General features: G+C 50.2%; 1 protein-coding gene and 1 long non-coding RNA gene across 3 annotated transcripts; one reads left to right on the plus strand and one right to left on the minus strand.

The window, feature by feature from the left end:
- Positions 1-12,380: 12,380 nt before the first annotated feature.
- RPN1 (ribophorin I) lies at positions 12,381-30,365 on the minus strand. 2 transcript variants are annotated; one of them, XM_081245207.1, is made up of 10 exons: positions 30,021-30,365; positions 27,095-27,159; positions 25,344-25,650; positions 21,426-21,635; positions 20,233-20,425; positions 19,047-19,146; positions 18,120-18,258; positions 17,760-17,879; positions 14,105-14,350; positions 12,381-12,956 (listed from the first exon to the last, which is right to left on the minus strand). In XM_081245207.1, the coding sequence occupies exons 1-10, from the start codon at positions 30,282-30,284 to the stop codon at positions 12,774-12,776; spliced, it is 1,827 nt and encodes a 608-aa protein (XP_081101333.1). In that variant the 5' UTR covers positions 30,285-30,365; the 3' UTR covers positions 12,381-12,773. The 2 variants fall into 2 exon arrangements, with proteins under 2 accessions (XP_081101333.1, XP_081101332.1); XM_081245206.1 differs by having other exon boundaries at positions 30,138-30,358.
- A 1,355-nt stretch (positions 30,366-31,720) lies between these two features.
- Positions 31,721-49,333, plus strand: LOC308623180. The gene is made up of 2 exons (XR_014016778.1): positions 31,721-33,952; positions 48,193-49,333. It is a non-coding gene; the product is annotated as an uncharacterized lncRNA (long non-coding RNA).
- The last annotated feature ends 2,775 nt before the right edge of the window (positions 49,334-52,108 follow it).

The following is a 52,108-nucleotide window of genomic DNA, read 5'->3' on the forward strand; positions in this document are numbered from 1 at the left end:
TGTCAGCGGTGACAACAATGGGTTGTGTCATCATTCCCGACCCACCGGCTCTGCCCAAACCCCATCACCCCCCAGCACCAGCCTGGGCATCCTCCAGCCCCAGGGTGGCCCAAACACAACTCTCCCATGAAACGCCCGAAGCACTGGCCTCCAGCTCCAGGTGACTGCCCAGGAGGGAAGACCCGGTGCCGCAGGGCCGCCCTGCACCCCCTGCCGCCCCCTGCAGGGCCCTTTGCCCCCTCCCCACTCCCTGCACCACCTCCTCACCTCCCCACACCCTGCCTTCGACCAGCCCCCCCGACCCCGTTCAGAGCGTCCTCTTCCTCAGCCTGTCCCCAACCTCATGACTTATGTTCACAGCAGCACTATTCACAATAACCAAGACATGGAAGCAACCTAAATGTCCACGGACCCAGAGATGATCATAGTAAGTGAAGTCAGTCACACAGAGAAAGACAAATAGCATATGACACCACTTATATGTGGAATCTAGAATATGATACGAATGAACTTACTTGCAAAACAGAAACAGACTCACAGACATAGAAAACAAACTTATGTTACCAAAGGGGAAAGCAGGGAAGGGATAAGTTAGGGGTTCGGGAGGAACAGATACACACCACTATATACAAACTAGATAAGCAACAAGGACCTGCTGTACAGCACAGGGAGCTATATTCAGTACCTTATAATAACCTGTAATGGAAAAGAATCTGAAGAAGAATAGATATGTATAACTGAATCACTTTGCTGTAGACCTGAAACGAATACAACATTGTAAATCAACTATACTTCAATAAAAAGCTGTTTGTTTTGGAAAAAATACATCTATATAACCGACATTCACATTTTCTCCAAAACAGAGGAAAGGAGTCAGATGCTGCAGGCTGTGTGGTTCGCACACTCTGTTATTTGTGGAAAGATCCACAGCCATGGATCTGAGCCCAAGATGTGCAGACCAGCTAGGCAAGCACTCAGAGGGCAGCAGTGGGCGTGGGGCGGTCGTCCCCAACAAGAAGATAGAAAAGGGGGTGGGCCTTAGCCTAGTTAGCCCTTGGGACTTGCCACAAGGATGGGACCTGGGTCTGCTGGGACCATCCTGACTTCAAATGCTGCCTCTGTCACTCTTGTCAGTGACCCAGACGTGGCCGGCTAGGACCCCAAGCTGGGCCTTGCCAACTGCATTGCCATAGTTTGGGCATGCGGCCACGTGGCCCCCATAGGCCCTGTCCTCCCCTCGGGCCCACGGAGAAGGGCAGGGCTGGCCCTGGGCCTGGCTCTGGACCTTTGCATCCACCCCCGGTGCTCCAGCCTAGCCTGGGCAGTGCTGCCTGGGACAGTCTTGCTGAGCAAATGGCCCAGAATCCTGGACGCTGTGGGGAGCGTGTCCTGTGCCAGCCAAGCCTGGGCCTCTGTGTCGCATCCCACCCAGACCAGGCCTCTTCACTCGTGGTTGGCGGGAAGCCTGCAGAGGAGATGGGATTGGCCCTCCAATCCCTGTCGTGCTCAGGCCCCCCTACTGGCAGAGGGGCCAAGACCTATCAGAGGATTCGGGGGAGCAGGAAGCAGAATGGGGACCCCTTGCCCTGCCACTCTTCACTCCCATCCGTTGGGGCCAGAATGACAAAGAAGCTTCTTCTCAAGGGCGCAGTCTGGTGGGTGGACGGCGCTGGCGGAGCACTGAGCTGAGGAGGGTCCTGAGGCACTGTCCGGGCTCGAAGGAAGGAGCGCAGTGCTGATCTGTGGGCCACGTCTGCACGACATGGAGTGGGAAACCGGGAATGTACAGGCCACGCGTTTCCATCCCCAAAGCGGGGTCTCTCCATGTCCCCAAGCTGTAAGCATGATCTCAAGTCGGGGGGTGGGGGACTTTAGCAGAATTATTGCTCCGGTGACTCCTGTTACTATTGTACTGTTACTAGTACTGTCCTCACTCTCACCATAGCTCGTTGAGCAGGACTCCGAGGCAGGCACTTTACAGGCGCGTCCCCGTAACGGTCCTAAAAGTGTGAAGAGAATTAACGAGGGCTGGGGTCTTACTGTCTCTGAGTATCTATCCAACTGAGGGGTGAGCATCAGAACCCCATTTCCAGCTGCAGCAGTGGAGACTCACAGAGCACTGGCCGGGGTCCCACTGCAGCAGGGGGTGGATCGCAGAGTGGACCCCAAACCTGGCTGCTTCCCCTACCGCCTCTCCCCCGTCCACCCTTCCCATCCCAGGGCCTGGCCCCCGGCTGCCTCTCCTGAGCCCCTACCCTGGGCCTGAGCCCCCTGCAGACACGGGGGACATCTGCCTGCAGGACCTCGGGTGCCACTGGGTGGTGGGGGGGAGCAGCAAGACGGGCGGGGACCCGCCGCCCCTGCAGGCAGTGGACCAGGCCTCCCTGCATCCGTTACGGCCCCCGGCCCAGGCTCTGCCCACCACACAGCAGTGATAGATAGTTTGTGAAATACCCCGAGTTTGCGGTTGACCAGAATTCTGAAATAATTCCATTGAGACCGGAATTCATGCAATGTTCTGTATCCTGATGTGGTAAAGAAGGCAGCCCGCGGCGGGGGTGAGGGGATGTGAAGGCCAAGGATGGTGAGGCAGCCTCCAGGCCCTGCAGTAGGGGCTCCCGCCGCCCCCCTTCGCCCACGGGCTCCGGAAGGCCCATCTGACAGGAGCAGAACCCTGATAAGCACCACCTGACCAGGAGGCCCCAGGCAGAGAGATTAATGCACAAATTGCCAACAGCCTCCCGCTGCCCCCACAGGGGAGCAGGGGCAGGTGGGGGGCACGCCGGGAGAGGAAAGCCAGACGGGGCCTCGGCCCAGCCTGCCCCACGTCTCAGCCTCGGCCTGGCTACCCGGCCTGCAGCACCAGCCCTGGCACCCCGAGTGGGACGAGGCCAAGGTGCGAGGCCGGGTGAGCATCACGGCAGCCCCGGTTCGCTGCCCAGCTGGCCCTCACTGCGCGTGGGGAGGGGTGGGAGCCGGCAGACACCCCCTCGGCCTGGAAGCTTCCCGCGGCTGGGTTGACGCCTGAGCCTCTGTGCCCAGCTCTGGGGCCTCAGGCCGACCGGGGCTCCACCAGGCCCTGCCAGCTCCTTGGCCAATGTGCTGGACGGGGATGGGGGCGTCTGCTTGGCTGGGTCCCCCTGCCAGTGCTGCAAAGCACCCCTCTACCTCAGCAGCTGGGCAGCGACCCCGGGCCCGGACTTGACAGGAGAAGGGCAGGCCCGGAGTGGCTCCGGGGTCGCCACGGTCGGGGCCCCCCTCACAGCGGTCGATGGTTTCAGGCCGATGACACCTACTCTCCTCGCCGGGAAACCAGAAGCCTGAGGGCAACCCAGTGGGTTTTCCGTAAAGCAAAACGCATTCATGCAACGGGCCTCCCTGTCCTCTGAGATCAGGAGTATCCCTCTCTTTAGGGAAAAAAAAGAATAAAACCTTTTCTCAGAAGAAAAGATGGTGCTAGCCATCAGACATGGCACACCGAAGGCCCACTGGTATATTTAGTTTGCTACGTGGGTAACTGGGTTTCCGTCTTTAAATCTTTGAGTCCACTCTTAAGTTATATTTCCAGCTTTGTTTTGGAAGCTCTGAGCCCCAGGCCCCACCTCAAACTTTTAGGGAATATCTCCTGACTTTTTGTGTGTGTGTGTGTGTGGTACGCGGGCCCCTCACCGCTGCAGCCTCTCCCACTGGGGAGCACAGGCTCCAGACACGCAGGCTCAGCGGCCATGGCTCACGGGCCCAGCCGCTCCGCGGCATGTGGGATCTTCCCGGACCGGGGCACGAACCCGTGTCCCTTGCATCGGCAGGCGGACTCCCAACCACTGCGCCACCAGGGAAGCCCATCTCCTGACTTTTAAATGTGGATGTTGAACTCAGCTTTCCTTAGTGATAATAACATTCCACAAGAAAAGAAAGCACATCTGCGTCCAGCAACAAGGTGATTCACCAGATCCCAGGCTACACACAGCCAATCGGTGTTGTGAGGACGCAAAACCAGCCCTAGCAACGTCTTCTGAGCATCTTCTGAGCAGCCCTGGGCACCCACGTAAGGCAGCCCCCATCCCAGGCCTCGGGAGGTAGGCATGGAATGGTGGACAGAGACAGATCATTTAAGAGCCGTGAAACAGCGTGAACATTCTTGTGTGGACGTGGAGAGTTTCCTGGGGAATTTACAAGGAATCACTAACAAAGTTTTCCCCTGGAAGGGAGGTTGGCCCCTGGGGGCTGGTAAGAAGGTGGGAGCTTTCACTTTTCCTTTCGACACTTCTGATCTGCTTAAATGTCTACCACGAGCGGGTATTACTTTTACAATTTTTAAGATACAGTATACGTCTTTTAATGAAGCTGAATGCAAACCAATGCAGCGATACTGTTGTGACACTGTAACTCGGATGTACAGAAAGCCCGGCGAGGCAGAAACTGTCTCCATATAGGAGAGAGGAGGAGAGTGGCATTAAGCCTTCCCAGGGGCAATGCTGGTGGCTGGGTTTTAGAGAATGAATAGGAGTTTTTCCAGGCAGACAAGGAGGGAAGCTTCCTTGCAGGCCAAGGAAATCAGTGGCTATCAGCCACCAGATAAGGTTTCATGGAGTTTATGGAGGGGCGGGCTTCGGCGGGACCTTGGCAGATACAGAGGACTTGAATGAGAGCGGTCAGCGTGGTGGGCACAGACCAAGCATGGACACAGAGGGAGGAATGAGCCCGGCACATGTCAGGGGCTGTGGGCTCTAGCTGGGCTCCAGGAAGGCCATCTCCCAGACCACCTATTCCAGCACCGAGCCTCCAAGCTACCACAGGGCAGTTCCAGAGCAGGAACCACAGCCTGAGGACGTCCCTAGGTCCCCACAGGACCTGGCCCAGAGCTGCCACACGGAGTCCAGGAGGCCGCCTCGGGCACTCTGCCCACAGGTGTGTCCCGGGCTCTCAGGGGAGCCTGGGTCGGCAGCATTGGTTGTTGCAAAGGCCTGAGCAGTGTGGCATGACCAGCCCCCAACTGGGAGCCGGTCACTGGGCCCAAATCCCAATGGGACCCATACTCACTGAGCTGACTTTCCCTCACCTCCAGATTCCAGGTAGGACCCTCCGCCCGTGGGGCAGCTGTGAGGACCCAGGGGTATGAGGATCCGAGTTCCCACTGCAGGACCTCGCCTGGAACAGGCGCCCAGTAATAACTGCTGACACGTACCCGGCGCCCACCCCCTAAGGGCTCCACCACCATCGGCTCGTTCCATCTGCACAGAGGCTTGTGAGGCAGCTCCAGTGACAATCCTAGGTGACAGGTGCAGAACCAAGGCAGAGAGGGCTGCACACAGCTGGTGAATGTGCGAGAGGACCCGGCGGTCGCCACCTCACCCGTCGGGCAGGCACCACGCTGCTTCACCCTCCAAAGTAGAATCCGGCACCCCCCACAGAGCTCCTCGGGGGCGGGGGGCACAGCCCCCACCGGCGGCACAAAACGTGCGGCCCCTGCGCCCTGGGCTGCTCGGCCCTCCTGTGGGCACAAGCGTGGATTTCCTGGGCGGGGGCGCCCTCTGGAGGCCATGAGGTCACAGTCCCCGCCGGGTCTTTGGAGCAAAGAGAGGCGAGTCCAGCCCCTTACCTGAACCTCGCTCACCACTCAGGGGTCGGGGTCCAGCCGCCCCACCTTGCAAAGGGGAAACCCAGGCCCTGAACACCGAGCAGTAACTCTGTCCAGAGCCACAGAACACGCCCCTGGAAGGACGACAGGAAGCCAGATGGGTGTCCAGCGGCCGGCCTGGGGGGTGAAGTGAGACTCCAGCGTTTATTGAGAGCCCACTGTATGCTCTACAACTATGGCCTCCATGACCCCTACCAAGGAAAAAATTATTCAAGGCCCTCGTTAAAGACAGTAAGGAAGACTGTTATCAACAGGCCCCTACCATGGGGTCTTGCAGTGGGAGAGTGATGGGGCCTGACCCTGAACACAACAAGGAAAAGGGAATTTACCGCCAAGGAGCAGGTGGGGGCAGTGGATAGAAAATGACCAAGAGGAAACACTGGGGGGCCGGGTTTCTGGCTAAACCAACCTCACAGGATTCTCGCTGAAGGCGGGCCAGGTGATCAGACACCAGGTGAGGGGTGAGGAACCGATCAGATATCCAGGGTGGGGGAATTCCAGCTAAACTGACCTAGCAGGATTCTTGCTGAAATGGGACAGTGCAGAGAGGGACACAGAAGCCCGAAAGTCAGGGCCTAGGTGGGAAGAGGGTTCAGAGGACCCCGACTGGAATCTGGTCAAGGAGCGGGTCCCTGTCGCACCCACAGCGATCCTGGGAGTATGCCATCCTATGATTGAGACCCAAGGCTCCGAGGCCAGGCTCCCAGAGAACCGCCTCTCAGCTGCCCCTGTGTCCCCAGGGTGCAGGGGAGCGTGGCACACGACAAAAGGGACCAGTTGCCCTCCGCAATGGCAGCTAAGTTAGAGGGTATTTGGTCAGCAGTCGACTCCCCCTTCACAGCGGTGCCAGGTGCTCCCACCCCCCAGTCTAAACGTTCCCATAAACAACAGACCCCACCCAGCACTTACTATTGGCCACTGCCCAGCCTGTCAACTCCTGTGAGCCTCAGAGCAACAATGAGTCTCAGAGTTAGGAATGAATGTTACCCCATTTTACAGATGGGGAAATCAAGGCACAGGGCAGTTGAATACCTTGCCCTTGGTCACACAGCTAAGTGGTGGCAAAGCCAGCAATTCACCCCAGCAGCCTGCCTGGCGCCCTCTGCCATATCTCAGCCTCCTTACTCCGGTGGGTCTCTAGCCTAATTTAGTTTCAAATGAAAGCTTGTATCCGTACCCTAGTGGAAAGCCAGTTTCACTTGCCTAAATAAAAAGTAGCTGTAAAGAGATACTGTGTTGCCAGGTGTGAGACTCACACTGCCCCAGGGTTTCTTCATGTCACTCGGGTGCTGCACCCCCAGACTCTCTTTCCCAACAGCGGGCATGGCTGCTCTCTGGGGACCCCGATACTTCAGAGCAGCCAGGAACTTTGCAGCGGCGCCCCTGTCGTGGGTCAGGCAAGGCGCAGCTCCCAGCGCTGGGCGGGCAGCGGCACGTACCGGTCATTTTGCAAGTCCCTGCTGCCAGCCTGGCGCCTGACCTGCCTGATGGTCGTGTGGCCCCAGAAGAACCACCTCTCCTCCCTGGGGTCCTGTTCTCACTGGAAATGGAAATGAGTGACACCCCCCCCCCCAGGTCTGCTGTAGGGACTCAACAGGTACAAACTGCACAAAGCAAGGGGGACACGGCTGAGGAGGGGGCACACCGTGGCCATGCTGGGAGAGCCTGTGAGCTCCCCGTCCCCCTGCAGCCTCCTGTGGGCAGAGGGAAGATGGACCCAGCCTGAGAGCGGGAGCACATCACTGCAGGCCGAGTGGTCAAGAGGCAGAGGAAACACAGCAAGATACTCCGGGACAGGACATCCCAGATGTACACACGGCAACGTGAATCGACCCAAAAACCTGACACAAGTGAGACCAGCAAGAAACAGAGTGAGCTCTAGAGCCAAGTGGACACACACGCGCAGAGACACGCCACATACCTCACCAGGGTGCATGCACGCCTGCACCGTGGGCCCTGGGTACGGCCATGTCTCCGGGCGCCTGTGTCCATGCCTGTCAGATCAGAGCCCTGAGACAGGGCCGCTGTCTGTGCCAGGTCCACAGGCAGTGACTCTGGGACCTGAGTAACAGGTGGGCTGCGCACCTAGAACCAAAGGACGGCCACGCTGGGACGGGCCTTCGAGACCAGCTCTGCCAGGACCTGCAATTCGCAAGCCTGGAAAGGGCCCCAACACCCTCCCCCGACACACACACAAATAAGTCACAAATGCCCTGTCAAGACGCCTGCTTGCACACTTTTCACCCTCGTAACACAGGTATTATGTGGTCTGTAGCCTGAGTCAGGAAATGTGTGCAAAGGACCCAAGTGACTTGCAGAACCAAGACTCAACCCCAGGCAGGTCTGAGGCTCCCCCTTCCAACTGGCCCAGCTGCTGCCCACAATTTGGCAAAACAAACAAAGCCCCGTGTCTCCTCCCTCCTCAACAGAGGCTGGGCCAGCATCCATCCCAGAGTCAGGGCAGGAGGACCCCCAGACGTGGGCTTGTGCAGGAAGACTTCAGGCCGGGGAGGGGAAGGCACTTGCCCAAGGAGAGGCAGCGGGCGGCACCCCGAGGGAAGACTTAGAGGCAGGAGGTTCTGCCGCCACCAGGGCCTGGCTGGGTGGAGCACAGCAGACGCCCGCAGGACGCAGCAGGACTTGGGGGGTTCGCTGAGCCCTAGCGCCAACCCTGCCGCCGCCTTCTCCATGCCTGCTTCCTCCTCCCAGCGAGCCTCCCCAAGCCTGCAGGCTCACCCCACTGATCACATCACCCTATTTTATTTCCTCAGTAGCACTGCCCGCAGTGATTTATTTTCTAGTTTCTGGTCCTCCTGAAAGTCACACAGGACTTTGCCTACTCGCTGTACCCCAGTGTCTGGAACTGTGCCCGAGACAGAGTACAGACATGTGTGAAACGCATCAATCTCAGCCCCGCAGAGAGAGAGCTCCCGGGCTAGGGCAGCAAGCAGTCGCTGCACCTCAGAGAGCAGGGCCGACTGGTGTCAGGTAGGGGCCTCCCAGCCACCTGGGGAATCGGGAAGGTCACCTGGGAGGCAAAGCTGGACGGGGTCTCCCCCCGCTTTCCTCCACGGAGCTGGGGGGAGGCGCGGCCAACTGCTCAGAGATCTCCCTTGAAACCCCCGTTCAGCCCTCAATCCCGTCCAGTCCTGCTGTTCGGGACTCCTTCTCTCGACCGGCGCCTTCTCTCCTGGATCTGCGACCCTTCCCTCCCCGTGACCTCCTCCCTTCCCTCCAGCATCGAAAGGGGCTCCTGTCTTTCTCATCTTAAAACATACCTTTCTGGATTCCACCTCCTGAAGGAAAGGCAAAAAGGGGGCTGGAGTCTGGGCTCCTCCCTCCCCACCATCCCCACCTGCAACTCCTCCAGGCCCTTTGACCACTCCTCTTAACTGGGTCCCATTCGGCCTGCTCTTCCCCACGGCCAATACCGTGGCCTTCTGTTCACTTCTGTTTCCCTGCAGTTGGTTCTGGGCCTGTCACAGTGACCATGGAACCAGCGACGGCAGGGACGCTGGGAACGTCAACAGCTGGGTCGGGGGCACCACGAGGGCTCGGCCATGGGAGGGAGAGGCCGCCCTTCCTCCGGCTCAGGTCAGGCCCAGGCCGCAGGCTCCATCTTCCCTCCGTGTCACCTCCAGGCAGGTGACGGGTGGGTCCCCAGGTCCGGGTCCCGGTCCCTGGCCACTGGGCTCCAGTCTGGCCCCGCCGTCGGGGCAGCAGCCGGCGTAGAGAGGCCGCGGGCCGGGCGCGGGGGCCTTTCCTGTCTGGGCCGCGGCCCCAACCGCTGGCAGCGCTTCCGGCGGGGCTGCGGCCGGGCTGCACTATCAGCTTGGCGCCAGATGCCCGGCCAGGATACTTGTGGTGAAACTGTGAGGGCGCACTTGGCCCCCTGGGGTTTCTCCATGTCAGCCTCCAAGACAAATGGAGGGGGAGACTGACACCCGGCCCTCTTCTTCAGCCACCTTTTCCTCCCTCTGACCACCCGCGGCCGTGGGCAGCTCGAGGGCCGTCCGTGGAGGAGGCGGGCTGGACAGCGGGGCTGGAAAATGGGCTGGACGGTGGGGTCGGGTGATGGGCTGGACGGCAGGCTGGCCTGGGTGCCTAGACCGCACGTGGCCCAGGAGCGCCCACTCCCCACTGTGGGCCCAGGGAGGAGGCTGGTCCTCGACCAGTGAACGTGTCCGTGTCTGGGGCACCTCACCGTGCACCACGGGCCAGGCCAGGCCAGTCCACCCTCGCCCTGGGCTTAGGAGAGGGAACCAGGCCCCGCTGGCCACTGGGGAATCCAGGACCAGGTAGGAACAGGGGGGCCCGCACCCCAGAGCTGGGGATGTGCAGAGCTGGGGCAGCGGGCGCGCAGGCCTAGCCCGGGCCCCGCTGGGGTGATGGACGAGGCCCGGGCTCCTGCCGGCCCAGCGCAAGTCTGGTCCAGGCCGGGCGGCGACTCCCGGCCCCCGCCCCTAGGTGGCACCACCGCTAGAGCCCTCGGCTTCACCGTGGGTGCGGCCTTGCGCATGCGCGGCTCCCCTAGCCGCGTCTCCCCGGCGGGCCCTCTGCGCCTGCGCACCCGGCGCAGCCCGTGTAGTGTCGGCGGGTTTCCGGGAGTCGCGAGGGCGCCGCGCAGCTTGCTCCCCGGCCTGCGCGCGGCCCGCCGGCCCAGCAGAGGGCGCCCGCCGGCACGACCCTCGGTTTCTGCCCCCGGTTCTTCCCTTCCCTGCTCCGAAGTGTGGGATTTATCCGAACTAAGCGGGCGGGGAGGCTGGAGGAGAAGCTTGCTTAACAGCCGGCGAGGCGGCCCGCGCCTGAGGGGAGCCCGCCCTGCAGCCCGGGACCCCGGCCGAGTGCAGCCCCGCCTGCGGCCTCGAGAGCGGTACCCGAGGACCCGGCGCGGCCAGAAGCTCTTCGGAGGAGCCAGCATTAAGGCCGAGGGAGCGGCCGCGAGGTACCGTCACCTGTTCCCTCCCGAGGGCTAACCGAACACCGCCCGTCGGTCTCCCAGGCTCCCCGAGACCACAGTGCCGGTGGGACCGGGAGTCGTGCAGCCCCGCTCTGGAGCGAGCGTCTTCCGTACCCTCCCCGCCGCCTGCCTCAAGCCCTCACACCGTCCTCCATCATTTCCTCTTCAGCCTCCCCCTCCCGCCGGACCCTCGGCGACGGCAGTTAACACACCTGAACCCGCCCATCCTCAACCTGTCAGTTGCACCGGGAAGCCTCCCCGCGGTCCCGCGCCCGTCCCCACCGCCCAGCCACGCAGCTCTGCAGTCACCCCCTCAACGACCCGCTCCGAAACCCCACAGCCTCCTCTTGGTCGACCCGAGACACACACTGCCCGAGTCCACGCAGTCCTGCGCTCCCTTGCCGCACCCGCCGCAGCGTCGTGCCCCAGGCGGCCCCGGCACCCTGGGGCCCTAATACTCAGTCCTGGGTCTCCACCACCCCTACCCTTCCCCGGCAGCGGACCCGCAGCCTCCAGCCCGCCGTTTCCGCAGCCGTCTCCACGCCGAATATCCAGCTCCCACGGACGGTCCCACGGGGCGGCTCAGGCACACCCCCCCTCACCAGGTCTGAAACAGAATTCATCACCGTCTTCCTCGAAACTGGCCTCGTGCAGACTTCCCCACATTAGGTGAATGGCACAGCCATCCTGCCACCCTCCCCACCAAGATGTAAGGCACCCACTGGGTGTCACACGCTGATCTGAACATCTAGCTGATACCACAACGGTGAGCGTATCAGACGAGACCTCTGCCTTAGCAGGGCTGGTCCAGTGATCACACGCGTCGCGACCGCGCTGGACGATGTGGAGGACGGGTACAGGGTAGCAAACAGGATGGGTCCCAGAGGTCGTGGAAGGCTTCCCGGGGGCAGTACCTAAGCTGTTCCCGGAAGGACCAGCAGGACTTCACTAGGGGAGGATAAGGCGCCCACCGTAGGCGGAGAGGAGAGTGGACTGGAGGGGGCTGATCACTCCGCAGCCGATTCCCCCACAGAAGTCTCTCCACTCCATCCGTGTCCCTACATCACCGCCCTGGCCCACGCCTTCATCTTCTGCCTGGGTCACGACAGGCTCGCAGGCCTTCGCCCACATCTGCTTATAGCCTTCAGTTCATTCTCAGCCCAAATCAAAGCTAAGCATGTCTCTCACACACGGGTCAATCTTCCCTTGACTTTAGGGTCAAGCCAAAAGCCTGGGCAGACTTATAAAGCCCTGTCTTGTCTGGGCTTTTCCAGCTCTGCAGCCCTGTGTCATACACTTTATACCCCACTCTCTGGATTCCCTTCAGGTCCTCAAGCCCCAGGGCCTTGGCACACGCTATGCCACTTTCTCGGGGAAGCTTTCCCCAACTCCCATCCCCATCCAGTGCTCCCCTGTATTTACCCTCAGAGGACCCTGTCCCTCTTCCTTACAGGGTTCTATCAGTTGGTGACTATGAGTCTGTGCTGATCACGTGACTGTTCTCCACAAGAGCCATCTCTGCTCTGCTCATTGTTTCCTTAGTGCCCAGAAGAGCCCAGGACACAAGCACTCTGACACCCCCCCACTCTGTTGTGGGATCTTACCTAGGCCACTTTACCTTTGTGGCATCAGTGTTCTAATATGTAAAATGTAACCAACACTTGCCATGCAGACTTGCTCTCAGGAGCGAATCCATTATTTAATGGATAAAAAGCACTGGATAAAAGTACTATCCTCAAAGTTAAGAAATAAGTTACGAGAGACTTTCAACAGAACAGAAGAGATGTTCACCGTTCCAGCTTTATTTTCATTTGGTCACACATGCTTTAAAAAACATACACACACGCCTGTAAAATACCCAAACATCAGGAGTCAGAAGGGCATAAAACGGGGGGCTTACAGGTGGAAAGGATATCCTAGGCTTCAGAACAAACACAACCAACTCACAAATTTCTTTGTTCAAAACACAAAAATATTCTGTTTTTAATGACATTTAAGTTTTTTTGGTTTTGTTTTTTTTTAAAGGAACATTTTAGGGACAAAAACTAAGCTTCTTGTATTGCCTGAAGCAGAGCCTGGCTTCTTTCTTCCTTGAAGGCCTTTTGCAAAACACAGAACCAGCATTTGCTGGCCTTGATGTTCTCCACTCCCGCCCTGCCCTCTGGAAGTGCAGGGCTACAGGGCATCCAGGATGTGGTCGATCTTGGTGACCAGCTCCTGTCGCTTTCCCGAGATGAGCTTCTCGTTCTCGATGTACGTGTCTTTCTTGAGCTTGCCAGCCACCAGCCGCTCGGCCTCCACTGCCGACTTCAGTACCAGCTCCTTGACCTGCGCGTCCAGCTTCTGCATTTCGCTCACCTGGCCGAGGCAAGAGCAGGGCAGGGCTCGAGTGCCCTCCGCGGCCCCGCCCCACAGACCCACCACCTCCCGGGGCAGAGGGGCTGCTGTGCAGGGAGAGACCAGCTTCACCCCCTGTAAGGCCTGTTCCTGCAAGCTCTGGGCCCTGTGAGCCAGGCCCTTCACCACCCCCGGCCCCAGATGTAGAGAGACTGTAAGGATCGAGTGTGGAGACACCGACACCGCCCGGCACAGTGCCGGACACATGCAGGCACTCAGTGAACGTTTGTTCTCTTCCCTCCCACGGCCAAACTTGGCCAGGGACTTGGTTGGGCAGAGGGCCAACGGCAGCGGGCGGGCGACTCCTGTTATCACCACCTGGGTGTCAGGCTGAGGCCTTTTATAGCCACATTGATTCAACACTCAACAAATACTTGTAAGCCATGAAGCCAGGCACGACTCTACGCTCTGGAAAACAGCAGTAACGACAGATGTGGCATCTCACCCTCGGGAAGCTGACGCACAATAAATACTTAAGCACACGAATACATGGTTTCACAAAGGGGCGGGTGTGCGGAAGAAAACAGCACAGGGTGCGGAGAGGGAGCAGGAGTGGGTGGGGGCGCGTGGAGAGGGTGGTCGGGGGCTCAGAAGGGCACCCCAGGGGCTTTTAGCCTCATTTACAAGCGCCAAGAACTCATGCAGCACGTCCTAGGCAGGGTTCCTGGCGCTTCACATGCACTAACTCATTTCACATGACTGCTGTGAGCTCAGTAAGGGTTAACAGTTCCCCCATTTTAGAGATGAGGAAACTGAGGCACGCAAGTTAGGTAACCTGCTCCGGTTCAGAAACTCTGAATCAGAGCCTGGATTCAAACCCACAATTCTAAGTCTGCGTGCTTCTCCCTGCAGCCCGAGCAACCTGGAGCCTCGTCCAGTCTGGCCTCCAGGAGAGGAAGCAGCTGCTCTCAACACCAGTGCTGTGGAGGCCAGCAGCGCTTCCTCCAAATCCAGCTCACAACCAAAAGCCGAGATCTCGTTCCACCCCAAGGGTCGGCACCACGCGACGCGGCCATAACTGGGCAGCCCACCCCACAGGCCAGCGGCAAGCAAGCCATGGTGGGCAAGGCAGGAACGAGCCGGGTGACTGGGCGGCGGCAGGCACTTACTCTGTCGCACAGGTCGGAGCCCTCCGTCTTCAGCCTGGACTGCAGCAGCGCCACCTCGCTGGCCAAGGCCTTGTGCTCCGTTTCCAGGCTCTTCTTGCCACTGTTGAGGGTGGACACGTCCCGGGACTGTTTGTACCTATTGACTGTCTCGTCAAAGTGACGGTAGAGACCTAGTCTCTTGTTGACCAGGGTCAAGACCTGCTCTGTGATGCAGGCCACCTTCATCCTGGCTTCTGCAGCCGGATCCTGGGGGAGAGACACCGCGTGTGATGACATCAGCCCTGAGCCCACTTCGACCTTCTCCTCCCAAGGAGCACCCACCACTAGCACACGAACGAGAAAAGCCGCCATCTTGGAAAGTCAGAGAATCACACTCTTGCCGACACTGACCCTGGAACGGTTCAGCAACGGGCAGGACGGGACAGGAAGATGAAGCAGACGTTCACATCCAAGTCCAGCAGGACACACAGACTGGTATAAAAGGGATACTAAAGCCAGGGTGCACCGTGAGAGGGGGTATGAGGTGCTGAGGGAGGAGAAATTCCATCTCGGGCCGGGGAAGACTTCCAGGGCCTAAAGGATGAAGCCCAATCTCCTTAGCCAGCCACGGCCCTTCAGACACGACCCCATGTACTCCCCAGAACCCCTCACCAGTGGGCTACTGCAGAAGCCCTAACCGGGCATGCTCAAAGGCTGACTCTGGCCTGCAGAAGGTCGATTTGGCCCACAATTAGTTTTTTTTCCTCAATAAATTTTCAAAGCTTTAAAACAGAGATGTATACACAGGAAATCGGTTGAATAAACGATGACCCATCCATACAAGAGAGTCCTCTGCAGCTATAAAAAAATAAGTAACAAGGAAGAAAGCTCTCTACGAACTGACATGAGTGATTTTCAGGATACGTTAGTTAAGTGAAAAAAACAGTGAAAAATAGATATGCTGTTGCTACCTTTTGTGTACAAAAGAAGAAAATAAGAATTAAATATCGGCCTATTTTTGCAAAATAAACAAATCAGAAAGGCTACCTAGGGAACTGATGAAATTGTTCCCTACAAGGCAGGGTGGGACAGGATGGAGGAAACCACACCATTTTCAAATTCTCAATTTAGAACTTTGTTAATGTTTTACAGTATCACAACCAACATTAAATATTACCAATGATGGAGGAAGAAACCAGAATAAAATTCAAGCATAAATGAACCTAACTACCTTTCAAATGAGTAACATGGGAAAGAAGAACAGAGCAACTACCTTGGGATCACAGTACTCTGACACTATAGTCTCAATCTAAAGACAAAAAGAGGGCTTCCCGGGCTTCCCTGGTGGCGCAGTGGTTGAGAGTCCGCCTGCCGATGCAGGGGACATGGGTTCGTGCCCCAGTCCGGGAGGATCCCACGTGCCGCGGAGCGGCTGGGCCCATGAACCATGGCCGCTGAGCCTGCGCGTCTGGAGCCTGCGCATCCGGAGCCTGTGCTCCTCAACGGGAGAGGCCACAACAGTGAGAGGCCTGCGTACCGCAAAAAAAAAAAAAAAAAAAAAGGCTTCCCTAGTGGCACAGTGGTTGAGAATCCGCCTACCAATGCAGGGGACATGGGTTTGATCCCCAATATTGGAAGTTCCCACATGCCACGGAGCAACTAAGCCCACGCACCACAACTACTGAGCCCACACTCTAGAGCCTGTGAGCCACAACTACTGAAGCCTAGGAGCCTAGAGCCTGTGCTCCACAACAAGAGAAGCCACCACAATGAGAAGCCCACGCACCGCAATGAAGAGTAGCCCCCGCTCGCCGCAACCAGAGAAAGCCTGGACACAGCAACGAAGACCCAATGCAGCCAAAAATAAATAAATAAATTAAAAAAAATAAAGACAAAAACAACTGCCAAGAAACCTGGCGCTCTACTGGTAGGTTTGGTGTTTGTAGTGGTACGAGTGCAGCAACTGTGGAACTGTTTTGTTTTGTTTACAGACTTCAGCAAATAAACAAACACACTGATGTTGGGATCCAGGCAAAGAACTCTTCGGTGTTAGACTGGAATAACTCATATTTCAAATACCACATGTATTTATCTCCCGGCTCTGTCTGCTGAAAGGGCTGAGGAGCAGAGATGCTCCAAAAGCAGTGATCACAACCAGCTCCCAGATCATGGTCTCCAGGTACCATTCTGCACTGAAAGGAATCGGAGCTCCTTGGAGAAAGTACAAGATATGCTGGAAACGTATTGCTGCACACCACAATAAGGAAGTGCTCAAAAATATGATGTAGACAATCAAGCCTGGGACACTTGAGCATCAAAAGGAACAGCACAGTGGGCAGTAATCCAATAAAAAAACACATGAATCCAAACGAATAATGAATCAACCAACCAGCAAGAAAAGCTTTTCCTTATAGTAGAAAACAACCTGGTAAGGTAAAAGGCACCATAGTTTTTCAGCCACCACAACTATCAGATTCAGATAAGAATTAGTAATAAATACTGTAACTAACGGGTGAATATATATGATATTTATATAGCCTCAAACAGATTATATATTAATTGCGAAGAGAAAAATAGTAACTTTACAGTGAATAAACCAAGAAAGGCACCAACTCAACCAAGGAAAGTCAGTATCACCAACCCCGGACCAAATGACATCAGGTACCTCCCAACGCGATGCACTGCAGACACAGCACCACTTTATAATGCTCTTGCCAAAAATGCATAATCTGAATTTTCAAGGAGAAACATAAGAAAGCTAAATTACCTACAAAGGCTGAGGAGTGTCCCAGATTAAAGCAGACTAAGGAAATAATAACAACTAAATGCAATGCATCATCCTCAACTGAATTCTGAAGTATGAAAAATAACGGCTATAGAAGTTACCCTTGGGGTGATCAGCAAAATTTGAGCCTGGACTGGGTTCTGGTTGTTATTAGAGCAACGTCGCATTCCCAACTTCGATCACTGTGCTCTGGCTGTGTGAAACGGGGCCCTTGTGGTCAGGCTGTGCACACGCGTTAAGTATTCAAGGGAGGTGGGCAACTTAAACGGCTCAGGAAGGGTACGTACGACAGCGAGGCCAAATGTTAACCACTCCGTCCAGGTGAAGAGTGCACAAGAGTTCGTTTTACTATTCTTGCAAAATGTCTAAATGCAGAATTATTTTAAAACTCGGGATTTTTTAAATTAATAAAACCAAAGTAATTTTTATAGCTTAGAAAATGGGGATATGTCACAGTAAAACCTAGACTCAGCCCTTCTGCGTGACAAGGCCAGCAGCTACCCCGGGGCAGCCTCACTGGTCTACGGAACCAGCCAGACCAACGTCCTTGCTCATTAGTACCAACTGCCACCCACAGGCCCCAGCGAAAGTCTGCCATGCTGTCCCACAAGCTGCTCCCTCCAGCCAAAGGCCCCGCCCCACCTCTTCTGCCAGTCACTTCCCCGGGAGCCTTTCTGGGCACACGCTCTGCCCACCGCCTCTCCCCACGGAACTAGCTGCCAGCAGCAACCTGTCTCCTTCAATAGCGCATGTCTGTGACCATAGCAACAAAAGGAGGGGTCTCTAGGGTAACTGTCAGCTGAGGCTACAGGCAGGGTAGAGGCGTATGTCACGCAGCCGGGCGCTGGGAAAGCGAGTCAAGCGCACTCTGCAGGCAGCTGAGTTGGGTACCTTTGTGATGGAGAAGTCCAGCCTGACGTAGACGATGACGGTGAAGAACAGGACGTAGAAGGCAGCCACCACCAGCAGGGGCTCCTGCAGCATGAGCACCTTGTTGAAGGTGTAGTGCACCTGGGGGGAGCCAGGAACACAGGCTGACACACAGGTCCCCCCGGACTCGGAAACCTGGGGGCGAAGGGGCCTCGCCAGGCCTACAACTGTCCGGGCTGCCCCCGCCGTCTGCCCCACCCCCGCCCCCAGAGGCGGCTGTGCCCAAACCACTCCAGGCAAGGAGGAGAGGGTGGCAAGCCCCTGACCCTGCAGCCACGCTCCAGGGAGGAGGCCTGGGAGGCAGGGCTGTGGAGCGCGTACCACCATGTCCTGAATGTGCTGTTCCACCAGGTTTTGCTTGTGGGCCACGATCACGGGGCGGCCAAACGTGTCCAGGTAGGTGTAGTGCAGCTCATCAGGGGCTCGGCTGATCTCGTAGGGACTGTCCACTTGGATGTTCCTAGATGCCGACGGGAGGAAACTGAGCCTCAGACAAACAGCACTGACCCGCCAGGTTCACAGTGAGGATCCAAGCCCCAAGGGGTCTTCCAGGGTCACGAGTTCTACTCCACTCTGCTCCCCTCCCACCACAGGGAACACCCAACCCCCCGAGACCGCGGACCCACTGTCAGAAAGCCCTGAGTATGAGAATGTTCTGTCGCCCATGCCAAGGGCAGGTGGCCCTGTGAGCGTCCACTGGCTTCTGCCAACTGGACTCCTAGAGACGCCGTGGCTCTGTCCTTCCCCAAGCCTGGTTCTTCAACTTAGACCAACATTTGATGAGATCCCTTACCCTTCCACATTCCTTCCTTTCTGCTTAAACTGGCCAAAGCCAGCTCCCTCTGTTTATAACCATGGAACCTGATGTACCATCTGAGACCACCCTCCCCCCCCACCTTCTGAACCTGGTGTGACACGCCCAGGACAAGACAAAGCTGCCTCCACTATCCCTCCCCTTCCTAGGAGCACAGCCCAAGGCCACCCAGCTGCCTCAACTCTGCGGTTCTTTCCTTTTGCCAGTCACCTCATCGGGCTCAGGCCATCACTCTGGCCTGCTGTGAATCCTGCCCCTGTCATAGAAAGGGCTGTGTTGGGATAGCTCATAAGCGAATCTTGTGCCCTCACTGAGTCAAATGTCTCAGTTTAAACTCCAACGCAAGCCCCTCTGCGCCCTAGAACCCTACGTCCCCCTGAGGTGCCAAGAGGGGCACCACCAGGAAGGGAGACAGGAAGGGAGGTCAGACTCACTTGGCCCCCTCTGGCAGGATGATCTTCACAGTCAGAGAGTCTATCACTTGTTCATCAAACACGTGGTCCACAAGCCTCATCTTCAATGCATACTGGTCTCCTGGAGGGTCAAGCAGACACAGCTGTGACTGGTTTTGTGCGTGTCTTTTTTGTAAGTAAAGTACTAGAATCTAGGCCCTGAATGTCACAAAAGGAGACACCAGCCACCACCGACTGTGTGCCTTCAATGAAAACACATCAGCTGAGTCTTGCTGAAAGGATCGACCTGAGTCTGATCAGGCTCCAGAGACAGCTGTCAGTGGGCTAGAAATACGGAAGACAGAGGAATGTGCTGCCCTGCACTCTGACCCGCAATCAGCAAAATCCAGACCATGGGCTACACTACAAATAAGGTCAAGTTCTTCAACAGATAAACCATGAGGAAAAGAGATGGAGGAGGAAACTATGGATTACTAGAGGCTGACAAGACAAATCAACTTTTTTGAAAAATGCAGAACTAGAGTATCTAGAGACATACAAGTGGGTGACAGAACGATGAAGACATTCAAGAGAGTGGCTCCCAAAAGGCAGGACGGTGACCACTGTTGTGGGGAAAAGAGGAGGTACGTGAGGGCCTTCCGAGCGGCTGGCAAATTTCAGTTTCTTGAGTGATCACCTGAGTGATGGCTACAAGGTGTTCCTCTTATAATTTACTGAGCTTTACATTAGTTTTGTGTGATTTACTCTACTTTATTTTGCATTAAAAAGGTTTTAAAAAGAAAGACTTGGAAATATGACAAAATGTTTATAATCAGTAGTTCTGGGTGCTTGTGTAAAAGTGTTTATTATTCTCTGAATTTTTTATTTTTTAAATATTTCAAATGTAAAGAATTTAAGCAGTTCCTTCTTATGCTAGAACTGGGGGTAAGAAGCTTTTTACTGTCCTATGTGAATTGATTACCATATGCAGGTATCACTTTTACAACAGTAATTTATACCCACCCATGAAAAGTTGTTGCTGATGTCCCAGCCTTCCTAAGAATGACAAGAGAATACCCTCTCCCCATCTAAAAGGACTGGCAATTATCTCACACTCACACACACACACACACACACACACACACGACACAACACAAAACAAACCCACAGGAAATTAAAGAAAAAGACAGTCTTTCCCTTTTCAACTCTCTAACAATTGAAAACTGACCCAAATTATACAGGTACTCATAGCTTGGGAGGTTGTAGCCGACGATGTAATGGGTCTTCCACCCGCCAAAAAGAGGAAAGCGAGGCCGGATTTCCATCTCTACAGAGTCATCCAAAATAAGAAGGTGGCTGGTGGAAACATTGCCAATCTCATCCCGATAATAAACATCCTGTGCAGCAGCAGGAAGGATGGTCTGCAAGAGAGTGAGTATACCTTCTGAAGACTCCAGAAACTGACGCAGAGGAAGTATCCTAAGTCCAGAAAAGACTTCCTGCACCAAGCTCTTCATCACATAACTACTTAATAGTCTCCAAACTGTGAACAACCTGAGGAGAGTCTAACTTCCCCCCAAAGGCTTCAAAATATCTAGATGCCTCATCTGCTTCTGAATCAAGGTTGGTAAGTAGCCAAATTCTTCTAAACAGTAAATAACAGACTCATAAATACCTTTGCAAATGCTAAAGACTTAATACCAAGGTAAAAATAATCTGTTATTTTGCAGGAAAGCAAACTAAAGATGGAGGAAATCACATGAAATCGCTAGGTGGTTTATGGTTTACTTATGAAAGGGGTTTCCACCTAATATTTTAAACTAATTTTTAAAAATCTTTACTTATTTTTAATTATTTATTTCCAAATCTGTAAGCACATTTTGATAATCGAGAGGAAAATGTAATGCCTTTGTTCGCACAGTGAGCGCTTCTGTAATACTTAAGTACGTGAAAATGCTTCTAGGATTTCATTTATAAGACAGAAAAAGATACAAAACTGTATATGCAATACGATCAAATGTTTTTTAAAAACAGTATCATAAAAGAAAAAGGAAATGCATAAAAGAGTGTCAGCAAAACTAGTGCCTGGGTTTGTTTTTCCTTTTTCCATTATTCAAATTTTCTTTAAAAAACATGACTGACTTATATAAATGGGGTCTTTTATTTTTGGGGGCCTTGATGCTAGTTCCCCAACCAGGGATTGAACCTGGGCCCCAGCAGTGAAAATGCCAAGTCCTAACCACTGGAATTCCTGGGGGTGATTTTTTTTTTAACATTCTGTTGGTTCTAACACTGTCACTCAACTACCTGAACACCAGTCAATCCCAACGACTGTCCATAATTAGCTACTTTCAAAAAGCAAAAGAAAGGGCAGACGTGATAGTCATAGCTTCCCCGCTGTCCAAGTCCAGCAGTCCTTACCTTAAAAGAACGGATGGAGGAGACGCCACTATCCGGCTGTCTCTGGTAATCATAGCGTGAAAAAGGCCCCTTCAGCACAGCCCCCGTGTGCTTCAGGTCCACGTTTTCCTCCACAGCAATGTTACCCCAGTGGGAGACCTCAATGACTCGGGTCATGCTGGTGATGGTCAGGAAAGGGCTGTTGTTCTCCGAATGTACTTTAAAAGTGTCCTGGAGAGGAAGGAAACAAGCAGCTCAAAGTCTGGTGACAGAGGAATCAACACTAGCTTAAAGCAAATTGATTGGAATCAACCTATGCATCAGTACCAGGATGGTTAAGCTGTGACACATCTAATGTATGCAACAGAATGGTTAAACTGTGCTGTCTCTACTGCAATGACGTGGAAATATTCACGATACATTATTAATGGGAAAGATAGAATGCCCAAAGCTGTTTTAGGTGCCAACGTAAACATCATTTGTTTTACAAACAAAATTGTCTATACTTCTTATTTTAGAGCGACTATGTGAGAAAAAGAAAACAGTACCTGAACTGAGACACATGAGAATCTCAACACAGATAGGAAACAGAATTACAGATTATTTCTACTTTCTCCTTGTAGTTCTTGTTTTCCAAATTTCTGCAAACGAGCCTTTTAAATTGATCTTTTTAAACCAATTTTTACAGTTTTAAAATAAAATAAAATCTTAAGCTGTAAATAAAGAAAAACTGTAACTAGGAAATAAATATAAGATCTAATGAAGACAAAACCTCTCACCAGTGAGCTAACAAATAACTCATAACTGAGGGAGACACGTAGCATTACTGGATTGTTCTAACCTGAAGAAAATTCATCTGGAAAAGTTCACAGAAGAAACTTTTTAAGATAACATTTATGGAGTTGACATGTATGTATGTATCAGGCACTCTTTATGAGCTCTGAAGAAGCACAGAATTTCATTTAATCCTCAAAACATCACAATGAAGTAATTACTACTTATCTCCAATTTTACAAATAAAAAACCCAGAGGCCCAGCAGTTACTATTAAGAAATCTTTCTGGTCACAGATACAAAGAACAGATTGGTGGTTGCCAGAGGTATGGGTGGGAGAAATGGGTGAACTGTTTTGTTTCTTTTTAATTTAAATAAACTGAATAACAAATTTTTTTAAAAGTAAAATTACAAAAAGACCAGAAAAACATCAAATTAAAAAGCTGTTGTACAGCTAAGGAAACTACCAATAAAATGAAAAGGTTGCCTACTGAATGGAAGAAGATATTTGCAAATGATACAGCCAATAGGGGATTAACATCCAAACTGTACAAAGAACTCCTACAACCTGACATCAAAAAACAAAGGACCCAGTTTACAAATGGGCAGAGGATCTGAATAGACATTTTTCCAAGGAAGATATTCAGAGAGCCAACAGGCAAGTGAACAGATGCTCCACATGGCTAATCATCAGGCAAATGCAAATCAACCCCCAATGAGCTACTACCACTGCACACCTGTCAGAATGGCCGTCATCAAAAGACAATAAATAACAAGTGTCAGTGAGGATGTAGAGAAAAAGGAAACCTCATGCACTGTGGCGGGGCGTGTAAACTGGGGCAGCCACAACAGAAAACAGTATGGAGGTTCCTTAAAAAATTAAAAATACAGCTACCGTATGACCCAGCAACTCTACTCCTGGTATTTATCCAAACAAAATGAAAAACACTCATTAGAAAAGTTGTATGCACCTCAAAGTTCATAGCAGCCTCATTTACAGCAGCCAAGATACAGAAGCAACCTAAGTGCCCATCAATAGATGAATGGATAAAGATGTGAGATACACACACACACACACACACACACACAGTGGAACACTACTCAGTCATAAAAAAGAATGGAACCTTGCCATGTGTGACAACATGGATGGATCTAGAGGGTACTATGCTAAATGAAATAAATCAGAAAAAGACAAATACTGTATGATTTCACTTATATGTGGAATCTAGAAAACAAATGAACAAAATAGAAACAGAGTTATAGAGAACAAACAGGTGGTTGCCAGAGGTGGGGGGGAGGTCAGGGAAGGAGAGAAATAGGTGAGGCACATTAAGAGGTACAACCTTCCAGTTGCAAAATAAATGAGACAAGTACGAAATGTACGGTGTGGGGAAGTCAATAACTATGCAATACCTTTGTATGGTGACATATCTTAACTGCACTTATTGTGGTGCTCGTTTTGAAATGTACAGAAATACCGAATCAATATATCGTATAACAGGAACTAACACAGTGTTGTAGGTTAATGACACTTTGAAAACCAAAAACCAAGCAAACAAACTCATAGAGAAAGATATCAGATTTGTGGCCCCCAGAGGCAGAGACGGGACGGAGGGAGAATTGGAGGAAGTGGTCAAAAGGTCCAAACTTCCAGCTGTAACATAAATAAGTACTAGGGATGTGACGTACAATGTGATAAATATAATTAGCACTGCTGTACATTACATATGAAAGCTAAGAGAGTAAATCCTAAGAGTTCTTATCACAAGGAAAAAATTTTTTTCTATTTCCTTAACTTTTTTTTTTTTAATTTCACAGCCCCTCGTCGCATATAATTTATATATGAAGCACCAAAACTGGAGCCAAGGTCTGAACAGGTACCTATTTCTTTAATTTTGTGTCTGTATGAGATGATGAATGTGCACTAAGCTCCCTGTGACAGTCATTTCATGATATAAGTCAAATCATGATGCTGTACTCCTTGAACTTACTCAGTGCTGTATGTCAATTTAATCTCATTAAAAGTGGAAGAGGGGCTTCCCTGGTGGTGCAGTGGTTGAGAGTCTGCCTGCTAGTGCAGGGGACGCGGGTTCGAGCCCTGGTCTGGGAGGATCCCACATGCCGTGGAGCAACTAAGCCCATGAGCCGCAACTGCTGAGCCTGCGCGTCTGGAGCCTGTGCTCCGCAGCGGGAGAGGCCGCGATAGTGAGAGGCCCGTGCACTGCGATGAGGAGTGGCCCCCACTTGCCGCAACTGGAGAAGGCCCTCGCACAGAAACGAAGACCCAACGTGGCCATAAATAAATTAATTAATAAAAATAAAAATAAAAAAAAAGTGGAAGAAAAAAAAAGGACAAAAGGACCAGAAAAACACGTTTCTTTCCCAAAAGTCCAAGAAGTAGACAAGATAAGGTTATTTTACTTTGTTATTTTATTATAATTGTAGTTAACAGCATTTAATGCCAATACTGGCACAGGTATGGGGAAACTGGCAGTTTCATAGTGCTGGTGCCATAATAAATTGGCTAAATTTTCTGAAAAAGCATTTGGCAATACAGCAAGAAATTTTTAAATGTTCATATGCTTTGATTTGAAAACCTGTACTTCAAAAACTCTATCCTGAGAGTACAGAGCAAAGAAAAGATAGAGAAAGGACAGCTGAAGCATTGTAGCAATAGCCTGACAACCACTGAATCTCAGCGACAGATGGCTGTCGTTTACCATACTCTATACTTCTGTGTGTTTGAAACGTCCCATAATAACAACATCTTTTTTAAGCCTTCATCACTCCCTCTGCCTTTAAGGCCCACGCCCTAGGCTCAGCAACACCACCAGCAGCTAACCCCAGCCACCAGGGCCAGCAGAGCTCACATTTTCCCATCCCCGCGCCTTTGTCCCCGCTTTGTCGCCTCTGCCCAGAATGCCTTGTTTCCTGCTCCCCCACGTCCCACCTCCTTTAAAAAGTCCTCCTCAAGCCCCAGCCTGTATCTGAACTCCCAGAATGAGGACAGTGAGCCCCACGGAGTCACTTCTCGGCAGGTTAAAACTCTGGGGATGATCTGACATAGTGCTTTGGATTCCCACCCAAGCCCCTCCATGCGTAGTCACCCCCACAGGAGATATGCTCTGCAGTGGACAGGGGTGGCCTGGACTCCACAAGGGCCCACCTGACTGTAGACAGGGACATCGCGGAAAGGTCCGTAATCCAGGAGGTCCTCGGAGCGCGTGGGGTTCCCCAGCTTGGTGAAGCTCTCCACGTTTCGGGAGGCGAGTTTCACACGCATGGTCTGTGTCTTGGTCGGGTAGGGAGAGTAGAAATAATGGTTCCCCTCAAACACCACAAACTGTTTCTCCGACTGGGTGATCTGGGTTGGATATGGCTGAAGCACATGGGTATAAACGGCTTCCACAATGACTGAAATCTTGGCCCCGGGATCAAGAGCGACTGGGAGCTTGACGGTGAAGAATCTCCCGCTAGAGCAAGAATGAGGAGAAACAAGAGAGATCAAGAAACTGAAAAGAGAGCAGCAGCTTAAAGTCACAGCAAAATTTTGTACCAAGATAAAAGCAGTTACTTCTAAGAGATTACCTTCAACCTATTAATTTAAGCCTTTTTAAAAAAATTTATTTATTTTATATTTGGCTGGGTTGGGTCTTTGTTGCTGCATGCGGGCTTTCTCTAGTTGCAGCGAGCGGGGGCTACCCTTCGTTGCAGTGCGTGGCCTTCTCATTGTGGTGGCTTCTCTTGTTGTGGAGCATGGGCTTTAGACGCGCGGGCTTCAGTAGTTGTGGCGCGCGGGCTCAGTAGTTGTGGCTTGCGGGCTCAGTAGTTGTGGCACACGGGCTTAGTTGTTCCACAGCATGCGGTATCTTCCCGGACCAGGGCTTGAACCCGTGTCCCCTGCATTAGCAGGCGGATTCTTAACCACTGTGCCACCAGGGAAGCCCCTTCCTGCTTTTTAACGTGTGTTTGAAAACTATCCTTAGTAAAGTGTTTTAAAATAAATAACAAGTGCCAGGCCCCCTGCTAGGTACTGAGGTTAAAGCAGAGAAGAAGGCAAGTTCAAACCCAGGCTTCATGTTCAAAGAGCTCAGTCTACCTCCCGCGAAAAAGCATCACTTTTGGGCTTCCCTGGTGGCACAGTGGTTAATCTGCCTGCCAACACAAGAGACACGGGTTCGAGCCCTGGTCCGGGAAGATCCCACATGCCGCGGAGCAACTAAGCCTTTGCGCCACGACTACTGAGCCTGCGCTCTAGAGCCCGCGTGCCACAACTACTGAAGCCCGCACACCGTAGAGCCTGTGCTCCGCAACAAGGGAAGCCACTGCAATGAGAAGCCCGTGCACCACAACGAAGAGCAGCCCCCGCTCACCGCAACTAGAGAAAGCCCGCACAGCAACAAAGACCCAACGCAGCCAAAAATTAAAAAAAATAATAATAATAATAATAAAATAAAATAAAAGGCATCACTTTCAGTGCCCTGAAGGCTGGCGAGGAGGTGTGGTAAGGCTGTCTACCCCTTGGAAACAGGACAGTAGCCAAGCAGCGATGGGAGGGTGTCAGCTGAGGCAAACTGCCTGCAGGTCTCACCCACCAGTTTCCCATCTATTGGCTGGGGATCCCTACCCCCATAGATTAGAGACCTGATCTGGCATGGAAGTAGCGACTTTCCTGTTGTGAAACACACTGCCACTCTCAGGGCAGTCCAATTTCAGCACTAGGACTCAGAGAAGACATCATAAGTGGGTCCAGAATGCAGGAAACCTGTCGCCTGCTACCACACACTCTGTTAGCTGAGACAGCCTCTAACGCGCTGGGCCCATTCTAAGCGGCTCTCCTAGTTATGACTCCAGCCCTGATGTAACCTACAACCAGACAAGGCAAGACAGACACAGATATTCTGACTGTTACCTTACCTTTTACCCTTAATTTTGGTTTCTCGTACTTCCAGATTGTTCTCTTCCTCATCCTCTCCCTTCACCTGTAAAAGGACAAAGGAAGTTATTCTTTTTTGTCTTTTAGTCTCTAAATTTTGAGTCAACAATTAACTAACTGCCGCAGAAGTCCACATTAAAACATTCAAACCACCAGAACTTTGCAAAGATTGAATTCTGGTTTCAGTAACAATTTTTCAAGTGAAATACAAGAACACTGTCAAAAGACCTACTTTTGCACTGGATAAGCTGTATGATATGCTCTAGAAAATCATAATATTTTCCTGAATGATCAAATACACGCATACAAATTAAAATTACGCTTCCAAATACAGTTTACACTTCCAAATAGAAAGGCCAGAAAGGTTTCTTTCTGCATGTTTTCTTCTTCATTTACATTCCAATATGGCTATGCATAGAAAAACTCCCAGTATTATTTTTATTTTTTCATTTTTTATTTTGGCTGCGTTGGCTCTTCGTTGCTACGCAAGGGCTTTCTCTAGTTGTGGCGAGCAGGGGCTACTCTTCGTTGTGGTGCGTGGGCTTCTCATTGCAGTGGCTTCTCTTGCTGTGACATGCAGGCCCCAGAGTGTGCGGTGTGGGCTTCAGTAGTTGCGGTGCATGGGCTCAGTAGTTGTGGCTCAAGGGCTGTAGAGCACAGGCTCAGTAGTTGTGGCACACGAGCTTAGTTGCTCCATGACATGTGGGATATTCCTGGACCAGGGCTCGAACCCGTGTCCCCTGCACTGGCAGGTGGATTCTTAACCACTGCACCACCAAGGAAGTCCCTATGTATTGTTGTAGAAGAAAAGTCTCATGCATAACCAAAACTGATTTTACTTGCGCAAAAGAAGTTAACAGTGGCAAAAGCAATGGCCACTGTGTGGCACACTCTTTTATTATCCTTCATTGCAACCACCTGTGCAACCAGGAAAAGGATGCCAACTCCAGCAGGCTGCAGGGTCTTTCTGAGAAAGAGTAGGCATCTTGAATGAGACTGTGGAACAGATTCTAAGGAAAAAACTTACACACACAGCACTGATCTCTTTGCCAACCCAACCTCCACCAAAAGAAAAAAAATTTAAGACCACCTTTTAAGACTGGAGCAGTGCTTCCCAATAGGGTATACAAAGCTATAATGAGAAAGCTATTTGTAATATTCCAAAAAGCCTAAAAGTTATCATACAATCATCCTCAACAAAGTTGTACAGCCTAATAAAAACAACAAATTTCACTACTTTTACTAGAATCCTATCACAGTGGGAACATTCTAGTATACTTGTGCTTATGAGGAACTCTCATCGCTCAGTTATATGTTGATTTGCCTTAAGAAACATTTATTATCACTTCTAAATATTTACTAGATTCAATGTGTAATCTAATAAAAGGTTAGAGAAACAAAATATTTCAAATATAGGATCCACATGAAAGCAAAAATAGTATGATGAGTCTCTGGTAGTAAAAAGACAAGGAACCACTGGCTCCTAGTCGATAATCATCACGGCCTCTTCTACCAGTTCCCAAAGTTCTACATGTAGTGTTGAAGATAATTCACTGAAACAATTTCACCAAAGCTTCCCAGTCAGTTGCTGGAAAATACACATCTTCCTGGTTAAGTTTATCATCCAGTTACGTTTCCCATTGGGACAGGGGTACAAGGGAGCACACACACCCGTTTCACTCACTCACTCTTGGACTAAAAATCAAAAAATGGTTCCGAATAAATCTGGTGATGGGACTACAGGTTTTATACCCCAACAGAACCCTACCTCACACCATCTAGGCCAGAAGAGGCAATGTCGTACAGTGAAGAACACACACACACAAAGCGTGAAACAAACTAACCAGACTCTTTATTCTAAGACATCATGTAGGAGGTTAAACAACTTAACCTCCCAGACTACAGTCCTCACCAGCAGAAACAGTACACCTCGAAGGGCTCTTACGAGAGTTAAATGAGAATGTACTTAAAATACCTACCACAATACCCGACACAGGTAAATGCTCAATAAGACACCAGTACCAGTACCATAACCCAGCTTGTAAGCGCTCTCCGGCATGATGGCCAGATAGCTTCTGCTGTCGTCTTGTTATACTGTGGCAACCTCACTAGATGATAATTAGCTTTTATAAAAGAATGGGATTTAACATTCAGAACATTCAAATGAAGTTTTAATTCATCCTTCCACAAACCTTTAAGTAAAACTGCGTGTTTCATCATGGACAAAGCATGAGAAGGAAACAGGAGTCATTTCAGAAGCATGATCCCCATAAAGGCAACTTTATAGCTCCAAATTCAGCAGTCAGGTATGCTAAGAAGAAATACGACACTGGAATGACTATTCTCCAAACCAGTAACCGGGTAATCACTTACTGGATGGTGTTTAAGGAAAACAATAATAGAAGGCAAACCTCTGTATACGTATATTCCCTCTATTCCCAAAGCCAACACTGTTTCCTTGAGAGGCGTAAAAATGATCACGGAAATGCATGGCAGAACAGAAGCAAAGTTGGGAGGCATTTATTGCGTTACGGTAAGAATGAGAACCGGCCGGGGAAAGGGAGAGAACTGGACTTTCCCCTTCTGTACTGTATTACTTGCACGAGCTTTTAAACTAATTTTAAGGAAAAGGAAATTTTTTGAAGCCCCGTTCGTAACCGTAAGAAGTGCGTTATATTAACAGCGGTTTCAAACGATTCCAAACTTGGAAGCAGGGGAGCTGCTCCATTTGCGATCGCACTGGACGGAGCCCACCTCCCTGGCGAATCCGCTCTCCAGCCGCACCACCTCGCGGCGCCCCGCAGGCCACGGGCCCAGCCGCCCACGCCGCCGGCCGGGGCTGACGTGTCCGGGGCGGGGACGGGCGCCGGTCCTCCCGGCCGGCCCGTGTCCCCGGGCCCCGCTCACCTGCACGCCGAGGTACGCCAGCTGGGCCTCCAGCTCGGGCTCCAGAGCCAGCAGGAAGGAGGCGACGCGGGGCGAGGAGCTACCGCCCGCGTGCGCCAGGACCACCTCGGCCGTCACCTTGGCCAAGTGGCTGCTCAGGTCCACGGTGCGCTTCACGTCCTCGTTGATCAGCGGCGGCGCATCCGCGGAGGCGCGGCCCGGCGCCGGGGCCCAGGCCCCGATCAGCAGCAGCAGCGGCAGCAGGCGAGCTGCGGGCGCCTCCATGGCCGTGAATGAGCTGGGCCGCAGGTGGCCCACCCGCTCGTGCACCCCGTGTCCGCCACGGCGCAGCCGCCCATTGGGCCCGCCGGCGCCCCAAGATGGCGGCGCCCAGGAGCGAGGACCCCGTCTCCATGGCAACGGGCGGCCCGCCAGGCGCCTGCTTGCGCGCCCTGGCCGGTCTCAGGTCCCTGGAAGCGCCCTGGCCGCCCCACCGCTCTCCCACAGAGGTAACACTGGCAAAGATAAAGGAGGAGCACAGGCTGCGTCTGTCCACAAGAAGTGATGATGAGTGAACGTATGTTACTTTTTAGCTTAGAAAGTACTGCCCCCAAATTCTCCGTTAAACATGAAGCCATTTTCATTCTCTTTATTAATTCATCCTTTCACTACTTCAAGAAACATTCATTGAGCTTTAAGTTGCATACCCATCCGAAAGAGAGGCAGTAAGACATCCTTTTAATAGAGAACATACTTTTGATGTGGAAGAATGAGAGGGAAGATGTCTTGTAGACGGTGAGCAGTCTGGGCCACAGAACTCCACAATCCTTTTGAGGAACTTGCATTAGTTCCGTTTGGGGGAATGAGACCCAATCTAGGCCAGACTCGCTCTCCCAGAAGCTGGAATCTGAAGGCAGCAACTACACCTGAAAACTGCAGAACTGATTCATGTGCGCTGGGAGGCCTGCAGAGCTGGCCAGGGTCCCGCTCTGATCCCCAGCTTCTCTGTGTCTGCTTCTTCAACGCCTCCCACTCTGGGAGCACAGGCTCTTCTCAAAAATAGAGGAGGGGTCTTCCCTGGTGGCGCAGTGGTTGAGAGTCTGCCTGCCGATGCAGGGGACACGGGTTCGTGCCCCGGCCCGGGAAGATCCCACATGCCGCGGAGCGGCTGGTCCCGTGAGCCATGGCCGCTGAGCCTGCGTGTCCGGAGCCTGTGCTCCGCAACGGGAGAGGCCACAACAGTGACAGGCCCGCGTACTGCAAAATAAAAAAAAAAAAAAAAAGGAGGAAGGAACTCATTCCACGAGGCATCATTACCCTGATTTCAAAACCAAAGACATCACAAGTGAAATCAAACTACAGACCAATGTGGGGTTGTTTTCTTCGATAAATTGATTTTATTTATTTTTGGCTGCGTTGGGTCTTCATTGCTGCACGCGGGCTTTCTCCAGTTGCAGCGAGTGGGAGCTACTGTTTGTTGTGGTGCGCGGGCTTCTCATTGCAGTGGCTTCTTTTGTTGCTGAGCATGGGCTGTAGGCACGCGGGCTTCAGTAGTTGTGGCTCCCGGGCTCTAGAGCGCAGGCTCAGTAGTTCTGGCGCACGGGCTTAGTTGTTTTGCGGCATGTGGCATCTTCCCGGACCAGGGCTCGAACCCGTGTCCCCTGCCTTGGCAGGCGGATTCTTAACCACTGTGCCACCAGGGAAGTCCCCAGACCAATGTGTTTTATGAATATATGTGCAAATATTCTCAACAACATATTAGCAAAGCAAATCCAGCAACATATAAAAAGAATTATATACCATGATCAAGTGGGCTTTCCCAAGAATAGGAGCTTGGTTTAACATCCAAAAGTCAATTAAAGTAATACACTATAATAATAAAATAAAAATGAAAGAGAAATGAAGATTCCTAGATAAACAAAAATTGAGAGAATTTGTTGCTAGCAGACCTGCATTCCAAGAAATAATAAAGGGAATCGTTCAGGCTAAAATGAAATGACACTAGACAGTAACTCAATTCCAAACAGCGGGGGCGGGGGGAAGAGTACCAATCAAGGTAACTACGTGGGTAAATATAAAAGACAATATAAAGTACTTTTTGTTTGTAGGGTTTTTTTTTTCTTTCTTTCTTTTTAATTCTGATTTAAAAGACAACTGCATAGAGAATTCCCTGGCGGTCCAGTGGTTAGGACTCAGCGCTTTCACTGCGGGGCCCAGGTTTGATCCCTGGTTAGGAAACTAGGATCTCGCAAGCCGAGGGGCACAGCCAAAAAAAAAAAAAAAAAAAGACTACATAAATCATTAATTACACACATTATGTAGATACAAGTGCAAAGGCCTGATGTTCCTGTTTGCTTTGGTTTGTATTGTCCAGCATGAATGCCACTCATAACATTAAGGACGATATTTGACAATTTCAGTGTTCAACAGAAAAATAGGGTGAGGTTTCCTTCCTTCATTTCTTCCACGGCAAGGCAATAATACCTGTGCATTTGCACACCTGGCTTAACAAATCTTGTCTATTTCCCAAGGACGGAAACCGCATCTTCCCTGGGTCCTGGACTCTTGCCCAGGAGTGTGATGAGGGTGAGGATGAAAACTCTCAGACGTGCCGCCATTAAGGCGCTAACTCATCACCTATGTGGGAACTGATATCAGATACAAAGGTTATTTTTGCACTTTAAAGAGAGGTCTCCTGAAACCCTGGCATGCATCCAAACAGCAAGCTACCCTGATGGAATGGGAGGTGGTCTGATTGGTGGATTGAAGCAGGTAGAGCAGGTAGTTATCTAGAGTCCTCAAATCATTGTATTTGCACTTATGACATAGAATATAAGTGCTACGCATCTTGGAAGTGTGAATCCCAAAGACATCTAGGAGCCCTACAAGGGAGGCCAGGCTGCCAGACTCCTGCGACACAGCCAGGGCTGCCTCCGGGGCACTGCCCAAGTCAGGTCCCTGAGGGCTGGGAGAGCTGATAGCCAGGTCTACCAGAACACCAGCCACAGATAAGGGGCAACTGGGTAGGCCTGGGGATGGTGCTTCCCTGGCCCGTGCCGTCTGCTTCACGGACCCCCTGGACACCCTCCAACGTGTCGCTGGCCTCGTTCAAATGAGCAGGTATGTTCATGCCGCGTCTGCTCCGCGGGGGGCCCTCTGCAGAAGCTTCCTCAGCTCCCGTCATTAATGTCCCCACCCCGTGCACCACGCTGCCCCCACTGTCCTTTTTCACTTCAACGCTTCCTGCCCAGGAGGATCCTCCAGGAGACCTGTGCAGGCCCCGGGCGGCCCAGGGGCCATCCTGCACGGGGTTGTTAGCACTATGGAGAAGAAACGGACGTTAAGAACCAGGTACTGTCATCCGAAAACTCAGTCCTCGCAATAACACCCCGATTAAGTCATGTTACCCATTTTACAAAAAGGGGGGACGGATCTCCAGGCCATCTTCACCGGGGTTTAGCAGAGTGGGCAAGGAGGGCGCGTGTTCTCACCCGTAAATGGTACCAACAGCACGGGCCTCCCAGGAGGGGGCGAGGTAACAGACCACGCAGACCCTCAGCCCACGAGATCCCCGCCCGCAGCCCCGCACCATCGCCGTTGCGCACGCTCGGGTGCCACCCCAAGCCGCGACCCTGCTCGGCGCTCACTGTCAACACCCCACCCCCAGGAGACCCGGAAGCAGAATTCCCCGCAGGTCAAAGCTGGCGGCGCTACTGCGGCGCCGCCGCCAGAGGGCGCTCACGCCACCTTTGTTGGCTCGCGCCTCACGGGTCAAGTCAGCGGCCGGTCCCGGAAATGGAGGGCTTTGCCGTACAAGATGTACAACATGGCGGCTTCCTGTGTGGCGGTACGGCACGCCGAGAGGCTGGCCTGTTTCTGGGACACGCGGGGATTGTAGCAGGCTCCTCGCGAAAGACGGCTCCGGCGGAGTTTCCCGGCGTCTTTGTCGTCGGGTAGGTGGCCGAAAGCAAGAGATTGCGGCCCCCACTCTGCGTGGCCGGAAGTAGAGGCAAGCGTGCGGCGTGGCCCGTGGCCCGGCCGCCGGCGCAGGACGCTCGTGGTCTGCCGCGGTGGGGCTCCCGGCCCTTCCCGAGCTCGGCTTTGGGCCGACAGTGCCCCGCGGTCACGTTAGGGGTTCCCTCTCGGCCGTTTAGGGCGGGGCGCCGGTGCCCTGAGCTGCCTCGCGTGGACGCGAAGGCTGGCCTTCTTGCCTTGACCACGAAACCAGGAATAACCAGGTGACATGAGTTAGTCTCTCCTTTCAGAGGAGTGACCTGCGGTCGCTAGAAACCGCAAGACGGTTCCTACAGTAACGTGGACCCAACCCCGGGAGACACTAAGTGAAAAAACCAAAGCGCGCAAAAACGTGTGAGGATGTGCATTGTTGGCGGGTTTGGGGTGTTTTTTAAAAAGGCCCACGAGGGTAGAGATGCCCACGAGCTCGCACAGGCAGAGTTCCAGCCGAAGGGCTGAAACGGGCGGTGAGGCAGGCAGCAGAGATGGGAGGGCGGGGACGGGGCGGGGGAAATAAGTTGGGGGATATTTGAGTGTGTGATCTAAATACACAGAGTCTTTTTATGAGGTTCTCACATCATAAAGCGAGAAGGCAACGTTAAAAAAAAGTAGGTTTTTTCAGCTGGAACCACGGTGGTTAATAGATTCATGAGATTGAATTTGTGAGGATAAAATTTTAAAGGTCAGCACTGTAGTATCAGTACTTGCTGCAAAGGTTTCGAACCGATGAGACGACCTGAGTCTTGAAAGCGAGATTTTTGTTTTTGTTTTTGAGGGGGGGGGAGGAGGAGCCGGGCAAACAGAAGGCGCTCAAGACCCGTTTGTTGAATGAATGAATGAATAAATGCCTTTTTGCTACAAGCACACACATTTTCAGTAGGTTCAGTTGCTGGTATATGTTCCTGTGTTTTTAGAGTTAGTACCATGGAACACAAAGGCAGCCTTGACTTAGAAACTGAAGCAAGTTCTGCCTTAAAATCATCCCGAAATGTCTTCTTAATGTTTAAAAAATAAAGTAGTAGCAGTTTCAGAACTGGTATTGGTTTGGGGAATCACATATTTCAATGTGAGAGCAACGTCCTCCTTCCTGAAGCGACTGACCATTCTTGAGCTTTCCCAGTGTGCCAGTGCTGGACAAGTGGGCACCCTTGCACGTACCACTCGGGCCTATGGTATACACATAATGCCATAGCTCTGGTGATGGAACTAGATAGAGTTAGCCAAGTTCCTAAGCTGTGCTAAATGCTCAGGAAAGAGCATTTACTATTTGGGGACAACCCTGAGTTGCTTGATACATTTTTGCCTCTGGGACCTTATAGGGGCTTTAAAAATATGTTAGTTGCCCTATGGATCTTACTTTTATTTTTATCATCTTAGAGGCCATATAATGCAAAGAATTTAGCTCCGTATTGTGTATTGTTGAGTAAGTTACTTAACCTTTCCAGACTTCAATCTCCTCATGAGTAAGACGAGAATCACAAAACCTCTTTCATAGGGTCACCGTGAAAATGATTAGAGACAATGTATGTAAAGCACCTTGTGCAGGGCATACAGCAGGCATTCAGTAGTGGTTTCTAGTTCTGCAGTATTTCAACCTCAGGGTTAAGGAACTAATACTGCACTCAGAAGCAGGAGAATTTCTCCGGAGGGTAAGGAGCAGGCGGCCACAGAGTGACAGTTAACACAGGAAGCCTGCAAGGAGAAGTGGGGGCCAGCAGGTCTGCTGGCTTCAGGGCCCCCGGCTTCCCGTCTCCAGTGGGAGAATGCAGATATGGTCTGCAGGCCGTTTGCGGAGATGCCTCCTTGCTCACAGCCACCTGCACTGTTGAGCTCACAGGCACCTCTTCGGAGCGTCTTCCAGTGCCTTTCAGAGGCATCAGCCTCCGTTTCTGCGGCTCATTGCTCATATTTCATTGCTCATTTAATATGGAACACGTACCACGTATGTTTAAAATTTTTCTTTTAGTTTAATAGTGGCAATGTACACATAACGTAGAACTCAGCATCTTAATGTTTTTAAGTGTACATTTCAGTGGCGTTAAGTACATTCACACTGTTGTGTAAGCAATCTCCAGAAGTCTTTTCATTTTACAGAAAGATGAAACTCTGTACCCATTAAATAATACCTCTCCATTTTTTCCTCCCCTGAGTCCCTGGCAGTCTGTCTCTGTGAAGTTGACTACTCCAGGGACCTCATATAAGAGGAGTCATAGAGTATATTTCTGTGACGGGCTTATTTCACTGAGCATGATGTCCTTAAGGCTCACCCACTGTAGCGTGTGTCAGAATTTCCTTCCCTCTAAAGGCAGATTAATATTCTCGAGTGTGTCTAGCACTGAAGGGGAGCAGAATACGCCCCCCCCAAATGTGCCACCTTGTCATGTGAATTATTTTGAGCCAAAGGCTATCAAGACCCAGCAGTTTCAGGAAAAATTTTTACCTCTTCTTTATCAGCCTAAAAGAATTTAAATAGGGGGCCAGCCCCTAAAGAAAGCAGTTACCAGAGATGACTTATTTACGTTAAAGACTAACCTGCGTGGCAGGGCAGACATCTAATCACCAGACATCCGCTCTTCTCAGGTGCTGTGAATGGCCCTCCTCCCCTCTGCAGCCTCAGCTTCTATCCGTTTCCTAGTTCAGGGATGCAAGCCTCAATTGCCTGACTGCCTTTGGGTCTCATTTTTATGGGGCTCCCATACCTATGAAGTTAAATCTGTTTTTCCCCTGTTAATCTCCCTAATGTCAGTTTAACCATTAGACCAGCCAAAGAACCTAGAAGGGCGGAAAGAAAATTTTTCCACCCTGACACCACATTTTGTTTCTTCATTTGTCAGTGGACACCTGGGTTGTGTCTACCTTTTGGCTGTTGTGAATAATGCTGCTGTGAACATGGGTGCGTACGTACTTTAACATGAAGTAATATCTGATAGGATTATAGAGAGTATTTTTATATAGTTGCATTTGACGAAGTAATTCTGAATCCAAAAAAATGCACTATTAAGCTGTTTACAAGGTCATTAGAAGATTTAAAAGACGTAGTTAGTCATTGTGCATCATGGGCCATGACGTCGCCCAGTGATAGGACACAGGTTTAAGGTACTGTGATGATCGTGGATTCCCTTCTGCCCTGCCAGTGGGTTTGGAGGATTTTGTGGATAATCTTATTTAGAGATGGCATCGAAAACCTAAGGAATAGGTGCACAAAGATAGGAATCAAAGACCTTTAACAAAGGATTGTGAAGTGAAATATTGGATGCCCCTAACTAAGGCCTAATGTATTCATGTGTGAGGTATGGATAATGAGAGTGTTCATCTCAGGGTATGTTTTGGGGACAGTAGAGTCACGTGGATAAAGGGCTCACCTGGCCATTAAAAGGAAGCAGTATATCTGGGTGAAGGGTACACAGGGATTCACAGGGGTTCTTTTTACTACCCTTGCAACTTTTTTGTAAGTTTATATCAAAATAAGTTGAAAAAAACAAAGACATCAAAATAGCATGTAAAGTGAAACACAACTTTGAGGAAAAATTTATGTGCACAAAAAAGACATATTTTTATGTTAAAATTGCTAATCGTGGTTATCTCTGGGTGGTAGAATTACATATTTCCCCCTCCCTTGGTGTTTTCTTGAATTTACCAAGTTTTTTTTTGTTGTCATTGTTATTTTTGTTTTGTGCATGTATCAGTTTAATAACTATAGAGAGAAAAACATTAGTATGTAGTTAAATAAAAATCTGGAGTCTAGTAGTTATCTAATACTTGTCAGTAGAAACGTCTGAGACCTTGCATGAAATTGAGTACCATGCAAATGGCCCCTGGCTTCTATGAAAGACCATAGCATCAGGGCAAGGATGGGGGCCCTGCGACTGCTGGTCTCACTGTTGGGTGGGTCCTTTTTCCAAGGTTGATGACATCACACTTCAGAACCAGATCAGACGCTTAGAATATCAGCAGCTCAAGGTCTGAAAGATGCTTACAGTCATGGAATCCACTTCCCGCTGCTCTGGACCTCTCCCCCGCTTCTCCAGCACCCGGTCTCTGCTTGCACTGCTCAAGGAACAGGGTGCCCCCTGACTAGGGGGCCTGTTCCTTTCTTGGACGGCTCTGACTGTGACAAGGTCTTCCTTATTTGTCGTCCACATCTGACCCCTGCTCTGTTCCTCAGAGACGGTCAGAATGTGTTTGTGCCCCACCCAAGACCAGCAGTGAGGGACTCTGAAGTGTCCACCCTGAAGTCTTAGGACCTATCTTTTTTTTTTCTTTAAAATTTATCATTTATTTATTTACTTTTGGCTGTGTTGGGTCTTCGTTGCTGTGCGTGGGCTTTCTCTAGTTGTGGCGAGCGGGGGCTACTCTTCGTGGAGGTGTGCAGGCTTCTTACTGCGGTGGCTTCTCTTGTTGCGGAGCACGGGCTCTAGAGCGCGGGCTCAGTAGTTGTGATGCGCGGGCTTAGTTGCTCTGTGGCATGAGGGATCCTCCCAGACCAGGGCTCGAACCTGTGTCCCCTGCATTGACAGGTGGATTCTTAACCATTGTGCCACCAGGGAAGTCCCTGACCTGTCCTTTTCTAGCCCAGCTCTTTTCCCCAAGCTCCAGACCCACACCTCCTGCTCTCTCCTGGTTCTCTGTGTTTGTCTATCCCACCGGCACCTCACATTCAACATCTCCAAAGTGTGACTCTTCTCTCCTTTCTCACCCAGGACCCAAGAATAATGCATGTTACTTGTCTCTGCTACAAGTGATGCACAAATTAGGTCTTCATTTTTCTCTTTTGTAAAAGAAGTTTAGATTTCTGCTAGAGTGGCTGCCCCATGGGACCATCAAGGACCCAGACTCCTATCTTTTGATAGAAAACCCAACCCATAGTGCCTTAGCTGAACATAGATTTCCCTTTTCTCATGGAGCAAGAAGTTCTGAGAACTACAGTCGACCCATGAAGCCATCAGAGGCCGAAGCTACTTTTGTCCTTTTGCTCACTCATCCTTACCCTGTGGTTTTCATCCTCATGCTTGTCACCTCAGGGTCACAAGATGACTCCAGGCAGGATGAAGGGGAAGGGAAGACGGCAAAGTATACTCGCCGGCTCAGTCAGCTTTCTTGTTATGAGCTGCTCAGGAAGCCCCACCCAGCAGCTTCCCCCTCGTTGCCTGGAGTCCTGTCACCTGGCCACCTCTAGCTGCAGGGCCTGCTGAGAAACAGAGTTCTTTAGCTGGGCCCATTGTTGCCCTGAACAAATCAGGCTTACATTCTAGGAACCAAGGGGAGACTGGACATGTGAGCAGTGGTGTCTGTCACAATAAAGCTTCCTTGGGACCTCCCTGGTGGAGCAGTGGTTAAGAATCCGCCTGCCAGTGCAGGGGACACGGGTTGGAGCCCTGGTCCAGGAAGATCCCACATGTTGCGGAACAACTAAGCCCATGTGCCACAGCTACTGAGCCTGCGCTCTAGAGCCCACGAGCCACAACTACTGAGCCCGCGTGCCACAACTACTGAAGCCCGTGCGCCTAGAGCCCATGCTCCGCAGCAAGAGCGGCCACCGTGATGAGAAGCCCACGCACCGCAACGAAGAGTAGCCCCCGCTCGCCGCAACTAGAGAAAGCCCGCGCACAGCAACGAAGACCCAACACAGCCATAAATGAATGAATGAATGAATGAATGAATGAATGAACAAGCAAACAAACACTTTAAAAAAAAAGCTTCCTTAAGCAACAGTAACTGTGTTGCCTAACTGCAGGATTTCTCAGAGCCTCTCAAATTCCAGGGAGAGCACCGTGCGTCCACAGAACCTTTTTTACAGTGGTCATGTCTCAGGAATTGTTTCATGGTACATGTTTCAGGAAACACAAAACGAGCCATAGTCTCTCTTTAAATCTTTAAAAGAAAAGTTGGGGACTTCCCTGGCAGTCCAGTGGTTGGGACCCCACACTTTCACTGCCAAGGACATGGGTTTGATCCCTGGTCGGGGAACTAATCCCACAAACCGTGTGGCGCGGCCATAAACAAAAAAGTTACATCTGAATTCAGGATGGATTTGTTAAATGTATCTTTTTTACTATCATGTAGTAAGAGTGGCGGTTTTAATGACTTTGATGGTAAATACATCATTTCAGTTGCCTAATCTAGAAAGCTTCTGGTCATTTTCAGTATTCCTTTCTCTTTCATGGTACTTAGGTTTCTTCCCTGGAATCTTGCAACAGAATCCTCACCCTTAACGTGTTGAAGTATTTCCTTCTAGTCTTTTTTCTGTGCATGGGTATATGGTTTTGTTTGTTTGTTTGTTTGTTTGTTTGGGCTGTGTTGGGTTTTCGTTGCTTCACGCAGGTTTTCTCTAGTTGCAGCGAGCAGGGGCTACTCTTCGTTGTGGTGCGCAGGCTTCTCATTGCAGTGGCTTCTCTTGTTGCGGAGCACAGGCTCTAGGCACGCGAGCTTCAGTAGTTGTGGCACACGGGCTCAGTAGTTGTGGCGCATGGGCTCAGTAGTTGTGGCTTGTAGGCTGTAGAGCGCAGGCTCAGAAGTTGTGGCGCACGGGCTTAGTTGCTCCGCGTCATGTGGGATCTTCTGGGACCAGGGCTCGAACCTGTGTCCCTGCATTGGCAGGCAGATTCTTAACCACTGCACCATCAGGGAAGTCCCGGGTATATGTATTTTTATCAGTAGTTGAAATTATATGCATATATGCAGCAGTAAGAGCAGTGTTTGTTTCCCATTCCCCGTTCTAGGATGAGGAATACACTGAGATGAGTAAGAGAGGGAGGTCTTTGGTCACGGTTGTAGCCTCTTTTGGTTGGCACTGCTCACTACCCCCGAGACACTCCTTTCTCCTCGCCGGGGCGCACTGGTGAGAAAGCTCAGAGTTAAGAAATAGATACAGCTGCTGTGACAGAGATGCAGGATAACCGTGACTTTGTTAAGGTGAAAGTGTGTCTCCACATAAAAGTCCAATCTTGGTGGCTCCAGTGGCCAAAGCCTGATGGGTCAAAGTCAGAGTGGTGGTCATGGTCTTGTAGGTGGCAAAAGGATTGCAATGACAAGAAAAAGAAATATGACCCTCCTGTACCTATAGAGTGGGAAAAAGGAAAAGGAAATGGGGACCAGATGCTGCTGCCAGCAAACTGTCCCCGGTGCCCCCTCACACTCAGTGCCAGTTAAAATTATTCAAGTTGGAGAGAATTAAAGACTATGTTCTCTGGTGGAAGAACTCATTAGAATTCAGAGAAGAGTGAAGCCTTTAGAGGAAAAGCAAGAGGAGGAGAGATCAAAGGTGGGTGATGTGAGGGGACGGCAGTGTTGGCAGGAAGCGCGGAAATGGTGGTTGTTGACCATCCCACCGTTGCATCTGCTCCTGGCAGCTCAGAGCAGCGCGACAGCTTCCTTTCACTTGTAGACAAGGTGCTGTGGAAACCGGCCTGCTTGGTCCTGCTCACCCACAGGTGCGTGCCGTGGTAGGTGTGCTGATGGGTGACACGGAGCCCCAGGTCACAGTGGTGAAGGTGGGAAAGGTCCCCCAGCAGACCTACACTGATACTGGGGGGTGGACAGCCGAATCCAGGAGGTTAAGGAGTCTGCAGCGCTTCCTCTCTCTCATCCTGCATATTAAGAGGAGATGCGTGTGAAGTCGTTCTGTGTGGTCAGCCCAACACAGGTGCGACCTCACCAGCCAAAGCAGTAAGAGTACATCAAACCTCGCCACTTTCTGGAGGGCAGTTGGCTCTGAACTTACTCAGAAGCACCTAGTGATGGGCCAAACTCATCCAGGAATTGTTTCAAGTGGCTGAAGAATACGCACCATCCATCCTCCTCATGGATGAAAGTGATGCCATAGGGACAAGACGATGTGACTCAAATGCCGGTGGTGAGAGAGAAATTCAGAAAACGAAGTTGGATCTGTTGAACCAGCTGCATGGATTTGATTCAAGGGGAGATGTGAAAGTTATCATGGCCACAAACTGAATAGAAACTTTTGATCCGGCCTTGATGAGACCAGGCCAGGTGAACAAGGGGGTCGAGCTCCTCTGTCTGAGTAAAGAACTGAGGAGCACTATTCATACAACAGAATGAAGCTGGCCGATGATGTAATCCCAGACCACCTGACTGTTGCCGAAGGTGACCTGTCTGGTGCCGACATCAAGGCACTCTATACCAAAGCGAGTCTGGTGACCTTGAGAGGACATAGAATGAAAGTAACAAATGAAGACTTATTTTAAATCGGAAGAAAATTTTCTTTATAAAAAAGAAGGCAGGGGCTTCCCTGGTGGCGCAGTGGTTAAGAATCTGCCTGCCAATGCAAGGGACATGGATTTCAGCCCTGGCCTGGGAAGATCCCACATGCCACGGAGCAACTAAGACCGTGTGCCACAACTACTGAGCCTGCGCTCTAGAGCCCACGAGCCACAAGTGCTGAGCCCACATGCCACAACTACTGAAGCCTGCGCTCCTAGAGCCCATGCTCTGCAGCAAGAGAAGCCACGACATTGAGAAGCCCGTGCACTGCAACGAAGAGTAGCGCCTGCTCACTGCAACTAGGGAAAGCCCGTGCACAGCAACAAAGACCCAACGCAGCCAAAGATAGATAGATAGATAGATAGATAGATAGATAGATAGATAGATAGATAGATAGATAAGGCGGGGACTTCCCTGGCAGACCAGTGGTTAAGACTTCGCCTTCCAGTGCAGGGGGTGCAGGTTCGATCCCTGGTTGGGGAGCTAAGATCCCACATGCCTCATGACCAAAAAACCAAAACATAAAATAAAAATTGTAACAAATTCAATAAAGGATTTTTAAAAAATGGTCCACATCAAAAAAAAAAACTTAAAAAAATAAAATAACATAAACAAGAAGGCACCCCTGAGGGCTCTCTCTCTAGTGAACCATGGTTGCCTTCGAGGAACTGGCTGGGAGTCCTCCTGGGAGGGAAAAGGTTGGGGAGGTTGCCCAGAGGAATCCATGTTCCCATTGATCTTTTTCAGCACAGCACCCTGTGTGTCTTCTCGAGCATGGTGGTCAGGATGCCTATTGAGCTGCCTTCATCTGTTGGTCACATTCAGTGCTCTCTTTCCAATAAAGTGTGCTCTTCCTCACAAGGAAAAAAGAAGCCCAAGCTTTCTCAACAGCACCGTTTCCCAAAATCACCAGGCACCCAAGTTCCACCTGTCTTGTTGCTTGGTCATCTCTAAGGAGTTGCCATCATCTAAATAGTCTAAAACTGGTTGCCACACATTTGGTTCCAGCCGGTGGAAGGAGGGAGGGATAAAGGGGCTGCACCCTGATTTTAAGGACCTTATGTAGAAAGCTCTCATCCACTGACCACCGCTTAAAGCTTTATTCTGAGCATCCATGTGTTCTTGACCTTTGCCTTCCTAGAGTTTATAGTCTCCTGGGGAACACAAGGAACAATGATAGCAGTGATACATGCTAATAAGAAAACAGACTCAGGGCTGGGGTAGAGATGAAGGTGGTCGGGAGCAACCTCCCTGAGAAGGAGTCGTGCCATCAGGGATCTCCTGGAAGAGGGAGCAGCGAGCACAGGTGCCCTGCGGTGGTAATGTGCTCGGCACGTGGGAGGGGCAGCACGGTGTGGCCAGTGCACCTAGAGTTGTGTGAAATCAGAGGAGTGTAAATCACATCAGGTGGAGCCCCGTAGGCGAGGATAAGGTAATCATTCTTAATTTGAGTGAGAGGAAAACCTCTGCAGATTTGTGAGCAGGCATGATGGCATTGACATTTTAAAGATCGCTTTGATTTAACAAGTTACGAACTCTGCATACTGTGGATCCAACACCTAAATGTAAGAGCTAAAGCCGTAAAACTGTTAGAACAAAATATAGGGCAAAAGCTTCATGACATGGGGTTTGGCAGTGATTTTGTGGATGTGACACGAAAGACACAGGCAATGACAGAAAAAATCGGACTTCATCAAAATTTAAAATGTTTGTGCATCAAAGAATACAATAAACAGAGTAAAAAGGCAATGTATAGAGTGGGAAAAAATATTTGCAAATCACATATCTGATAAGGAATTAATACCCAGAATATATAAAGAACTACTAAAATTCAGCAGTACCAAACAACCCAATTCAAAAATGGGTTAGAGTTGCACAAAAATATGAATGTATTTAATGCCACTGGTACACTGAAAAATAGTTAATTTTGTTATGAATATTTTACCACAATTTAAAAAATGAACTTTAAATAGAATGCCCAAAGGACTTGAAAAGATATTTCACCAGAGGAGTTACCCAAATGGCCAATAAACGCATGAAAAGATGCTCAACGTCACTGATCATTAAGGAATAGAAATCAAAACCACAATAAGGTAACACTTCACACCCATTAGGAATCATCAAAAAAGCAGAAATTGGAACCCTTATACACTTCTAGTGGGAATGTAAAATGGTATGGCTGCTGTGGAAAACAGTATGGAGGTTCCTTTAAAGAAAAAAAAACAGAATCTCCATATGATCCAGCAATTCCATTTCTGGGCATATTCCCAAAAGAACTGGAAGCAGGTACTCAAACAGGTATTTGTACAACAATGTTCACAACGGTATTTTTTTCTTATATAAATTTATTTTTCTTTTTGGCCGTGTTGGGTCTTTGTTGCTGTGCGCGGGCTTTCTCTAGTTGCGGCGAGTGGGGGCTACTCTTCGTTGCGGTGCGCGGGCTTCTCATTGCGGTGGCTTCTCTTGTGGAGCACAGGCTCTAGGTGAATGGGCTTCAGTAGTTGTGGCTCGTGGGCTCTAGAACGCAGGCTCAGTAGTTGTGGCGCACAGGCTCAGCTGCTCTGCGGCATGTGGGATCTTCCTGGACCAGGGCTCGAACCTGTGTCCCCTGCATTGGCAGGAGGATTCTAACCACTGCTCCACCAGGGAAGCCCCACACAGCAGTATTATTCACAGTAGCCAAAAGGTGGAAACACTGCAAATATCCTTCAGTGGACAATGAATGGAAAACAAAATGCTGCCTATCCATACCTACAATTGAATATTATTCATCTGTAAAAAGCAAGGAAATTCTGACATACTCTACAACATAGATGAACTTTGAGGAAATTACGTTAAGTGAAGTAAGCCAAAAGGACAAAAGACAAATATTGTGTGACGCCATTTCGTATGAGATCTCTAGAGTAGCCTTAGAGATGGAAGTAAGAGCAGTGGCCCCAGGGGCTGGGGGTGGGGGCGGGGATTGAGGAGTTTGTGTTTAATGGGGACAGTTTCAGTGCAGGATGATGAAGAAGTTATGCAACGGATGGTGGCAATGGTCGCACGACAGTGAGAATGTACTTAATATCACTGACCTGTGCACTTAGAAATGGTTAAGATGGCCTTTTTATGTATATTTTACCACTATAAAAACTTAGTTTAATTTTTTAAATTTAAATCTGCTTACTCAAATTACCATATGGTCATTTAAAAAATTGGAAGAACTTTGACATACTGTTAAGTAAAAGAAGTTGAATGCAAGGAAAATCAAAGGCTGCCCAAGAAAGGAGATGTAACCATAGTACACTGCTTGGTCGTGCAGGTAATATTTCTATCGTGCTAATCATATGAGCAATATTTGTTGAGAGAGTCCACCTGTCAACTCAGCAAGGAAGACAATTATGGTTACAGAACAACATGACACATTATCAGTTTGGCAGTGTAAAGTTATAGTTAACAGAAGTAGACAGGTGGCAGGGTGAGGGAAGGAAAAGGTACAGAGCTGGAGCTCAGATATGGCCGGAGTGGAAATTAAAGAAGGACTACAATTAGTAATGAAAACCCTTGGAAACGGTGGAGGAGGGTGTAAGTGAATTAAATCCTCACGCCAAGCAGGAAGTCAATGTACCATTCATATACCCACAAATAGTAGGATAAGTGTGTTATTTAGAGCTATAGGGGTAAGCACCAGCAAAACAAACAGTTAAGAGTGACTGCTCTGAGGAGCAGCCTTGGGGTCAGGAAGGGATGGAGTAGTTGGCTTTTATTTAAGCCCTTCAGTACTATTAATGTTTAACCATATGCATATATTGCTTTGATTAAAAAAAAACTTTAAAAACTATTTTAAAAATCAAATTGTAGGGTAACATGTAATCTATGACCCTGTTTTAAAAAAGAGACTAGGGCTTCCCTGGTGGCGCAGTGGTTGAGAGTCCGCCTGCCGATGCAGGGGACACGGGTTCGTGCCCCGGTCCGGGAGGATCCCACGTGCCGCGGAGCGGCTGGGCCCGTGAGCCATGGCCGCTGAGCCTGCGCGTCCGGAGCCTGTGCTCCGCCACGGGAGAGGCCACAACAGTGAGAGGCCCGCGTACCGCAAAAAAATAAAATAAAATAAAATAAAATAAAATAAAATAAAATAAAAATAATAAAGAGACTAAACCCCAGCAAACCATGCGTCTGTGTACAGATGATTCTCTGAGCCCAGGGGCATACGTGAAAGATTGTGCTTGTGTCTGGGAGGTGACATCAAAGGGTGTGGGAGAACCCTTCACCTGTGCTGGCGGGACCGTGGAGTAGTTACGGAAATGTCTTGCCTTTATCATGGTTTCTCCTCTAAACCACTTGAGAGTGAATTGAAAATATCTTTGTGTTTAACCGCTAACTTCAGGGTTTATTTCCTAAATTCAGAGGCATTCTGGTACAAAACCAGAGTACAACTATCAAAATCTGGAAAGTCAGCATTGACACAATCCTGTTATCTAATTTACAGCCCGTGTTCAGGTTCTTCCATTGTCCCAATAGTGCCCTCTTTATGGTGGTGGTGGTGGTGGTGTTTTCCTGGTCTAAGATCCATTCCAGGACAACGCATTGCATTTTGTTTTCATGTTCCTTAAGTCTCTTGATCTGGAACAGTTTCTTAGCCTTTCTTTGTCTTTTCGACCTTGAGGTTTTTTAAGAGCATAGGCCAGTTATTTTGTAGACTCTCCCTCAGTTTGGGTCTGCCTGATGTTTCCTTCTTATTACATCCAGGCTTTGCATTTTTGACAGAAATACTATATGTGACATTGGGTCCGTCTCCGTTCATCTTGTCAAGAGGTCCATGGCATTGCTTTATGCCCATGTTGCCAATGTTAAAAGAGATGATTTGGTTACAGTGGCAGTCCACCAGTCTTTCTCTTTCTGACTTACTTCACCTAGTATGATAATCTCTAGTTGCATCCATGTTGCTGCAAATGGCATTATTCTGTTCTTTTTGATGGCTGAGTAGTATTCCATTGTCTGTATGTACTACATCATTTATTTATTTATTTATTTGGCTGTGCTGCGTGGCATGTGAGATCTTAGTTCCCCAACCAGGGATTGAACCCGTGCCCCCTGCAGTGGAAGTGCAGAGTCTTAACCACTGGACTGCCAGGGGAGTCCCGACCACATCTTTATTCATTCATCTGTCAGTGGGCATTTAGGTTGTTTATAAATTTTATTTTTTTAATAGGTTATTTATTTTTATTTATTTTTAAAATTTTATTTATTTTATTTTTTTGCACCTGGACAGGGACTTGAACACTGGGCCCTCAGATTAAAAGTCTGATGCTCTAGGAGACTTCCCTGGTGGTCCAGTGGCTAAGACTTCATGCTCCCAATGCAGGGGGCCCAGGTTCAATCCCTTGTCAGGGAACTAGATCCCACATACTGAAACTAAGAGCTCACATGCCACAACTAAAAAAGAAGATCCCACACTTAGCAACAAAGATCCCACGTGCTGCAACTAAGACCCAGCACACCCAAATAAATAAATAAATATTCAAAAAAAAAAAGTCTGATGCTCTAGGGGAGTTCCCTGGTGGTCCAGTGGTTAGGACTCGGTGCTTTCACTGCCATGGCCCCAGATTCAGTCCCTGGTGGGGGAACTAAGATCGCACAAGCCACGTGGCTGGCCAATTTAAAAAAAAAAAGTCTGTTGCCCTACCGACTGAGCTACCCAGGCATTCTCCCAACGTGTATTTTTAAGCTAGGCTGAAATGACAAGGAAGCACTTTAGAAGAGGGTTTGGTAAAGGCCAGCGTCTGGAACCCACTGTCCTTCCTGCTCACCTGGTTCCCCAGGCCCCTCGGTCATCCCTTGCCATCACTCCTCCTCTATCCCATCCATTTCTGCCCTGGATATCTTCAGAGGCAGTGCGGGCCCTGTGCCCAGTTCTTCAAACCTGAGGCCTAGGAGATGCTAAGGCAGTGGTTCTCAAACTGTTGTCTTTTGTTTTTAGGTCACACCATGCGGCTTTAGTTCCCCCAATAGGGATCGAAGCCAGGCCCCCTGCAGTGGAAGCACAGAGTCCTAACCACTGGACCACCAGGGAATTCCCCCTCAAACTGTTTTTAGAATGTAAAACAGATGAAGTGGAAGTTGTTTGGGCTGCAGAAGAGCAGTGAGCTGCAGCCGTGCCCAGAAGACCTTCGCCTTCCTTGTTGGTTGGCTTCTGAGGCCCCCAGCTTGTGCCCTGGGACAGCATTAGAGCCTCGGGCACAGGACGCACACCGACGGCCACTGGCCCCTCAGGAGGGCTGGCTAGAACAGCTCTGACCCTGAGACCTGGGCCACACGAATCATCGGCTTTTGAGAAGGGACTCTCAGCCTGTGCCCAGGCAGCATCCCAACCCCCCAACACCATGCCAGCTGCACTTTCTCGTTTGTTTTCCTGGGATATCAACTTCAGCCCAGAGAGGAGGCCAAGAAGAAGCATGAGAGACCCAGTGAGGGCACCCCCCCCCCCCCGCCCTGAACCAGAAGGCAGCTGCTTCCTTCCAGCCTGCACCCTGGAGGAGGCAGCCTGCTCGGATGTCCAGGCCACACCTCCTGAGCTCTCCCTGCAGCACACCAGCCCCATCAGAGGGGAGCTGGGAACCTGGTGGATGACCACAGCCGCCAGGAGGAAGTGGACTGGAAGAGTTCTTCACTTCTCCAAAGTTATGCTTACTGGTGGCTTTCAGAGTCTGTATAAGGTGGGGGTGGAAGTGGGGTGAAGACCATACCAGCCAAGAATGAATCCCAACTTTGTTACTGACCACTAGCAGCCATGTGACGCTGACAGGTCATTTCAATTTTCTGATCCTCACTCTCCATTCTAAAGTGGAGGCAAAAATTAAACAACTCCTACTGTTGTCACAGGGACCAAATGTCATCTGGTAGTGGGGTTTCCAAATCTTAGGAATTGGCATGCCACCTGCATGATTTTGGCCACACCTTCATGTGAGTTTTACTATTACTTACCTAATTATCCCCCCAGTTGGCTTGCCTTTTAAACATGTCCTGAAGAAATACTGCTCATGAAATTGGGTTTGTTTCACATGTTATATTTTCCTACTCTACCTTAAAATAAGTAGACAATGATTAAAATTTAAAATGTTGGGGGCTTCCCTGGTGGCGCAGTGGTTGAGAGTCCGTCTGCCGATGCAGGGGACACGGGTTCATGCCCCGGTCTGGGAAGATCCCACATGCCATGGAGCGGCTGGGCCCATGAGCCATGGCCGCTGGGCTTGTGCGTCTGGAGCCTGTGCTCCGCAAGGGGAGAGGCCACAACAGTGAGAGGCCCGTGTACCGCAAAAAAAAAAAGAATAAGGGTGAATACTACAGATTCAATGCAATGCCTTTCAAATTACCAATGGCATTTTTTACAGATCTAGAACAAAAAATCTTAAAATTTTTATGGAGACACAAAAGACCCCGAATAGCCAAAGCAGTCTTGAGGGAAAAATACAGAGCTGGAGGAATCAGACTCCCTGACTTCAGACTATACTACAAAGCTACAGTAATCAAGACAATATGGTCCTGCTGCAAAAACAGAAATATAGATCAGTGGAACAGGATAGAAAGCTCAAAGATAAACCCACACACCTATGGTCAACTAATCTATGACAAAGGAGGCAAGGATATGCAACGGAGAAAAGACAATCTCTTCAATAAGTGGTGCTGGGAAAACTGGACAGCTACATGTAAAAGAATGAAATTAGAACACTCCCTAACTCCATATACAAAAATAAACTCAGAATGCTTAGAGACCTAAATGTAAGACTGGACACGATAAAACTCTTAGAGGAAAACATAGGAAGAACACTCTTTGACATAAATGACAGCAAGATCCTTTTTGATCCACCTCCTAGAGTAATGGAAATAAAAACAAAAATAAACAAATGGGACCTAATGAAACTTAAAAGCTTTTGCACAGCAAAGGAAACTACAAACAAGACGAAAAGACAACCCTCAGAATGGGAGAAAATATTTACAAACAAATCAACGGACAAAGGATTAATCTCCAAAATATATAAACAGCTCATGCAGCTCAATCTTAAAAAAAAAGACAACCCAATTAAAAAATGGGCAGAAGACCTGAGTAGACATTTCTCCAAAGAAGACATACAGATGGCCAAGAAGCACATGAAAAGCTGCTCAACATCACTAATTATTAGAGAAATGCAAATCAAAACTACAATGAGATGTATCACCTCACACCAGTTAGAATGGACATCATCAGAAAATCTACAAACAACAAATGCTGGAGAGGGTGTGGAGAAAAGGGAACCCTCTTGCACTGTTGGTGGCAATGTAAATTGATACAGCCACTATGGAGAACCGTATGTAGGTTCCTTAGAAAACTGAAAATAGAATTACCATATGACCCAGCAATCCCACTACTGGGCATATATCCAGAGCAAACCATAATTCAAAACGACACGTGGGGCTTCCCTGGTGGCTCAGTGGTTGAGAATCTGCCTGCCAATGCAGGGGAAAGGGTTCGAGCCCTGGTCTGGGAAGATCCCACATGCCGTGGAGCAACTAAGCCCGTGTGCCACAACTACTGAGCCTGCGTGTCTGGAGCTTGTGCTCCGCAACAAGAGAGGCTGCGACGATGAGAGACCCGCGCACTGCAATGAAGAGTGGTCCCCGCTCGCTGCAACTGGAGAAAGCCCTCACACAGAAACGAGGACTCAACACAGCCAAAAATAAATAAATAAAAATTAAAAAAAAAACCAACATACTGGAAAAAAAAAAAAAAAAGACACATGCACCTCAGTGTTCATTGCAGCACTATTTACAATAAATAGCCAGGTCATGGAAGCAACCTAAATGCCCATCGACAGACGAATGGACAAAAAAGATGTGGTATGTATATACAGTAGGATATTACTCAGCCATAAAAAAGAACAAAATTGGGTCATTTGTAGAGACTTGGATGGATCTAGAGACTGTGATACAGAGTGAAGAGACTGTCATACAGAGTGAAGTAAGTCAGAAAGAGAAAAATATCGTATATTAACGCTTATATGTGGAACCTAGAGAAACGGTACAGATGAACTGGTTTGCAGGGCAGAAATAGAAGCACAGATGTAGAGAACAAACGTATGGACACCCAGGGGGGAAAGTGGCGTGGGGGGGGTGGTAGGATGAATTGGAAGATTGGGGTTGACATGTATACACTGATATGTATAAAATGGTTAACTAATAAGAACCTGCTGGGCTTCCCTTGTGGCGCAGTGGTTGAGAGTCCGCCTGCCGATGCAAGGGACACGGGTTCGTGCCCCGGTCCGGGAAGATCCCACGTGCCACGGAGCGACTGGGCCCGTGAGCCATGGCCACTGAGCCTGCGCGTCTGGAGCCTGTGCTCTGCAACGGGAGAGGCCACAACAGTGAGAGGCCCACGTACTGCAAAAAAAAAACAAACAAAAACAAAAACCTGCTGTATAAAAAAATAAATAAAATTCAAAAAAAAAAAAGAATAAGGGTGAACAGTGAGTGTTATGACATTTTAGCTTGCCCTAGACTCATCCTGTTCTCCAGGTCCACAGTAGCCTTTAGAAATAACAGCCTGCATTTCTGGTGCCGCATGGCAGCTACCAGAGGAAGAAGAATGGAACTAGAACTCTTTAAAGACACATTCTCAAATGGATGCCATTATTTGATCAGTCTGGTGGTTCCCTGGAAGCCCTCAGTTGCAAGGCTGCCTTGGAGCTCACTCAGTGTGAAAGTCTTCTCTCTAGGGGACATTTTAAAAAAAACAATTACAGGCAACTTTTTTTTTTTTTTTGCTGTACGCGGGCCTCTCACTGCTGTGGCCTCTCTCGTTGCGGAGCACAGGCTCCGGACACACAGGCTCCGCGGCCATGGCTCGCGGGCCCAGCCGCTGC

This window comes from Mesoplodon bidens (genome assembly GCF_964165515.1).
Source record: "Mesoplodon bidens genome assembly, chromosome: 10".
Taxonomy (NCBI): Eukaryota; Metazoa; Chordata; class Mammalia; order Artiodactyla; family Ziphiidae; genus Mesoplodon; species Mesoplodon bidens.

What these genes read in the sequence shown, in the direction of transcription:
- RPN1 (XM_081245207.1), bottom strand. Translation starts at nt 30,284, where the DNA reads ATGGAGGCGCCCGCAGCTCGCCTGCTGCCGCTGCTGCTGCTGATCGGG. An exon ending in TGGCGTACCTCGGCGTGCAG is followed by an intron (nt 27,160 to 30,020) that starts GTGAGCGGGGCC and finishes GTCCTTTTACAG; the next exon opens with GTGAAGGGAGAGGATGAGGA. An exon ending in TGAGTACCTGTATAATTTGG is followed by an intron (nt 19,147 to 20,232) that starts GTCAGTTTTCAA and finishes TTGACCCTCCAG; the next exon opens with GAGACCAGTATGCATTGAAG.